Source organism: Elephas maximus, chromosome 12, assembly GCF_024166365.1.
Source record: "Elephas maximus indicus isolate mEleMax1 chromosome 12, mEleMax1 primary haplotype, whole genome shotgun sequence".
Lineage (NCBI taxonomy): Eukaryota > Metazoa > Chordata > Mammalia > Proboscidea > Elephantidae > Elephas > Elephas maximus.
In genome coordinates, this window is record NC_064830.1 from 15,509,670 (window position 1) to 15,581,758 (window position 72,089).

General features: G+C 38.6%; 1 pseudogene; it reads right to left on the reverse strand.

Moving 5' to 3' along the window:
* Window positions 1-15,660: 15,660 nt before the first annotated feature.
* LOC126086983 (40S ribosomal protein S3a-like) lies at window positions 15,661-37,141 on the reverse strand (annotated as a pseudogene).
* Window positions 37,142-72,089: the final 34,948 nt, after the last annotated feature.

Here is a 72,089-nt window from a genome sequence, read left to right on the forward strand (position 1 = left end):
TAATCGAATCAAGAGTAAAATATAATAACTAGTACTTAGTCACAGATCCTCATTCTTCTCAGTGTTTCTTACTGATTTCTGCTTTACCTCTCAGCTTACCTCCAGATGTGGTAAAGAGTAGTACCTAATCCACCACTAGTAGCATCCCAGCTGTCCATGCTTCAAAGTCCAGATGGAACTGATTCCCTGTCTCCAGAAATGGGAGGAACAAGAATGTCCTCCCACCAACCGCTCACTACTAATCACACACCTTGTAGAAGGCCTCCTTCCTCAAGCTTTATTTCCTGTTCTAGTTTTTTTTTTTTTTTTTTACTTTCAGTATAAATGACACTGGGAACATCTATTCCTTCTGGAAGTTAATTATTTTTGTCCATAGGGGTACATATTGAACTTACAGGACCAATATGATCATTGTGCCAATGTGAGTCCCCCAATAAACACTAATAAAGATGGCACTACAGAAACAAGAGACTTATTGAAGGAAATTCCTGTGAAGGACGAAGGTAGGGAGTGAGCATGGAGAGCATTCAGACATTGTTGCAGGTCTGACACTTGTGAAAGAAGACAGAGAAGGAAGGATGAGTAGGAAGAGCCTCAGAACACAGTGGAGTTCTAAGAAAATCTCAGCCAAGCTAATATAGGGTCGCTGAACATTATTTCCCCATTAAAGAAATCATGCTTCGGTTAGGAATCCACCAGAATTAGTACCCCCGCCACCCTTAGTCAGTGGCCAGGAGCAGCCTAGAAGAAGCATACTGTCTGCTTATATGTTGTCTTGGATTGAATTGTCCCCCCAGAAATGTGTGTATTAATTTCACTGGGCCATGATTTACAGCACTGTGTGGTTGTCCTCCATTTTGTGATTATAATTTTAAGTTAAGGTGGATTAGGGTGGGATTGTAACACCCTTACTAAGGTCAAATCCCTGATCCAATGTAAAAGGAAATAAAAGGAAAGGGAAGCAAGCAGAGAGTTGGGGACCTCATATCACCAAGAAAGCAGTGCTGGGAGCAGAGCATGTCCTTTGGACCTGGGGTCCTTGTATGGAGAAGCTCCTAGTTTGAGGGAAGATTGATGAGAAGGCCAACAGAGAGGGAAAGCCTTTGCCTGGAGCTCAAACCCTAAATTTGGGCTTTTATCCTGCTTTACTATGAGGAAATAAATTTTTCTTTGTTAAAGCCATCCACTTGTGGTATTTCTGTTAGAACAGCACTAAATAACCAAGATATATATCTATCTGCATTGCGCATGCAGACAGACTGTGCCTCAAACTTCCAGGCAGCCATAAGACTGATAGGAATGAGACACATATACCCAGTGGCATCAACCACTCCATGGGTGCTACATTCATCTGCAATTGATTTGAACACACGAGACACACAGTGTTGGCAAAATGAAAGCCATTATTATTATTTATGGAATGCAAACAGTAAACAATAAGAGATTCTCAAAGGGGAACTGCTTATCCTTTCCCCAATTACCCATGCCCATTCTTATGTCACAGGACTGGCACGACCAGTGGTTTAGGTCAGATATTGTTTTCATGTCTCCACTGCCTCTGGCTATCGTTGCACTGCCCAAAGGGTCTGCACAAGTCCTGAGGCTTCTATTGGGCCCAGCTGGACCTTGCCTTACCAGCGGGAAGACTCCTACACAGTATCTTCTGTTGAGCCCTTCTAGGACTGATTCCAGCTCCTTCCACTCTACCCAAACCCCCATTGCTCTCTCTCTTGCCGCCGCACTACCTGGGCCTGAGCTGCCTGAGGGCCCATATGGTTTCTACCATGCTGCCAGGGAGGGAGCAGTTGTGTTGCATGGGGCACATTCAGTCCTCTGGCCTGCCTGGGCAAATATTACTACTCTTTAGTAGCTTTTTAGTAGCAGGCAAACCTCCTGCATGGAGGCACACAGCTCTCACTCTGTAGGCAGGCAAGTCCAATGCTGCCATATCTTTCTGTGAGTCGACCAGCCCACTGTCTCTCCATCTTCAGTATTACAACTCTTTCTTCTGGGTCTAGAATTTTCTCAGGTCAGGGATCTCAAATGCAAAGGATGGGCTAGTCTTCAGATTCTTCTTTATGATAATGAGGTCCCCCTGAACCTCTATGGGATTGGTCCTTATATAAACATAGCAGGATGGCAAAACTGACCAATCCCTTAGCTGGACTGCAAGAGGCTCATTCGTATTTGCTGGAATTTTCAGCCACTATTTGAATAGTCATTCAACCAATCCCTTTCAAGATAGTGGCCCAGTCAATCATTTTGTGGGATTTACAAGACCATACATAGCTAGATAGGCCATATAAAAGTGATTCATTGCACTGCACATGGGAACAGCAGTTTATCAACACTGTTCCCTGCAGCAGCTTTTTTCTTAAACAGATATGAGTGATGCATCATCTTGGCTACCACATTGTCCATGTTAGTTTACAGTTAGTGCATTTTCCAAAGTCTGGAATATTCAGCCTTAAATGGTATCACGTAAAAAACTAATCCAAACCCACTGCCGTCAAGTTGATTGCGACTCATAGCAACCCTATAGGACAAAGTAGAACTACCCCATAGGATTTCAAGGAGCAGGGGGTGGATTCCAACTGCCAACCTTTGCTCTTAACCGCTGTACCACCAGGGCTCCATATGGGTGCTTAATAATCCAGCCTAAATTTACTGTGCCAAATTGAGTCCATATATTTTTCAGTTTCTCTTCATTGAAAGTTCGTACTAGTCAAGTTGTATGCATTAACAAACAAGCTCAGCAATTAGTTTTATTTCTAGTTTATGAAAAATTAACTTTGGTCCAGGCAGCTCTACAGGGAAGTGATTGTTCTCTAGGTGGCTGTTCAGCAACCCAGGCTGTTTGTGCTTGTGTCATTCCATTCTCAATCCATGGTCCAGTGGTTACTATGAAAGGGGAGGTCTGCACTGGATGCCTTCAGCCCAGAAGTGCCATTTTAACTCATGATCTATTCACCAGAGCTAGTCAAATAGCTAGTTTGGAAATAGAGGCATAAAATCCTCCTCTGTGATCTGAAGGAGAAGCAAACTGGTCATAGAGGAGCCTTAGGTCTTTACCTTCGGACTCAAAAAATTGCAAAATCCAGCTGACCCCAATGGCTATCTTATTAGACCTGAAATATGAGTCATTACAAAATCAGGCCATACGTACTATGATGGAGCTAGCTTTTCTAGAAACTATCTGCCCCCTATTTCAAAGGATGCTGGTGCTACAAAGGTTATTTGAAGTCTCTTCAGGGCAAATGACATGTAGTTATAACGAGCCATGAAGAGTAATGTAAAAAAAATATTATTAGAGCATTAAGAGGAACAAAATTTCTATCCTAAATGCTTATACGTACAAAATAGTTTCATAAAGTTGTCCTGCCTTGAGGTGGCACAGTGGTTAAGGCGATCTACTGCTAACCAAAAGATTGGCGGTTCGAAACCACCAGCGGCTCCACGGGAGAAAGCTGTGGCAGTTTGCTTTCATAGAGATTTACAGCCTTGGAAACCCTATGGGGTGGCTACGAGTTGGAATCAACTTGACAGCAGTGGGTTTGGGTTTTGGTCTTGCTTTAATTTTGAGAGAGCCAATTGGTATTTATACAGAGATTCAACACACTTTTCAGAAGAGCCCTACTAACAATGGTGACGCAAAATGGAGAAAACTGTTCTATGTTATGAAACCAACCATATGTTTCATAGTAAAAAGAAAAAGAATCCTAAATATACCTCTTTCCATTCCCTGAACCCCTGTACCTAAAGAAAGAAGGTGGGAAAATGAGTAGCTTATGTAGTTAACAGCCTATTAAGCTATCTGTTCTCTGAGGATCCTTATGACTGGCTTATACTTTTCCTCACTTGTACTCTCTCCACTGAGCTGGAAAACTCACACGTGTTATTTTTTGGTGCTCTCTTATTTCAGCCCACCATGGCCCCTCCACGTCAGCACCTCCTTCCACCCACCTCAAACCTTCATCAGCACCCCACAGCACCTATTTTCTGACTGCTTTACAAGCTGCTGTCAGGAATTTAGTACCTTTAGGCTGGCTTCAACACCTTTTTTCATGTTTTATGTTTTTTCCAGTTTTATAGTCATTACACAGCTGCAGAAAATTGCTACAAATCAGGAGAATGACTTAAAAGCTCTGCAGGGAGGGGAGAAAAAGAGAGAAAAAAAATCAACAACTCGCCTATCCATGTTGCTCTCTCAAAAATAGTTAAACGTTTATTAAAGCAATAAGTAACATTTTGGCCTGCAGTCTGATGCATATTCTCTTTTCTCCACTGCCTGTTTATTGTAAATAAAACAAATGGCTCTTCCCTCAGTTTGGCTGGAGGGGACGTGGTGATGCATGCGTGGCCCTCCACTTGGGCCTGACTTGCTCCAGGTGCAGTTCTGATGCAGGGCGGCCAGCCATGCACAGCAATCCGTTTAGTCCCTGGCACATTCTATGGCTTAGGGAGGACTGGCCCTCTCTGAGGACAGTTGATTCTCTTTAACAAAAATAAAAATACTATTCACTAATCAGCAAGCTCAGTTGTTCAACGTTTCCATGCAACTGTTGGTAGAAACCTTGCCCTTTCAAAATTTACATTTTCTTATCTCCATGTCTTACATACTGTGTGTCTGAAATTATTATTATTTTTTTAATGAAGTAGGATTCAGATGTACAACTGGGCATGATCAGGGAACTGGTAGGGCAGACTCAGGTAAAGCTTATTTGCCTGAAGATTTAAGAACTCCTGGGGGAGAAATCCTGAAGGGAGAAGGAGTCAGGCATAAAATATTCCGAAGAAGGCAGTTTCAGAGTTCAGTGTGGCATCTACCACTTGAATTTATAACTCTGCCCAAGCCCTGTCTTAAGTTGCAGGCTATATGAAGAAAAGAAAGAGCTGCTTACAGTAACACCTGCATATAACATTGCATTGGATGCCAGTAATTGGAAAGGGAAATTGGAGTCCCAAGCAGCACTTTGGGTATCACTAAGCAAGCGTAAGGCTAAGAGTGGAGAGGTGTTTCCTCCCTCACCTTTGTTACCATGAGGGCTTTATTCCTGGGGGACAAGCAAAGACACCTGGAGGGGTCCTCAGTATCTAGAAGTGCCCAGGTGAGGAAACAAGCATGAGAATACTTGTAATAGTCTCTTGGTGGCTTCAAGAAATACTAAGGAAGAGGTTTTATGGAATGTAGAAAATGCTGAATGTGCACACGAAGTAGATTCAGTAATACTCATTTATTCACTTTTTTAACCATGTTTTCATTCAGCAAATATGAATTGAATGCCTACTATATGCAAGAAATTGAATATATTGCAATGAGGCCAATACACATGATGTCTACATTCATGGAGGTATGGCCTAGATGTAGAAGCATAATAAATAAACACAGATTATGTAAGTGCTCTAGAAGAGAAGAGAATAGGATGTCAGAAAAAGATATAACAGTGCTGGTGTTCAGAGGGTTGGAGGGTCTCCTTAAGATCAGAGAGTCGGGAAACGCTTCTGAAGATGTAACATCTGTGCCAAGACCTGATAGACGGTTAGTAGTTTTCAAGAGTTAAGAGAACTGTTTTCAGGCAGAGGAGATAGAATCCTCAAAATTCCGGGGTTAGGAAAGGGCCTTCTGTGTTGTCAGGCTAAAGGTTTTCTCCGCCTCTTTCTCCTCTATGTCTCGCCTTCCTTCTCTTTTTCCCCCATAAGAATCTATTGAATGATTTTAAGTAAGAGAATGACATGAGTGAAATGACAACTGTTGCTATTTTCTCAAATGAGCATGCGTGGAGTGGAGCTTGACAAAACTCAGGCTGTACCTGTGTATCTGTTGCCTACTGCTGCTGTAACAAAGTGCCACAAACTTTGTGGCTCAAAGCAACACAAGATCTCTTACAGTTCTGGAGGTCAGAAATGTGAAATGAAGACATTAATTATACACTTTAATCATACAAAGTGTATAGATAACATACTTAAAGTCAAAATAATAATAAGAAAAATTAGTACTCATGAACCCATCAGTAACCTTAAGAGACAGAAAATTGCCAGTGCCTTAGAAATCCCTCACATGTCCTTCCCATAAGTTGCCCCTCTCTCTCATACCCTGTAATAATTCCTGCACCCTATATTTTGTATTTGTTGTTCCATTATTTTCCTTATAGATTTGTTATATGCATATAAATAATAAAACAATATACTGTTAATTCTCCATGTTTTTGCCTTTTATATAAATTGAATCATATACTACATGCATTATTCTTTTCTTGTTTATTTTTCCCAGCCTTACATTTTCTAGATTCAACTATATTGATAAACATAGGCCTAGTTGATTCTCCTTCACTCCTGTATAATATTCCTTTATATAAAGAGTCTACAGTTTGCTTACCTAGCCTATATACGGGATCCTGGTGGCACAGTGGTTAAGAGCTACAGCTGCTAACCGAAAGATCAGCAGCTCATATCCATTATCTGCTCCTTGGACACTCTGTGGGGCAGTTCTACTCTGTCCTGTAGGGTCACTATGAGTTGGAATCAACTTGACAGCAACTGGTAACGAGATATCCTATATTTGGTAGACACTTGTTTGTTTTCAATTTTTGATTATTAATACAATACTTCTTCAAATATTCTTTTACATGTCTTCTGTATTTGCGTGAGCTCAAGTTTCTCTGGGATATACACTAGAGGTGAAGTTACTGGACCTTAGGTATACACACATCTTTAACTTTGCTATTTACCTGGTGAATGAGCTAATTTATATTTCCATCGGAAGAGTGCCAGAGTAGCTATTGCTCCCTATCTTGTCAACACTTAATATTGTCACACTGTGATGTTTTCTCAATCTCTTGGGTTTTAAATGATAACACATTTCTGATTTTAATCAGCATTTCAATGATTAGTAATGAGATTGAGCACCTTTTCACACAATTATTCATAATTTTTGTTTACTCTTACATGAAATGACTGTACTTTTGCCTATTTTTCTTATGATTCATAGAAATTTGAAATATACATTTTGATAATAATGCTTTATTGGTTATATGCATCACAAAAACTTTCTTCCAAGTTATACTTTATTTTTTCATTCTCTTTATTGTATGTTTTGATTAACAAAAGTTCTTAATTTTAAGTTAGTTAAATACATTTTTATTCCTTTTGTGGCTCAATATTATAAAGATATACTTCTACAAATATTAGCATTTTTCCTTTTCACATTGACAATTCTCATCCACCTGGAATTGACTTGAATGCTTACTGTGAGAAATACATTTTTTTTAATATAAATAATCAATTATCCCAGCAGTATTCTTTAAATACTTCATACTTTTTTCACTCATCAACAATGCTAATTCTGTGAGTATCATTCTCTATATAAAAGAATTTTGTTTTGTTTGTGGGGTGTGGGAGTGGCCACTCTAATTTGTTTATTAATCTATTTGTTGGTATTAATATTAGTTAATAAAGCAATTAGTATTGCTTTATAACATCCCAATAGTGAGAGGTTAAAGCAAAGCCCTCTCTTTTCCTCCAACTGTTTATATTTCAAGAGGACCCAGAATAGTATGCTGTCTCATAGAGAATCCTGTAGGTGTAGGGATATAATGGAAAGAATTATGGAGACAGAAAGGCACTGGTGTGAATCCTAGTTTTTCTACTTAGTAGACCAGTAAGACTACCACTTGTCACTTTGTCATACTGTGGTGTCTTGTGTGTTGCTGAAGAAGAAATTGGTATAAGGATTGGAGGAAGACAAATTAACAACCTGTGATATGTTTTTTTTTTTTTTTAGATATGCAGATGACACAACCTTGCTTGCCAAAAATGAAGAGGACTTGAAGCACTTACTGATGAAGATCAAAGACTACAGCTTTCAGGGTGGATGACACCTCAACATAAAGAAAGGAAAAAAAAAAATCCTCACAACTGGACCAATAAGCATCATCATGATAAATGGAGAAAAGTTTGAAGTTGTCAAGGATTTAGTTTTACTTGGACCCACGATAAACACCCATGGAAGCAGCAGTCAGGAAATCAAGTGATGTATTGCACTGGGCAAATCGGCTGCAACAGACCTCTTTAAAATCTTTAAAACCAAAGATGTCATTTTGATGACTAAAGCGTGCCTGACCCAAGATGTGGTATTTTCAGTCACCTGATATGCATGCAAAAGCTGGACAACGAAAAGGAAAACTGAAGAAAAGTTGATTCATTTGAAATACGGTGTTGATGAAGAATATTGAAAATGGCATGGACTGCCAGAAGAATAAACAAATCTGTCTTGGAGGAAGTACAGCCAGAATATTCCTTAGAAACAGTGATGGTGAGACTTTGTCTTGCTTACTTTGGATATGTTCTCAAGAGAGACCAGTCCTTGGAGAAGGAGACCATGCTTGGAAAAGTAGAAGGTCAGCGAAAAAGAGGAGGAACCTCAACAAGATGGGCTGACACAGTGACTGCATCAATGGGCTCCAATGTACCTCCTATTCTGAGGGTGGCCCAGGACTGAGCAACGTTTCTTTCTGTATCAGATGCAATCTCTGTGTCAGAACCGACTCGATGACACCTAACAACACAAGGTGAGTAACATTGGGAAGATGAATTTGATTCTTGGTTTCTAGTGTTTCCTCCATTATCAAACAAATTATACTCATCTATTCAGGCCTTTGAGAAGATTAAAAATGCAGACTCCATCTCAAGCAGTGTGAGTCATAGAGAGGTGCTCATGATATAACAATTCTCTTTACGTTTCCTATATTAGATGTAGTACTTTTCTATGCACAGAGACACATAGTATTATAATGTCACTATGTGAAACACAGAGATAAAAAAAACAAACAACAGCAGAAAAGAACTGAAGGGATCTATTGAGCCATCTCCATGAAATAAGTCAAACTATTCCTAGAATTATTCCTAAGTAAATGTTTTCTACCTTTTTCTGTGGTCCTTGTCTACACACCCGCAATAATACTATTTCTTAAATTTTTCTGAAATACATATAAGCTTGACTTAATAAGAAGAGTTGAGTTAATAAAATATATGTAAATGCCATGTTTTCAAAAGACGCAGTCTCTTTGAATTTTTCAGAAACTCAAAATCATTGCACTTCTAAATAATGATTTAAAAAAAAAAGAAAAAAGCTTATTCTTATCATGAATGTTTCAGTTACAAAGCACTTCTGAGAAATACATAACACATGCAAATTTGAGAATGGAGAGAATATTTACTACCAAGTATTTGTTTATAAAAATAGAGGCAGTTGTAGTTATTCCTATTATCTTCACAGATGGTGAATGGACTGTTGTAAACCCATGAAGGAACCTCCACCTACACATGGGAATATAGTCACTCTCTCTGGTCCCACAGTCTGAATGCTGCAAAGAGAGAGCTAACATTCATTGAGTCAGTCAGTTTCTATGTGTTAGGAATAGTGCGAGATGCTTTGCATATATTATTTTATTTAATCTTTATAACTGCCGTGTATATTTATTCCCATTTCAGAGACGATCTGAAGTAGGTTTCAAGAAGTTAACTTGTCGAGGTCCCATAGTTAATAAGCGGCAAATTATTTCTATTTTACTATCTCTTCCTTTTTGTCTGGCTCTCTCTGGTTCCCTGAATAACTCTGGAACTGTGTGTTTGTGTGTGTGTGTGTGTGCGTGTGCACGCGCAAGTGCATGCACATGGCACAGAGTGAGAGAGCATGGTGGTTTGGGCCTGCCTTTGAAATGATTTGAAAATAAATATTGCTTTCTGGGAGCACGTGGTAGTCAATTTTCTGTTGCTCCTCTTTCTGAAAAATGACACCATGCTGTCACTTGACCACACTTAATTGATCTTGAAGTCTTGTGCTTTTTTGTGGCCAAAGCTAACTCACCAGTGCCATTTGACTGGCCACCTCCTTCAGGTTATCATTTTGAACTGTGGTCTGGGTAGTCTTTCCCCTTCCACTAACAAATTTGGAAAAAAAAAAATAAGTTAAGTGATGGCTGAGTAATGGGTTTTATGACCCCTTTTCCTCTTTCCACAAAGTTATTTTTTATGTTGAACATTTAACTCAAAATCAAGATAAACAAATGTTGTTGATTGGAGAGAGCCTGCCATTCCTGAATCTTTGCAGAAAATGATTCATTTTTATTGGGAAAAATTTTAAAAGCAAAATCAAGAGTCAGGAAGGGAAGGGGGGAGAGAGAGGAAAAACTGAACCATAGCTGAATATATAGCAATGTTACATGTGACTAGACAAATGAACGGGAGTTAATACTTTGCTTGTATATGAGGGAACTCTTCTCAGAGTCCACATTTAATTTTCCTCTCCGTGCTGGAAGACTAGTTATTACATTAATTTGTCCATAATTGGTTTTTTGACTTACAAATAGAGCATAATGTCAAACACTGATGACATATGAAATAGTTAGCCCAAAGAGTTTGTCATGGCATTGCTGAAATACTCAGCAATGAGAATCACTTTGGTTGTACTACATTCAGGAAAGAAAAAGTTGACACCTAAAGCCAAGGAAGATCTAGTCATAAACATAGCCCCATCCTTCATTCAATTCTCTAGAGGCAGACACAAGACAGTAGTAGACTCACAGTCCCATTTGAGAGGAAACATCTGTTGCTATTCTATACAATCAGGCTTTATTCTGCTTAAATATTTTGTGTAAAGAGTTTCAGAGTGTTATCTTCCAGTAAAAAAAGAAGCAGAATAATAGAACAGGCAGCTAAATGTGGCAACTAATGAAATTACATGTTCCTACTGCCCATTTAAATAGTCATTCTTGAGAAATTTATCTTCAAAGCCACTAAAAGTGGAGTTAAAACTGTTTTAAACTCAGGTCCACTATGAGATCAAAAAGTGGTAGTTGCCATTTGTGTTACTATTTACACCCCTGACAAATACCCTCAAAACTTAGTAATTAAAGACACCATTTGATTTTACCGACCATTTTGACCAGGACTTGGCTGGGCATTTCTTGTATATAACGTCTTAGGTAGTTGTATTCTGATATTGGCTAAGGGTTCACTCATCTGAAGACTCATCTGGGCTGGATGTTCAAAATGGCTCACTTGCCTGGTTGACAGTTGATGCTGAATGTCGACCAGAAACTCAAATGCTGTCAACTGGTCCTCTATGTGGCCTGGACATGTGGTTACTCCATAAAGACCTTGCAAGAAATAGGCTTTACATCTTTGCCCTTGTTTGACTATGTTTTTTCTTACATTATTTGGTCCCAATAAGGATGCCCAACTGTATTTATGGAGACACTATCCATGCCAGACACTGTGATAGCACTCTAAGGTAGAGATAGGTGACTGACCCCTGGTTTTCAAGAATGGATTGAAGAGAGGAGAGGTATAATTAAATACAATGTGAAAACTTCTGTGAGAGAGGCATGTGTTATAACACGGAACACCCATAACCACGTTTGAGGGTTATCAGAGGTGCTTCCACAACATAGATCTCAAGCAGAGTCTTGACAAGTAATCAGGAGTTAACAGGTTGAAGAAGGTACCTCGTACGATGTGATATAGATGTATAGTGTGGTATGTGGTATGTTGTGGCATGGTGTGCTATGTGGTATGTTGCAGTAAATTGTGGCATGATTTGGTGTGGTGTGGTGTGGTGTGGTGTGGTGTGGTGTGGTGTGGTGTGGTGTGGTGTGGTGTGGTGTGGTGTGGTGTGGTGTGGTGTGGTGTGGTGTGGTGTGGTGTGGTGTGGTGTGGTGTGGTGTGGTGTGGTGTGGTGTGGTGTGGTGTGGTGTGGTCTGGTAGATCAGCAGATCTGAGAAGGGAGAGGACAGATCCAGTAAAATAGCATCCTTCAAAATGTTTCCATGTATATTACTAAAAGCACTGTAAAATCTACATACTGTGATATGTATTTTGTTATATTTAAAAGCTTTTGTTTGAATTATATAATCACAAAAGATTCAGTTTCTAACCTATGGAAAATATTGATTTTTAAAATAAAATGGTTACCTCACTTTAAAAGTATCCAGTGGACTCTAAACTCCATAACAATTTGATACTCAACATGGTCTTCCTTATCAGTCAAATAATCAGTCCCCTTTACCCTTAAGCTTATATTTTCTCTCCATTTTTTCTACAAAATATCATCATAATGTGATATACTTTAATTCTTGAAAGACTTATTGTCACTCCATCTTATTTCGCTTCAATAAAAATACGATATGAGAATTTAAATTAATATTTGCACATACCTGGGACAATAAGGCCAGGCATGTTTAAAAATGTATTCTGGGTTGAATTATAATTAAAAGATATGAGAAAGGGAGGTTCAAAAGGAAAGTCACCTCCTCAGAGGCATTGTTGGGCAGACCAGTTTTAGGGAAGAGTAATACGGAAGTTCAAGATCTGGAAATCAGTTCCCTTAAACCACCCATGCTGCATATCCCTTGAAATATGCCTCAGTTTGCAGAAAACTGAAATGAAAACACTGACCTGATCTGTCCTAACTGCCCTGGGAGACATGGGGCCGAGGTGGGAATTCTGAAGCCTGTGTCGACAGGACTATAGAGTCTGCAGAGGGTCAACCAAAAGATCACTCAGGTCAGGATTCCTGCAACAAAGGTGGGGCTGAGAAAGAGCTAATGTGAAGGTAGTGTCACACACACACAAGAAGAGGTAGTGTGAAAGGCAAAAATAGAAGCCAAGGAAACAGAGTATAACGGGGAAAAAAAAGATGGAAAGCATTCATGAGGAAGAACAGGGTGGGAGGCTAAGTGAGCAAGTTGTTTCTAAAGGGAGTCAGTCCTTTCATTCAGAACTGATAGGCGAGTTGCACACCCTTTGTGCAAGCATCTGAAATCATCTTACTAGTCCAGTATCAGTCTGAGCAATTTTAAATCAGCATCTTAGGAGGTAAAATTCAGTAATTTAAATGACAATTTCTGAGTTGGAACACCTGGACTCAAACCCTCTGCCGCATGGTAATGGTATGACCTGAGGCAAGTCTCTGTATTCTATAATCTCACTTTAATCATCTCCAAATAGGGAGAGTGTTGACATTTGCTTCCTATTTTTTTTTTTTTTTTTTTATTGTTGTAAAGGATAATCACGGTCCTACAAATATAATCCTAGCTTGTAGGAAGTGGTTGGGAAATGTTAGAATATTTTATCCTGTCTCTTCCGTGTTTAAAACATTTACATGGCTCCCTATTTTCATTCATAGGATTTCTCAGGTTGCCCCTTGCTGCATTTTGTGGAGTACCATAACTTCCATATGTTTCCTTCTATCATCTCAACTAGGGGAGGTGTTAGTATATATGCATACAAAAACAAAACAAAAAAACAACAATAAAAAACAAACACATGGGCCTACAAAACAAAACAATGATGGCAAAAAAAAACTAGCTAAATAAGTATAATGCATTATTTACAGTTTTTCATTAATATTCATTTGCAACTTGTTCATTCATTTGTCATCTGGTAGCACAAAGAAGTAGTAGCAGGTGCCATGATTAAAAATATATTATGGAAGGAAAAACTAGAAGAGAGGCAGTTTTATCCATTCATTAAATTTATTACTGCCAGTTGGGAAAAAAGAATCAAAGCTACTCCATTTTAGTAAAAGAACATTTCTGTGTAGCTCACACCAGGAAATAGTTTAAGAATCATTGCCTTACTCTGTAAAATATTACTTCACTTAAGAAACCTTAGCCAACACCTCAGACAAAGTTGTTCTTCTTAGTAGATGCAGCTCTATCTTCACAGTACTTGTCTTAGTCATCTAGTGCTGCTATAACAGAAATACCTCAAGTGGATGGCTTTAACAAAGAGAAATTTATTTCTTCACAGTAAAGTAAGTTAAAAGTCCAAATTCAGGGCATCAGCTCCAGGGGAACGATTTCTCTGTTGGCCTTCTCATCAATCTTCCCCTAGACTAGGAGCTTCTCTGCACAGGAGCCCCAGGTCCTAAGGATGTGCTCTGCTCCCAGCTGCTTTCTTGGTGGTATGAGGTACCCCCTCTCGCTTGCTTCCCTTTTCTTTTCAACTCTCGAGAGATAAAAGGTGGTGCAGGGCACACCTCAGGGAAACTCCCTCTACGTTGGATCAAGGATGTGACCTGGGTAACGGTGTTACAATCCCACCCTAATCCTCTTTAACATAAAATTACAATCACAAAATGGAGCATGACCTAACCATGTTGGCACATATTTTGGGGCGACACAGTTCAATCCATGACAGTACTTATCACACCTGTAACAAAATAATTATTTTTTTGATGGCTATCTTATTGACTAGAATATTAACTCCACATCTTTGTTCATCCTTGTATTTAGAGAATTTCACAGGGTGCTTGAGAATTCAATAAATATTTTACAGATAAATGAATTAACTGCAGACTTCTTTACTTAGCATCTAGATTATCATGAATTTCATCTAATCAAACAAAATCTCTCCTGGTTCGCTGTACTTGTCGAACTCATTCCATTTCCATGAAGCTCTTCTTTTTTTTTCTTCAGAAATTACCTCTGTATTCTTGTTTCCCTGTGAAAGATCCTATTGTCTGTCCATGCCTACTTGATAGACCTTTTGATGAGTCATCGTTCTTTTCATGAGTTGCTGTTATTGCTGTTGTTAGGTGCCATCCAATCGATTTCTACTCATAGTAACCCTATGTACAACAGAATAAAACTCTGCTATCCTGCTGCCACCATCACAATCATTGTTATGCTTGAGCCCATTCTTACAGCCACTATGTTAAATCATCTCCTTGAAGGTCTTCCTATTTTTGCTGACACTCTACTTTACCAAGCATGATGCCCTTCTCCAGGGACTGGTCCTTCCTGATGTCATGTCCAAAGTATGTGAGATGAAGCCTTGCCATCCTTTCTTCCAAGGAGCATTTTGGCTGTGCTTCCTCCAAGACAGATTTTCTGGCACTATATTGGACATTGTTCCGTTGCTATTCATAAAGTTTTCACTGGTTAATTCTTTTCAGAAGTAGACCACATGTTCCTTCTTCCTAGTCTGTCTTAGTCTGGAAGCTCAGCTGAAACCTAAATACCATGGTTGACCCTGTTGGCATTTGAAATACCTGCAGCATAGCTTCCAGCATCACAGCAACATGCAAGCCACCACAATAAGATAGATGCTCATTTTGACACTAGTTCATTTGACTGAGTCCCTGCTGCCTGTGGCCAAATCTCCTTGATGTCAACAGCCAGTCTGCTTGAATCTTTCCCTACAAATTATTGCCAAGCTGATCTGGAAACCCAACTTCAACACAAAGAAAAGTTAGCTTGGATTCCTAATTTGAATTATTTCCATGTTGTTACTCTGAAAAAGACATGTCACCTCTCTGTTTCCTTAGAAGAAAATCAGGGGAGAACTTATGAAGCAATTGTGAGTACTAAATTATGTCAGCAAAGAAAAAACACATCACATATGAGATAATTAATGCATAATATATCCTTCATTCCTTTTCCCATGCTAACAAGATCTTAAGATGTAAGGGCTCCTGTCTAGGTCACTGACTGTGTCACCATTGATAGACTCTGGACGAGATCCTTTTTCCAGGGAGATGAAGTTTAAACAGAAAGAAGTTTAAACAAAATTGGAAAACTTTTGCCTCATCTATTTTCTTTTTTCACAAAGAAGACTTTTTATTTGTCACCACTAAAATTCTGAATTTTTAACAGACTCTCAAACTGGTAGTTCATATCTATCAGTTTGTTCAGCTTGTAGCACCTGTCTCATTCCCACTAGCTATTCTAGAATTACTACCTGCACCATGAAGGTCCATGAGCTTTCTCAGTTCAAACTTGGGCTTCTTCAGCATTTTTACTTTCCTAACTAACACATCATGGAGAGGGTAAATAGATTGGGAAAACTTTTCTATGTTTTTCTCGTTGCTGTCTGGAGTCAACTTATTGACCACTTCTTTCAAGTCATTTGTCTACCCTTTCTGGGCCATAATTCCATTATCTTCTTGGAAGAGGGCTTCCAAATCTGATTGTTGCATTTTTTAATAAAACCAACACAAAATAGACGAAGTAAATAACCATTGGTTGCCTTAATATCAACATGAGCTTCAGTCACGGTCTGCCATTTTTTTTTTTTAATTAATTTTTATTAAGCTTCCAGTGAACATTTACAAATCCAATCAGTCTGTCACACGTAAGTTTACATACATCTTACTCCCTTCTCCCACTTGCTCTCCCCCTATTGAGTCAGCCCTTTCAGTCTCTCGTTTAGTGACAATTTTGCCAGCTTCCCTCTCTCTCTATCTTCCCATCCCCCCTCCAGACGAGAGTTGCCAACACACTCTCAAGTGTCCACCTAATGTAATTAGCTCACTCTTCATCAGCATCTCTCTCCCCCCTGCTGACCAGTCCCTTTCATGTCTGATGAGTTGTCTTCGGGCATGGTTCCTGTCCTGGGCCAATAGAAGGTCTGGGGAGCATTGCGGCCGGGATTCCTCCAGTCTCAGTCAGACCCTTAAGTATGGTCTTTTTATGAGAATTTGGGGTCTGCATCCCACTGATCTCCTGCTCCCTCAGGAGTTCTCTGTTGTGCTCCCTGACAGGGCAGTCATCGATTGTGGCCGGGCACCAACTAGTTCTTCTGGTCTCAGGATGATGTAGGTCTCTGGTTCATGTGGCCCTTTCTGTCTCTTGGGCTCTTAGTTGTCGTGTGACCTTGGTGTTCTTCATTTTCCTTTGCTCCAGGTGGGTTGAGACCAATTGATGCATCTTAGATGGCCGCTTGTTAACATTTAAGACCCCAGACGCCACATTTCAAAGTGGGATGCAGAATGTTTTCATAATAGAATTATTTTGCCAATTGACTTAGAAGTCCCCTCAAACCATGTTCCCCAGACCCCCGCCCCTGCTCCGCTGACCTTTGAAGTATTTATTTTATCCCGGAAACTTCTTTGCTTTTAGTCCAGTCCAATTGAGCTGACCTTCCATGTATTGAGTGTTGTCTTTCCCTTCACCCAAAGCAGTTCTTATCTACTGATTAATCAATAAAAAAACCTCTCCCTCCCTCCCTCCCTCCCCCCTTCGTAACCACAAAAGTATGTGTTCTTCTCAGTTTTTACTATTTCTCAAGATCTTATAATAGTGGTCTTATACAATATTTGTCCTTTTGCCTCTAACTCATTTCGCTCAGCATAATGCCTTCCAGGTTCCTCCATGTTATGAAATGTTTCACAGATTCGTCACTTTTCTTTATCGATGCGTAGTATTCCATTGTGTGAATATACCACAATTTATTTACCCATTCATCCGTTGACGGACACCTTGGTTGCTTCCAGCTTTTTGCTATTCTAAACAGAGCTGCAATAAACATGGGTGTGCATATATCTGTTTGTGTGAAGGCTCTTGTATCTCTAGGGTATGTTCCGAGGAGTGAGATTTCTGGGTTGTATGGTAGTTCTATTTCTAACTGTTTAAGATAACACCAGATACATTTCCAAAGTGGTTGTACCATTTTACATTCCCACCAGCAGTGTATGAGAGTTCCAATCTCTCCGCAGCCTCTCCAACATTTATTCTTTTGTGTTTTTTGGATTAATGCCAGCCTTGTTGGTGTGAGATGGAATCTCATAGTAGTTTTAATTTGCATTTCTCTAATGGCTAATGATAGTGAGCATTTTCTCATGTGTCTGTTGGCCGCCTAAATATCTTCTTTAGTGAAATGTGTGTTCATATCCTTTGCCCACTTCTTGATTGGGTTGTTTGTCTTTTTGTGGTTGAGTTTTGACAGAATCATGTAGATTTTAGAGATCAGGCGCTGGTCTGAGATGTCGTAGCTGAAAATTCTTTCCCAGTCTGTAGGTGGTCTTTTTACTCTTTTGGTGAAGTCTTTAGATGAGCATAGGTGTTTGATTTTTAGGAGTTCACAGTTATCTGGTTTCTCTTCATCATTTTTGGTAATGTTTTGTATTCTGTTTATGCCTTGTATTAGGGCTCCTAGGGTTCTCCCAGTTTTTTCTTCCATGATCTTTATCGTTTTAGCCTTTATGTTTAGGTCTTTGATCCACTTGGAGTTAGTTTTTGTGCATGGTGTGAGGTATGGGTCCTGTTTCATTCTTTTGCAAATGGATATCCAGTTATGCCAGCACCATTTGTTAAAAAGACTATCTTTTCCCCAATTAACTGACACTGGTCCTTTGTCAAATATCAGCTGCTCATACGTGGATGGATTTATATCTGGGTTCTCAATTCTGTTCCATTGGTCTATGTGCCTGTTATTGTACCAGTACCAGGCTGTTTTGACTACTGTGGCTGTATAGTAGGTTCTGAAATCAGGTAGAGTGAGGCCTCCCACTTTCTTCTTCTTTTTCAGTAATGCTTTGCTTATCCGGGGCTTCTTTCCCTTCCGTATGAAATTGGTGATTTGTTTCTCTATCCCCTTAAAATACGACATTGGAATTTGGATCGGAAGTGCGTTATATGTGTAGATGGCTTTTGGTAGAATAGACATTTTTACTATGTTAAGTCTTCCTATCCATGAGCAAGGTATGTTTTTCCACTTAAGTATGTCCTTTTGAATTTCTTGTAGTAGAGCTTTGTAGTTTTCTTTGTGTAGGTTTTTTACATCCTTGGTAAGATTTATTCCTAAGTATCTTATCTTCTTGGGGGCTACTGTGAATGGTATTGATTTGGTTATTTCCTCTTCGGTGTTCTTTTTGTTGATGTAGAGGAATCCAAGTGATTTTTGTATGTTTATTTTATAACCTGAGACTCTGCCAAACGCTTCTATTAGTTTCAGTAGTTTTCTGGAGGATTCCTTAGGGTTTTCTGTGTATAAGATCATGTCATCTGCAAATAGTGATAACTTTACTTCCTCCTTGCCAATCCGGATACCCTTTATTTCTTTGTCTAGCCTAATTGCCCTGGCTAGGACTTCCAGCATGATGTTGAATAAGAGCGGTGATAAAGGGCATCCTTGTCTGGTACCCATTCTCAAGGGAAATGCTTTCAGGTTCTTTCCATTTAGAGTGATATTGGCTGTTGGCTTTGCATAGATGCCCTTTATTATGTTGAGGAATTTTCCTTCAATTCCTATTTTGGTAAGAGTTTTTATCATAAATGGGTGTTGAACTTTGTCAAATGCCTTTTCTACATCAGTTGATAAGATCATGTGGTTTTTATCTTTTGTTTTATTTATGTGATGGATTATATTAATGGTTTTTCTGATATTAAACCAGCCTTGCATACCTGGTATAAATCCCACTTGATCAGGGTGAATTATTTTTTTGATGTGTTGTTGGATTCTATTGGCTAGAATTTTGTTGAGGATTTTTGCATCTATGTTCATGAGGGATATAGGTCTATAATTTTCTTTTTTTGTAATGTCTTTACCTAGTTTTGGTATCAGGGAGATGGTAGCTTCACAGAATGAGTTGGGTAGTATTCCGTCATTTTCTATGCTTTGAAATACCTTCAGTAGTAGTGGTGTTAACTCTTCTCTGAAAGTTTGGTAGAACTCTGCAGTGAAGCCATCCGGGTCAGGGCTTTTTTTTGTTGGAAGTTTTTTGATTACCGTTTCAATCTCTTTTTTTGTTATGGGTCTATTTAGTTGTTCTACTTCTGAATGTGTTAGTTTAGGTAGGTAGTGTTTTTCCAAGAATTCATCCATTTCTTCTAGGTTTTCAAATTTGTTAGAGTACAATTTTTCATAATAATCTGAAATGATTCTTTTAATTTCATTTGGTTCTGTTGTGATGTGGTCCTTCTCGTTTCTTATTCGGGTTATTTGTTTCCTTTCCTGTATTTCTTTAGTCAGTCTAGCCAAGGGTTTATCAATTTTGTTAATTTTTTCAAAGAACCAGCTTTTGGCTTTGTTAATTCTTTCAATTGTTTTTCTGTTCTCTGATTCATTTAGTTCAGCTCTAATTTTTATTATTTGTTTTCTTTTGGTGCCTGATGGGTTCTTTTGTTGCTCACTTTCTATTTGTTCAAGTTGTAGGGACAGTTCTCTGCTTTTGGCTCTTCTTTTTGTATGTGTGCATTTATTGATATAAATTGGCCTCTGAGCACTGCTTTTGCTCTGTCCCAGAGGTTTTGATAGGAAGTATTTTCATTCTCGTTGCATTCTATGAATTTCCTTATTCCCTCCTTGATGTCTTCTATAACCCAGTCTTTTTTCAGGAGGGTATTGTTCATTTTCCAAGTATTTGATTTCTTTTCCCTAGTTTTTCTGTTATTGATTTCTAGCTTCATTGCCTTGTGGTCTGAGAAGATGCTTTGTAATATTTCGATGTTTTGGACTCTGCAAAGGTTTGTTTTATGGCCTAATATATGGTCTATTCTAGAGAATGTTCCATGTGCACTAGAAAAAAAAGTATACTTTGCAGCAGTTGGGTGGAGAGTTCTGTATAAGTCAATGAGGTCAAGTTGCTTGATTGTTGTAATTAGGTCTTCCGTGTCTCTGTTGAGCTTCTTACTGGATGTCCTGTCCTTCTCCGAAAGTGGTATGTTGAAGTCTCCTATTATAATTGTGGAGGTGTCTATCTCACTTTTCAATTCTGTTAAAATTTGATTTATGTATCTTGCAACCCTGTCATTGGGTGCATAAATATTTAATATTATGGTTATGTCTTCCTGATCAATTGTCCCTTTTATCATTGTATAGTGTCCTGCTTTATCCTTTGTGGTGGATTTAAGTCTAAAGTCTATTTTGTCAGAAATTAATATTGCTACTCCTTCTTTTTTGCTTGTTGTTTGCTTGATATATTTTTTTCCATCCTTTGAGTTTTAGTTTGTTTGTGTCTCTAAGTCTAAGGTGTGTCTCTTGTAGGCAGCATATAGATGGATCGTGTTTCTTTATCCAGTCCGTGACTCTCTGTCTCTTTATTGGTGCATTTAGTCCATTTACATTCAGCGTAATTATAGATAAATGTTTTTAGTGCTGTCATTTTGATGCCTTTTCATGTGTGTTGTTGGCCATTTCGTTTTTCCACATACTTTTTTGTGCTGAGACGTTTTTCTTATTAAATTGTGAGATCCTCATTTTCATAGTGTTTGACTTTATGTTAGTTGAGTCTTTACGTTTTTCTTGGCTTTTATCCTGAGTTATGGAGTTGATATTCCTTTTTGTGGTTACCTTATTATTTACCCCTATTTTTCTAAGAAAAAACCTAACTTGTATCGTTCTATATCGCCTTGTATCACTCTCCATATGGCAGTTCAATGCCTCCTGTATTTAGTCCCTCTTTTTGATTATTGTGATCTTTTACCTATTGACTTCCATGATTCCCTGTTATGTGTATTATTTATTTATTTATTTATTTTTAAATTAATCTTAATTTGTTTGTTTTTGTGATTTCCCTATTTGAGTTGATATCAGGACGTTCTGTTTTGTGACCTTGTATTGTGCTGGTACCTGATATTATTGGTTTTCTGACCAAACAATCTCCTTTAGCATTTCTTGTAGCTTTGGTTTGGTTTTTGCAAATTCTCTAAACTTGTGTTTGTCTGTAAATATCTTAATTTCGCCTTCATATTTCAGAGAGAGTTTTGCTGGATATATGATCCTTGGTTGGCAGTTTTTCTCCTTCAGTGCTCTGTGTATGTCGTCCCATTCCCTTCTTGCCTGCATGGTTTCTGCTGAGTCGTCTGAACTTATTCTTATTGATTCTCCCTTGAAGGAATCCTTTCTTTTCTCCCTGGCTGCTTTTAAAATTTTCTGTTTATCTTTGTTTTTGGCAGGTTTGATGATAATATGTCTTGGTGTTTTTCTTTTTGGATCAATCTTAAATGGGGTTCGATGAGCATCTTGGATAGATATCCTTTCGTCTTTCATGATGTCAGGGAAGTTTTCTGTCAGGAGTTCTTCAACTATTTTCTCTGTGTTTTCTGTCCCCCCCCCCCCCATTCTGGGACTCCAATCACTCGCAAGTTATCCTTCTTGATAGAGTCCCACATGATTCTTAGGGTTTCTTCATTTTTTTTAATTCTTTTACCTGATTTTTTTTCAGCTGTGTTGATGTTGATTCCCTGGTCCTCCAGATGTCCCAGTCTGCATTCTAATTGCTCGAGTCTGCTCCTCTGACTTCCTATTGCATTGTCTAATTCTGTACTTTTATTGTTAATCTTTTGGATTTCTACATGCTGTCTCTCTATGGATTCTTGCAACTTATTAATTTTTCCACTATGTTCTTAAAAAATCTTTTTGAGTTCTTCAACAGTTTTATCAGTGTGTTCCTTGGCTTTTTCTGCAGTCTGCCTTATTTCATTTGTGATATCTTTAAGCATTCTGTAAATTAGTTTTTTATATTCTGTATCTGATAATTCCAGGATTGTACCTTCGTTTGGGAAAGATTTTGATTCTTTTGTTTGGGGTGTTGTAGAAGCTGTCATGGTCTACTTCTTTATGTGGTTTGATATGGACTGCTGTCTCTGAGCCATCACTGGGAAACTAGTTTTTCCAGAAAATCCACTAAAAAAAAAATGCAGTCAGATCCCTATCAGAGTTCTCCCTCTGGCTCAGGCTATTCGGATGTTAATGGAGCCGCCTGGGGAGGGTAGGGGAGGGATCAGAGAGATAGGAGAGTAGCACCTCAGAATATAGCCAGAGTTGCTTGTCTTTCTTGGAATGACTATTATATCTGAGATTTCCGCGGGGTGCGTCGCCCATGTGTACTGGCTGTGTGGAGATTGCCCCTGGGGGGTCTGGCATGCTTGAGTCACGGTCAGATCCTCCACTGTCAGCCCCACCCCCTAGGTTAAGGCTCCCCTACTGGGTCGGTGCACTCCTGACTCCAAAATCAGTCGCTGCCTCCCGGGGACTCCCCGTCCTGCCAGCCGCGTCACGCGCCACCTCCGCGAACCAGCTGGGACCCTCCCGGGGTCAATTCAGGGGGATGTAGCTGCTCCCCGCGCTCACGCCATGCCCGCGCCCACCAAAATCCCGGCGGGACGGCTTCCCGGCTGGGACGCTGGTCTCCCCGCTCCAAGACCAGTCACTGCGTGGCTGCCTCCCGGGGACTTCTCCCACCAGCTACGCCGCCACGCAGCCCACGCGAACCGGCTGGGCTCCCTCCCGGAATGAGTTCGGAGGCTAGGGCTGGGCCCCTTGTCTGTGCCATCTGCCCCCATGGGCTCTGCCCCGAATCGGGCTCCGAAGGTCACCTGACTGGTACACTGGCTCCAGGCTCTGAAAACAATCACCGCCTCCCCGTATTTGTTCGTTCTCCGTCTCTAAATCTGTGTTTGTTGTTCAGAGTTCGTAGATTGTTATGTATGTGATCGATTCACTTGTTTTTCCAAGTCTTTGTAGCAAGAGAGATCCGCGGTAGTGTCCATCTAGTCTGCCATCTTGGCCCCGCCCATTTTTTTGACTATCGATCACATTTTGTCATGGGTAAGATCCAGGCCATGGAAGTTGGTCAGGCAGTTTTTTTCCCTGAACATCCTCAGTAACTAGCTTGAATTTTGTAAATGCAACTTCATCATTCTGCAGACCACGTCTCACTTCAAAAATATGATCCTTAAAAATGCCTTCAGATGCAAACTTTTGTTTCTTGAGCCCTTGTGACTAGCTTTTTCCCAATATTTCTTATATTGAACATAGCTGGTACTTTCACATCATACCAATCTTTCTTAAAAAAATGGATCAATCTCTTTCCTCTTGGCTCTTTTTTTCCCACCTTTTGTAAGGCACTTGTTCTTGCCAACTGCTGTGGTGATTCTCAGAGAGACAAAAGATTACCTGTTCTATTATTACCGAACAAACCTAAACTTCCTATCTTCTCTGAACTTATTTCTATAGAAAAGTGCTCTTATGAAATCTTGAAATGACTCATAAATATCTTTAGTTTTGCAATGTTTTTCCATACTCATATCTTGCATACTGTAAATATGGTGTGCATGTAACCACATGGTATTCTAGAGCCACAGCACAATTTAAAGAATGTTATTTGAAAAGGGTGTATTGTAAGGTGCCTTTTGAGAGTTTACAAGATGCTTTCTCATCTCTCTTCATTAATGGGAGTACTGATGAGATCTTCAAAAATATCCAAGACACATGTCCACTGCTATCCTTTTTTTCCCATGCCAGGTAAAGTCAATATATCTAGCAACTCCCTCATACTTTACTCCAAAATTACCATAAGCATGTAAGTATCTTGAGTCAGAATTAAAAACACAAATGTCCCATTTTTTTTCCCCACACACAGAACAACAGCTAATTTCAATTAAAGAAAATAGCCCTAATATAAATTTTTCTGGAGTTACAAATTAGTGGAAGCTCAAACCTAGCAACAACGTAGGAAAACGGACTTTTATTTTATCAAGAATTATTTGGCTGTTATTAACCATGCTTATGCTCTGCCGTGTGTAAGTTCCAGTATTATAGTAGGTTTCTATGAAAGAGCAAAAGTGTTAGTGATACGAGCTCTCAATGGCATACTTAGCTATTCAACTTTTTTGGAGAGGTTGGCTATTTGGCTCTTGGAAGAATTATGGGATTTTCATGTCAACAAAAAGCAATTTCTTGAGCTTCCACTCTAAAATGTAGAATTATATACAATGCAGTTTATTTATGTACTCGAGGAGTCCTAGGGTGGTGCAAATGGCTAAGTGTTTGACTACTAGTGGGAAGGGTGGCAGTTCAAATCCACCCAGAGGTGCCTCAGAAGACAAGAACGGTGGTCTGCTTCCAAAAGGTCACAGCCTTGACAACCCTATCGAGAAATTCTACTCTAAACACATGGGTTTGCTATGAGTCAGAATTGACTTGATGGAAACCAACGGTGACATTTATGTACAAATCACTAATACACTCAGCTTATAAACAAATGGTTGGAAGTTTTGAGTCCACCCAGAAGTACCTTAGAAGAAAAGTCTGGTGGTCTATTTCCTAAAGATTACAGCCACTGACAAAAAACATATGCCTGTTTATGCATTCTATTATTGTGTCTTCAATTACAAGAAAACCCTATGGTGCACAATTCTACTCTGACATACATGGGGTCTCCATGAGTCAAAACTGACTTGATAGAAACTGGTTTGGTTTTTGGATTCACATGCTCAGAACCATTATCAGCCATAGAAAATTCAACTGGTGCAGAAATCCCTTTAAAAACAAAACAAAACAAAACATTGCTTTCGAGTCAATTCAGGCTCATAGCGACCCTGTAGGGCAGGGTAGAACTGCCCCATAGGGTTTCAAAGGAGCAGCTGGTGGATTCGAACTGCCAACCTTTTGGTTGGTAGCCAAGATTTTAACCCACTATGTCACCAAGCCTCTAAAAAAAAAAAACTTTTTTTTCCAAGCCTCTAGGTGCTCTTAAAATCATCCTTGAATTATTATAGAAATGGGTGATCATCGTGATGGTTAATTTTATGTGTCAGCTTAGCTAGGCTATGGTTCTCAGAGGTTTGATGAAACACTAGTCTAGTTGCTGTTCCATAGTGTAATCTAATGCAATGCAATGTAATTACTTTCTATGATGTAATCTAATACAATGTAATCAATCAGCTGAAAAGGGAGTGTTCTTAGGGTGCCTTCTGCCTCTAGAGTGTAAATAGATATTTTGGCATAATTTGCTGTCTCTTTTCATTTTGCGTTCTTTCCTTCCCCTGACTTAAAAATCTTGGGACACAAGCTTGCAAAAGTCCCCACCCTACCACTTGACCTACAGACTTTGTAATTGCCAGTTCCCCACAATCCCATGAATCATCAGGAGTCTCTAGTCCATTGTCTGACCTAAAAATTTTGGACTTGCCAACCCCCTGAAGTAAATCTCCTTCTACGTATAGATATCTTATTAGTGGTTTCTCTAGAGAATCCTAAGAGTCATTAAAATATGGATATGGTTGAATAAGATAACAGGAAAATAATCTAGAGAAACCAGAAAAAGGCATGTTAAATCAACAACAAATGAAGTTAATGTTTACTGTTTAAGTTTTTTCCAATGTTTTACCATATTGATCTCTTGTTAACGGGACTCCTGAGTAACCCTATGCCCTCACTTAAAATTTTTACATTTAAATAATGCCCTTGAGCTAGTCTCAGACAGTGCTGATCAGAAAAGAAAACCAGTTTCAAGTAAAAAATGACATTTGATCAATTGAATCAAAAGGCACAAATTATTTGTTGATTTAAAAAATAGCACTAAAAATATAGGTATCTAAGTTTTTGTCCATGACTGGAAATATGTTTAATGAATTTTTTTGTCAGACTCTGTTTATGCATATAAAGAGAGTATCACTGGAAACAAAATTCTGCTAACACAAAGAATGGACTCCTTTATACATGATTAATTTTCCTCACTCTTGATGTCAAACCACCTTTAAGCACAGTAGTCCTGAAGCCTGAGTAAGTGAATACCTCATAAAACGTAGAGTGGTAGGTCTTCAAACACGCTCTTTCAAATGATGTGCTTTGTGCCTCTATTAAAAACATGTACAATGAGCCTGTTTCTGGTAGGAAACTTTTAAGAACTTCCTGTTTCATATTAGGAAAAAATATCATTAAAAAAAGGTATACTTTACTCTTTTCTAACTTAGTTTACTAAGAATTAAGGTGTTGTAGAGAAACGTCCTCTTAAAAGACAAGTCCCTAACCCCACATATTGAGATTACTATTGGTTGCCAACATTTACCAACTGCAAAAAAAAAAAAGGTAGATAAATCTTGAAGGTAAATGCTTAGTTTCCTGAACTGTTCAGGTGCTATTTCTGAATAATTCTTCTTAAAATGAGTAATTGTTTTGTTTGTTGTGAATCACTTCAGTAATAGCTAAGGTGGGAGATCTAAGGGAAGCATTAGCTGAGGAGCTTACACTCTTCTTGTGAACACAGCACTTGGTGTAAATCATATCGTAAGCTCTGGATTCAGAACCTAATGTTTGAAAATAGGCTCTATTACTTACTAAGGTGAGACTTTTGTGCAATGGCTTATATTCTCCAAGCCCAGATACCCTTTAAGTAAAACCATGCATAAATACCTCCTTGATAGAAATATTATCAAAATAAAATAAATTGCATAGGTAAAGATGCCTTAGATGGGAAATCCATTTGGCTAAATAGAGCATTGTAATTATTTTGATCATTGTTGTCTGTTATCTATTGTCACAACAGTCTAAGGTGAGACATATTCACAAAACCTAGTGCCTTAAGCCAATACGCATGTATTTAGCTTATAGGTCTGAGGTAGGTTAAGTTGTTCCTCTCTTCTCACTTGTGCTCATTCATGGATCTGCAGTCAACTTCATGTTACCTAAGCAGCTCCACTCACGTTGGCTGGGCTTTCTGGGCAGTGTTTTTAGGTCTTGGCTAGGGCAACTGGGCATTCTTCCACATTGACTCCCACCTGCTAGCACCCTAACCCAGGCTTGTTTTATACGCTGGCAGCAGGTTTCCAACAGAATGATCAGAAGCATGCAAAACCTTTTGAGGCCAGGCTCCAAACTGGCACAGTATCAGTTCTGCCACATTCTCTTGGTCAAAGTAAGTCACAAAGCCAGCTTAGATTGAAGTTATATAGAAATAGATGCCACCTCTTGATGACAGGGCCTGCAAAGTCACATTGGAAATGGCATGGGTAGAGTCATAACAAACCATAAAACCAAACCCATTGCAGTCGAGTTGATTCTGACTCATAGTGACCCTATAGGAAAGAGTAGAACTGCCCCATAGTTTCCAAGGAGTGTCTGGTGGATCTGAACTGCTGACCTTTTTAGTTAGCAGCCATAGCACTTAATTGCTATGCCACGAGAGTTTCCATGGGTAGAGGAATGGGTTTGAAGAACTGTAGCTATTTTTGCAATCAATCTACCACTCTTATTGAATTATGCCCCCACCCAACAAGTATGTGTTGGGGTACTGGCCCCTATACCTGTGGATATAATCATATTTGGAAATAAGTCTTTTTTTGTTGTTATATTAATGGGATTATATCAATTAAGGGTGTGTTCTAAACCTAATCGCTTCTACATTATAAAAAGAGCATATTAGGAGCCCCTGGTGGCACAAATATTTAAGCGTTCCACTACAAGCCACAAAGCTGGCAGTTCCAACCCACTCAGCAGTGCCGTGGGAGACAGGCCTGGCAATCTGCTTCCAAAAGGTCAGAGCCTTGAAAATCCTATAGAGTAGTTCTACCCTGCACACTTGGGGTCACCTGGATGTCAACCAACAAAAACATGACTGTAGGTGGAGTCTATGTTACAGGTTGCATCTCAACCTACATTTAAAAAGAGCAGATTAAACACAGAGAGAGGGGGAAGACAGATGCTCTCTGATGATGATGGGGGCTGATGGATCTACAAGCCCAGGAAGCCAAGGACTACCATTACTAGAAGCTGAAAAAGACAAAGAAGTACCTCACCCTAGAGCCACGCTCTGAGTTTGGCCTTCTAACCTCTTGAGCTTAAAGAAAATAAATTTCTGTTCTTTAAAGCCACCTACTTGTGGTATTTCTGTTACAGCAGCATTAAGTAAATAAGACACTTGTAAAGATAATAGGCTCATGAATTGATAACAGAATAATACACATTCAAATTGTGTGGTAGGTGTAGAGTTTTTTTTCTTGACCTAGATATGAGAAGTTGAAAGTAAACACTGTATCTGGAAAAAAGATAATACGTTGTAGGAGATAGATAATCTTGTATGTAACGTGCCCCATAAGAGAAAAAAAAAAAGAGAACTTGAGGAAATTAAAGGAATAAGCACAGAGGCGAATACTGAAGGGTAAAAATACCTCATGGCTACATTACTTTATCCCGCATTTGAAAGTCCTTTGATTTCCACACTGAGCATATGAATGTGCGGTGAATATTTAATGATCTATATTTCTAGGCTTAATAGTTTTGAATCCTTAGTAAATACTAATGTTTTTATTTGACAACTTTCATCCTCATAAAAAACTACAAATATGTTTTGTAGAACAGAAATGAATTCCTTGTTTATATTCCAATGTTTATAATATTGTATTAATCAGGTTTGCTTTGTCTATATTATGGTAACAAATAAACCCTGGATGTTAATGTTGTAATACAATTTAAGTTTACTTTTGCTTATATTAAATCCAGGGCAGGCTAGATAGCCCTCCTCTGTTTTGTACCTATGCCTTCTGCCTTCCAAGGTACTGAAGCAGGGGAAGAAACGAGTGGGAAATGCCATAAGATGCAGAGAAACAAAAAGAAAGGATGTGGCAACTTTCTTATATTTTTATCAAAAAAGAATTTTCTTATTTTTTCATGTCTATGTTAAGAGCTCAGGCTGCTAACCAAAAGGTCGGCAGTTCAAATCCACCAGCTGCTCCTTGGAAACCGTATGGGGCACTTCTACTCTGTCCTATAGCGTTGCTATGAGTTGAAATCGACTTGATGGCAATGGGTATGTTCTTTAAGGCAGAATATAGGGATAACCAAGTTAGGTTGCCTCTGCCATATTTTTTGTCCTCCTTACAGGAGAACCAGGTTTGATTCCTGGCTAACACACCTCAAGTGCAACCACCACCTGTCTGTCGGTGGAGGCTTGTGTCTTACCATGATGCTGGACAGGTTTCAGCAGTGTTCTCAGAGTTAAGACAGACTAGGAAGAAAGGGCTGGCAATCTACTTCCCAAAATTAGCCAGTGGAATTTCTATGGATCACAACAGTTCCACTGGTAAACAGTCATGGGGATGGCACAGGACTGGGCAACGTTTGGTTCCACTGTGCATGGCATTGCCATGATTCAAGTGCCCAACTCAACAGCAGCTAACAAAAACAACTGCCATACATAAAGCAGATACAGCAAAACCTGTGAAAGTAGGAATCTATGTAAGGTGGAAACCTGTCAAAGAAGGAAAATGAAAATATTTTCCACTGAAAGAAGCAATAGAAAAGTGGTAAGACTGAACACTGTCAAAGGTGGAAAGCTTGCAAGACTCAGAAAAACAAGACAGTCTATCAAGTTCCAGAGGTCATAGGTTTCACTGAATTAAAAAGAAAGAGTAGTACCCTTGGATGTAGCTTTACTGCCTATGGCAACACTTTTATTCAGTCATTAGAGCATGGTGCCTACATCTCTACTGCCCAGATTAGAAAATTATTTCTGTTTACACTGCCCTTCCCTCACTTCTCCACTCAGACCTCCAGTGAAGGGGCCTCACAATTACAGTTCCCATACAGCCTTTTGCTGTTTGAGACATTTCTGTTCATCATGGAACATATTTTGGCTCCGATGGTAGGCATTAGTTCAAGTTCAGCTGCATCCAATCTGTACTGTCATGTATTGCCCCATCTTTAGTAAATGTGAATGACCAAAGGGCTGGACAATACTACAGACGCATAGTATGTCCACTCATCTCATCTGATCCCTTCATCTTCCAACTTGCTGGGTGTCTTAGGCTGGGTTCTCTAGAGAAGCAAAACCAGTAATGCGTATAAATATATAGAGATTTATATTAAGGAAACATCTCACGTGATAGTAGTGGTTGGAACACTCCAAGTCCTTGGATCAGGAGAGAGTCCTTTCCCAATTCACAGAGCCACAAAAGCTGGTGAACCCAAGATGAGCAGGCTGGAGAACAGGGATCCCCGCTCACAGGTTGTGACTGCCAAGGAATCCCCAAGGTTTCTCCTGAGTCAGCTGCAGAGGCTGGTGAACCCAAGATAGGCAGGCTGGAGAGCAAGACTCTTGCTCACAGGCCATGACGATCGGCAAATCCCAAGATGGACAGGTAAGTCCCAAGAACCAGAGGTCAGAAAAGAGATAGCTGCTGGATCCAGAACAAGCCAACCTTTGCAAGGTGAGCTGGAAAAAGGAAGTAGACCGTGGAAGGTGGAGAGATGAAGGCTGAGGAGGCAGTGAGCCACCACAGGCCCCACCCCTGCTGGTATCGCTCAGCAGATTCCATCATGGGGGTGATCACGTACCAAATTTCAACAGGAAAGTCATCACAACATTATACAACTGCCAAAACACTGAGAATCATGCCCCAGCCAAGTTGACACACAATCTTAACCATCACACTGTGACTCTTTCAAATATTGAATAAAGATACAGAAGGTCATTTACCCATTCAACCAAAGAAACTACCCACGTTTCCAAATTTGATGTGGAAAACAAACATATTAAATCCTTCGACACTCTGGACCCTGGGTTCAAAGCTCCAAAGTATTAGCATATTGTAGTCCTTGAAATAACACTACAATGTAAGGTGTTTTATTTTTTTTTAATTGTGCTTTAGGTGAAAATGTACAGCTCAAGCTAGTTTCTCATAAAATTATGTTATGTGACCCTAGTTGCTATCCTCATAATGTGACAGCACACACCCCCTTTCCACCCCGGATTTCCCGTGTGCATTCAACTGGCTCCTGTCCCTTTCTGCCTTCTCATCTTGCCTTTGGACAGAAGCTGCCCATTTAGTCTCGTGTATTTACTTGAACTAAGAAGCACACTCTTCATGAGTATCATTTTATGTTTTATAGTCTAGTCTATTCTTTGTCTAAGAGTTGGCTTTGGACATGATTTTAGTTGTGGATTAATGGAGAATCTGGGGGCCATGTCTTCTGGGATTCCTCTAGTCTCTGTCAGGCCGTTAAATTAGGTTTTGTAAGAGCTAATTTGAGGATGCAATAGCTGAGCCTTTGGGAAGTGCCAGTGCTAGAATGCCAATGCAGATCTGCCTGACCCTGGTCCTTTCTACTGTACAGTTAACAAAATGACCACCTTATGGTCAAGATGAGAACTAATGATCAAGTCTTAAATGCTATTAAAAAAAAAAAAAAGTAGCCTTTGTAATCAATCCTTTCTTCATAGTATAACTTTTATGCCACATAAACAAATGGGTCCATCACTCCATGAGAGGGCCCTCCTGAGTTCATTCTCACTTCCCTGAATTGGGCCCAACTTGCCATTGAGTCCAGAAGACACTGATTGCTAGAACACAACCTCCACCAAGACAGCCTCCACACCTAATTAGGACTAGTCAGTGACTGGATCCAAAATAAGTGTGCAGGGCAAGTGGCTCCTGCCTGTGGTATTCATGACAATAAGAACTGATCTGTTTAAGGCAAGAGCAAGATTTATGGCTCTCTTTACTGATATGATTTACTGAAAGTCGGCTTTTATTACCTAAGAGTCAGCAGCAGACATGTGCTGGGTGCACTCTGGATAAATGCCTGGGGTGCAGCTCTGTGGGTGGCTGCTAGGAGCAAGGAAGAGGAAAGGAAGAAAAAAAATTGAGAAATGATTTTACAGATGAGACACTTGTCAAAAACACAGAGACTACAGTGCTCCAGGAACAGCTGGTGATGATGAGGTCTAAAAAAAGGCACTGTTTGCAGGACATGGACAGTTGGAAGCCCTGTCACGTTAACTTCGGAGTGGGCAAGGCTGATTTATGGGGGGAGGGCTGATAATGGCAAAGAAATAAAGATTGATTTGTTCTAGAGAATGTCCGGAGAGTTGTGGTGCTGATGATGGAAGAAAAGAGGGAGGGAGACTGTGGTATTGGAGAAAGTGTCATCTGAACGTATACACATACAGGTGGATGGATTTCAAAATAAATAAATTATGGGAAAAATGATTATTATGCAAATAACTATCACATGGGTGTGGCTATATTACCAGGAAAGCTCTGATGCACAACCGTGTACAGAGCTATATAAATCCTGTCCTGAAGACGGGTATTCTACACCAGTTTGTATTTGCTGATTTCCTTCTCCGCATCAGCATTGTGCTAGGTACCACAATGAAAGAGAGAAACCTTAAGATTCAGGCTTCTTTTCTAAAAAATGTGGCTGGACAAATAAGATGCAAAGCAGACAAGCAGTAAAACAAACCAAGTGTCTTAGTCATCTAGTGCTGCTATAACAGAAATACCAAAAATGGATGGTTTTAACAAAGAGAAATTTATTCTTTCACTGTCTAGTAGGCTACAAGTCCAAATTCAGGGCGTCAGCTCCAGGGGAAGGCTTTCTCTCTCTGTCAGCTCTGGAGAAATGTCCTTGTCATCAGTCTTCCCTTGGTCTGGGAGCATCTCTGTGTAGGAGCCTCAGGTCTAAAGGATGCGCTCTGCTCCTAGCACTGCTTTTTTGGTGATATGAGGTCCATACATCTCTCTGCTCACTTCTCTCTTTTATATCTGAAACAAGATTGGCTTAAGACATTACCTTATCTTGTAGACTTCATCAATATAATTGCCAATAATCCATTTTATTACATCATAGTGATAGGATTTACAACATATAGGAAAAAATCACAAAAAATGATGGACAATCACATAAAACAGTGGACAAACACACAATACTGAGAATCATGGTCCAGCTAAGTTGATAGATATTTTGGGTGGACACAATTAAATCCATGACCCCCTGGTATACCACTTTTACTTGGAAGGATCCTGGACACCTTCTCCCTCTTCAGTAGTTAATGCCTGGTTAAGCTTGTGCTCAAGTCAAGCTTCCCTGAGGAAACCACTGAGGACCCTAACCAGGTAACATCTCATCTAATTCACTTTCATAACAACTTGTACCTCTCATGACAGAGAATATTTTACCATGGCTGCTTTTGTTTATTTATTGCTACCCTGAGTCACACTATAATATATGCTCCTTTAGAGCAAGGACTTTAGATCAATAATGCCCTACACAGACCAAACCAAAGCCCCTTGCTGGCAAGTTGATTCAGACTCATAGTGACCCTAGAGTACGGAGTAGAACTGCCCCATAGGGTTTCCAAGGAGCAGCTGGTGGATTTGAACTGCAGACCTTTGGGTCAGCAGCCATAATTCTCTGTAGCTCTTAACCTCTGCACCCCCAGGGCTCCAGGGCATAGTAGGTGCTTAATAAATATTATTTGAATGAATTCTCTTCTTTATTCATTTATTAACAATATTCACTAAATACCTACCATGTGTTGGGCGCTACAACAAAAATTTGTTAGATGTTGACACATGCTTCGTAGAGAAGCTTTGTAAAGCAAGTGATGGGTGCGTATTTTAACTTGTGTGTTCCGGGAAAGACTGTGATATTTAAGGTGAGATTATACCAGCAGGGCTAAAGAGTCAAAAATCTGGAGAAGAAGCACTTCTGGAAGTGGGAAATAGCAACCAAAATGCCCCAAAATAGGGCAAACTTTACTTATTTGAGGAGCAGAAAAATCCGGCACAGCTAGAGTAGATTCATTAGCTTGTTCGTTTTTTTCATTTACTCACTCATTGTAAAAATGACGTGGTGGTGGCATCTGACCTCCTCTAACTTCCCGGGGCAGAAGAATCAGGGACAACAACCCAAGGCTAAATCCTATGAGGCAGAGATCAGACATGCCTCCTCTCTCCACCGTCTTTGCCAATTCTGACACCAACTGTCCCTTCTACGGCACTCTCTCCTTTTCTGCTGTGTTTGATAATTCATTGCAGTGGCCGCACAGAACTCACACACCATACTCAGTTATGGGGTTTATTAGGGAAGTAACAGTTTACAACTCTGGTTCAGGTATGCTCAAGATACAGTTCTCCCATCAGGACAGCCTCTTTTCTGCTGTGTTCATAGGCATGCCTCTCTTTGGCCCCATGGCCCCTGCCCTGCTCTGGGAAATGTTACAAAGCTGTTTTAGCTCTGGTGATAAGTGTCCAGAGACGCCCCACTCCGCCAGTAAGCCTTGCCCTGAAGACGCTCAGCTCTAGCTCCATGGGTTGGCAAACCTAGCTCTACCAAGTGCCTAGGGGCACCCTACCCCACCAGCAGGCTTCCTGCCTGAAGGCACTCAGCTTTCTCACTCCTTGGGTTAGGCCACCTCCTGCCAGTCTCCTGGTTCTGCTGCTGCTGATTCTCTGCCATTGTTTCTTGATGTCTTCAGTGTTACAGTTGTCTCTTTCTTTTGGTCTCCTGGTTCCAGGAACTCCTCAGCACAGGGATCCAGGGTCCAAAGGACGTGCTCCACTCCTGGCTCTTCTTCTTTGGTGGTAGTGAGATTCTCTCCTTCCACCTATGGGATGGCTCATTTTAAGCCTAGCAGGGAGGCAAAACTGACCAATTCCCTTGGTGGGTCACAATTGCCTTATTTGCATAGTCACACCCTATTACTTGGATGAGAGTTACAAGACTGTGGTGAGAAAGGCAACATACAGGTGATCCATCACACCACACTCATGTACTCTCTCTTTCTTTTAATGCCATTAGGCCCTATTCTAGGTATAGGGAACTAAGACCAATATAACATGAATCCAGCTTTCAAGGTGTTCACAGCTTAACAAAATACCTCACAGGGTCAGCAGAGAGCAGAGACACCATGGACGGGGAAGGTAAGAAGCCTTTGAAGGAGGATTGGGATGATGTGAGTAGACCACAGACAATGCCATTCTTTACAAAAAAATTCAATTCAATGCGTTTCATCACACATCATGACGTTGCTTGCCTTTTTCACAGTGTTGAGATTTCCGTGGATGGTGTCAAAGCAATAGTGGATAAAGCCGCTGACACTGTAGCATGATTCCAGCTACGAGCATCAAACTGAAGTTGTAGTCACTGAAAAACAGAAACAGCAAAACAAAAGCCGATTTCACTTAAGAAAGTCCTTGATGAATCAGTGAGAGTATAAATTTAATTAAATTTCAGCCTTGCTTTCATTTTTTTTTAATATTCTTTATGATGAAATGGCAGATACAAACTAATCACTTGTGTTCCATCTTAAAATATAATGGTTGTCTCAAGGAAATCATTTGTATGGTTTTTTGAATTGCAAGCTGAACTAGCCACTTCTTCCATGGAATATTGTTTTTATTTGAACGAAGATCTGACAGCAAACTTGAGCACTCAAGCTTCAGGATTTGGCAGACATATTCTTAAAAATGAACAGCATCAGCCTGTCACTTCAAGGAAAACAATATTTGCTGCCAATTAAAAATTTCAAGCCCTAGAGAGAAAATGAGAATTTTGGAAAACACAAATCTGCCACTGTGATCTTGACAGCTTATCAATAACTAAAGATTTTTCTGATTAGACTGACAGTGATATTAATAAATTGTGATTTTTTTTTTTGATAGTGTGTAATAAAATGTGTTAACATTGCAAGAGCTGGGTAATTCAAGTGAACTAATAATTTTTTCACGTGGCTGTGATAGTACAAAATCATGAATACTGAAAAGATACATTCAAAGTACAAGATAAAACAATGGATTTTTTTTTTAATTGTGGAGTGAAAGTTTACGGCTCGAGCTAATTTCTCATTCAAAAATTTATAAATATTGTTTTGTGACATTGGCTGCAATCCTCGCAATGTGATAGCATGTTCCCCCTTTCCACTGTGGGTTCCCTGTGTCCATTTGTCCAGTTGCTGTCCCTTCCCACCTTCTCACTCTGCTTTCGAACAGGAGTTGCCCGTTTGGTCAATCAAATATATGAAACCAATGGATTTTAACATACCAGAGTATGAACATTCATGTAAAACAAACTTTTCTACAATTACCTGAAAAGGCCTTTAAAATACTCTTCCTTTAGACAATTATTTATCTGCATGAGGCCACATTTTCTTCATACACATCAATGGAACAAGCATATTGCTACAGACTGAATGCAAAAGCAAATATGAGAATCTTCCCCTCTTCTACGTGGAGATATATTAAAGAGATTTGCAGTATATAAAACAATGTCGCTCTTGCTATTTCTTTGTTATTTTTCATAAAAGTGTCATTCATACTAGCGTGTAGCAGATGTGCTATTATTATTTTTGAATACATTAATAAACATGTTTATTTTTTAAACTCTAGAAAAATTCTGTTTTAATTTCTAATATGATAAATATTGGTATACACATAATCCACATAAACAAAATATAAAGGATTTGTGAGACCAAAATATTTGAGAACCACTGCTGTAGGGCATAATGAAAGTAACATCTGGCAATGTCTAATTGTCTTAGTCATCTAGTGCTGCTATAACAGAAATACTACAAGTGGATGACTTTAACAAACAGATGTCTATTCACTCTCTCACAGTCTAGTAGGCTAGAAGTCCAAATTCAGGGGAAGTCTTTCTCTTTCTGTGGACTCTGGAGAAAGGTCCTGTAATCAATCTTCCTGTGGTCTAGGAGCTTCTCTTCACAGGAACCTCACATCCAAAGGACATGCTCTGCTCTTGGCATTGTTTTCTTAGCAATAGGAGGTCCCCACATCTCTGCTCCTGGCATTGTTTTCTTAGCAATAGGAGGTCCCCACATCTCTCGATTGGCTTCCATCATACCTCAAAAGAGATTGGCTTAAAACACAGTCTAATCTTGTAGATAGAGCCCTGCTTCATTAACATAACTGCCACCAATCCTATCTCATCAACCTTATAGAGATAGGATTTATAATACATAGGAAAATCACATCAGATGACAAAATGGTAGACAATCACACAATACTGGGAATCATGGCCCAGCCAAGTCGACACATATTTTTAGGGGACAGAATTCAATCCAAGATACTAATATTAAAAGTACATGAAATTTCTGACTTTTTTTGGATTTGTAGATGAATCTTATAATACAGGTCATTTCTAGTGATAGCCATATGTTTAAAAATATTCTTTTTCTAAAATTCCTATGAATTGCACTTACATGAAAAATGTTTTACCCATATATAGAGCATTCATTATTTTACTGTAAAAAGATAATAGCTAGCATTTGTTGATGGCTCAGGGTATGCCAGGCTCTTTTCTATGTGAATGATATGTATTAACTTAATACTCAAGGCTATGAGGTGCAAACTATCATTATTCTAATAGTTTTATATGAGGAATTTAAAGTAAAAAGAGTTAAGGAATTTACAAGGTAAGTAATAGGGAAATTGAGGCAATGGATTCCAGAATTCATATCACAGAATTATATAGTTAACAAACTGCAAAATATAGTTAACCCAAGTATGGAACATTAATAAATGCATTTGCTTTAAGAAAAATGTAATTTTAGCAGGCAGGTTGAAATTTCAACATTAGAGGCAAAGCAATACTTTTGATGCTGAAAGGCTAAAATTCCTTTGATCACCGGAAACTTCTCATGTGATACAAGCTCACTGTTTATTTTTATCCACTCCATAGCTCACACACACATGTGCTAAAAAGGAGAGAAAGTTTGCTGTTTTTTAAAACATTAACTACATATATTTGTTGTGTGCCATATTAGATATTTCACAACACATGAGCATAATTCTCCTCAAAGTAACATCAGAATTTTCACTTTAATCTCATTAGCTTTGGTCTTCTGACTAATGAGCCACTAAAGTCTTTAGCGGTAAAAGAGGCGAGGCATCTGCAGTCAGGGAAAAGCTGGTCAGCTTCTTCAGATCTGCCTATCTCTGAGAATTACTCTAATGTTTGAACTGTTGGGCCAATTACTGGTGCTCCTTCTGCCCTTTCAGCGCAAGCACCTCCCATATGGCTTTGATTGGGAAGCACTCAATTTATCAGAAGAGTTTGTTATGTTACAAAACTATTTGATGTCAAAGAAGCCATATGACCCTTTTTTGAGTACTTTTCCTGGAATGAGAAATCAATTTGCTCATCTTAAACTAAGTTGCGGCCTGAGGAGTCTTGAGCCAATGCTACATTCATAAACCAATGAGAAAAACAAAATTTGCAGAACATATTCTCACATTCCTGGATGCACAGGGTGTTAGGAATGGAGGGGCCCATTTTCTAAGAGCTCTCCTCTCTGATGGATCTTAGTCCTTATGGAGCATCGGGTTCATTTATTTGGGGGCCTGGTTAAAAAGGTAGCTTTCTGGATCCTACCTCCAGAGGAGTTAATTCATCATAACCCAGGAATTTAAATTTTTGCAACTAGTGATTCTAATGCAGGTCTTTAAATCACATTTGAGAGACAATGCTTTTTACACTTGGCATTCTTTCCTGCCATTCCCTCTCCTCCCGCCCTGTTAATTTTGCCCAGGATTCTGTGCCCCACAGATGGATCAGCTTAATCTTACTGTGCACCAAACGGTTGCCAACCAAACCGAAACCAAACCATTAGCTGTCAAGTCAGTTCTGACTCACAGCGACCCTATAGGACAGAGTAGAACTGCTCCAGGGGGTTTCCAAGGAGCAGTGGTGGAATTGTACTGCTGACATTTTGGTTAGCAGCCAAAAGCTTAATCACGGAGCTATTAGGGCCCCAAATGGATGCTAAAAAAAAAAAAAAAAAAAAACTCCCAAATATAGATCTCCAATTTTGAGCTAGTAAAAATAAAATAAATATTTTTTTTTTTTTAACTAAGCTTCAGATTGGTTACCAGAGTGTCTGGTTCTCCCACAGGATGTTTGTGGTGAATTTTGTAGGTTTCTCCTCAGTATTGTTTCCCCTCCCTCAAGGTGCTGCAGCCATATGGTTTGAAGGATGACCCCAGGTCTAACAGAGCTAAATCCCAATAATCTCATTCCTCCTTGCCAGTAAGTGACTCAGGAATCAGGCCTAAACTGGTACATGCATGCCATACTGCTGTTCATCAGCATTGGGTCCTGTAAAGAGAACGTAAACCAATCATGGCAAATCCAATTTAAGAAGGAATGTGCCTCAGGAAGATGTCACTGACCAACTCTTCTTCAAAGGGAGTTGGGTGGATGGCATGATGCTCAGGGTTACTATGGCCACTTAGTGAGAGTGAAACCTCACCCACTGAAGGACAAGAAAACGGAATGGCAGAGGAATAGACCCAGAGCTCCTGCATTGCGCCAAACCCTGAATTTCACTCTACCTCTGAACTGCCAGCATTTGGAAAAATTCATTTGCTTACTGTTTTCACTGAACGCTGAATTTCCTGTTAAAGTTCAATTTTCTCTTAATGTTGCAAGCATCTAACTGAAACAGATATCACAATGTATTCAAACGAAATTTACCAGGTTGCTTTTTCTATTTTTACCCCATATTATTTGTCAGGTGTTATTTTACCTCACAACGAGGGCAATAGAAAACATTCATGAAGCACATACTATGCACTGAACTCTATGATTCCCACATTCTCTATGTAACAGAGTAATGTTTTTGAAGTGTGTGTTTTAATCGTCTTTTTACATCCCCCTCCCCATACCTTAGATTTCTACGTGATGCAAACAATTTGCACTCAACCGTTAAATGAAAGCTTAGCAATTCAAACCCACCCAGTGGCATCACACAAGGAAGGCCTGATGGTCTGTTTCTGTAAAGATTACAGCCATAAAATTCCTATGGAGCTCAGTTCTACTCTATGACATGTAAGGTCGCCATGAGTTGTAGTCAAATCCACAGCAGCTTCTTTTTTCCCCCACGCTTTAACACTTCAAGTACACACTTGAAGTATCCTAAACCTCAGTTCCTAGAATACTATCACAAGCCTTATAATAGTCTGTTTTCTTCATTTTTTTTCTTTTATTATTATTTTTAACTTCATCATCTATTGCCCATTCTACCCCACTCACACCCACGACAATCTTTGAGTCTTGTGTACAGTGTTTCAGAGACATTCTTAAGGTGTGATGAAAAGGTCTTGTGATGTGTATATGGCACCGTCCTCTTCAGACCATTTTCAGGGGCTTGTTGCTTGAGAAGGGAATTTTAGTGGATGGTTGGATCTTTCTTCATTTAATTTATTTTTATTTTGTTGTTGTTGAGAATATACACAGCAGACATACCAATTCAATAATCTCTACATGTACAATTCAGTGACATTGATTAAATTCTTCAGGTTGTGCAACCATTCTCGCCCTCCTTTTCCAAGTTATTCCTGCTGTGTTAACATAAACTCACTGCCCCATAAGTTTCCTATCTAACCTTTTGAGTTATGTGGTCAATTTCATCACACATGGATAGTTCCAAAAATAGCAGAATGCTCAAGGCAGAAATCCTTTTCTAGTTAAGCTAAACTGTCATTTAGTTTAAAGAAGATTTCAAGGGGTATTTTTGGTTTCAGGGTTAAAGGTTATCTCAGGGCAATGATTTGGGGGGTTCCTCCAGCCTCAACAGCTTTGGAAAATCTGGATTTCATGAGAATTTGAAACTCTTTTTCATGTCCCTCCTTTTGATCAGGATTCTTCTACAGAATTTTTGATCAAAATATTCAGTAATGGTAGCCAGGAATTGTCCAGTTCTTCTGGTCTCATGACAAAGGAGGCAGTTGTTTATGGAGACAATTAGCCACACATTCCATTTTCTCCTCCTGTTCCTGACTCTCCTTCTTCTGTTGTGCCAGGTGAACAGAGATCAATCTTTTAAAAGGTGATTTTTTTTTAACTATAAAACAAAGAGAATTTCATATGTAGATGCTTCATAAAAACAGTTTCAATTTTAAATGAATGTTTTAACTATGAAAGGATTGTTCAGGTATCTATTTTGGGATCTGAAGTAATGTGCTTTTCAGATTCAAATAAAGACAAAAAAAAAAAAAAATCCTCCTAAACTAATATGTTAAGAACCATAGAGCAAATGGAATACAGGAAGTAATATTTCAGCTTATGTTTTTGGTCTAGAAAATCCCCACGATTTATTTTCTTCAATAGTCACTGGAATAAAACAAAGTACATTAATACACTAATGATTTGACAACGAATTATACTGTGTAAAACAACATAGATCTACAATGATCATCTGTTAGAAGTGCTGATAGCCTCCAATGCAGCTACATTTTTAAAACAGCCTTTTAAAAGTTCAAATGCAAATCTGTATTGTATAATGGATTTAAAATCTTCTCCTTTTCTCAGAAGGAGGATGAGAATAAAAAGAAACCCCAAGGGTGATATTGGAAAATATATTGATATATTATAAGTTTTATGATTTAAAAACATAAACAAATAGCAAATCTATTGAAGCTTCCTTCCTGGGGATTCTGAGATAGACAGATGATAGATAGATAATTGATAGGTAGTCAAATTGTAATTCAAACTTAGAGAATTGGTCAATAGAGCAGATATAATTTAAATTCTCCTTGTCTTTTTTTTTAAATTGGTAAATAATATGGCCTATTTTATGATACTTGTAAGATTTGACCAAGAGCATGACAAGCAAAATGAAAACATTTTACACCTGAAATTCAGATATTTTCTAACCTGTTGCCTTCCAGCTGATTCCCTCCTTTGGACTGGCAGGTGGGTTGGGACCACTGACATTCCTGTTAGTAGCTGAGTGCTTAACCACTGTGCCACCAGGGATCCTAAGGGAGTTAAACAAAAAAAAAAAAATTTTTTTTTTTTTTTCCTGGTATACACATTCCAGGATTGCCCTAATGAGCAGGAAAGAGGCTTCATCCATTGGAATATGGTCTGAAGGGACGACCTACCAGCTTCTTCACCGTTTTAACTCTAATCAAAGGTGGGAACACTCCTCTAGATTTGGGTAAAATATGCAAAACCCAAAATATGCAAGGACTTTATAAAATTACAACCTCCAGCCCCAGGAAATGCTGCTATAACTACACTCTCTTTGAAAAATACAGCTTATAATGAAAGAGATGGCTGATACCACACATGTGAACGGTGGATAAATACAATGCGGGGCGGGGGGGGGGGGAGAAAGCTACTGTTTTTAACAGTCCTTCAATGCAATTCAATTTATCTCTTTTTTAGTTTTCATGTACCACCCCCCCCTTCTTTTTTCCCAACTTCCTGTGTCTTATTAACAAATATATACTAACTCCAGGTATCTTCTTAGGAGCCCTGGTGGCACAACGGTTAAGTGCTAGGCCGCTAACCAAAATGTCGTCACTTCAGACCCACCAGGCGCTCCTTGGAAACCCTATGGGGCAGTTCTACTCTGTCCTATAGGGTCGTTATGAGTCAGAATTGACTTGACAGCAGTGGGTTTGGTTTTTATATCTTCTTAACCCTAGCTGTGTAACGAAACCATCTAGGAAGTTTAAAAATATATATATATATACATATGTATGAATGAGGGACCCCACTCCAGAACAAATACAAGCATTTTCATCTCTGATGTGGAGGCTGGACATTATTTTTTAAAGGCCACTTAAGGGATCCTAATGTGCTAAGGAGGAGAACTGCTGAAATTGTTCAACCTTAATTATTTGGCTTTTAGAAGGACTAGCTAGATCAGAGATGATTAGGCACACATTTTCATGCAAAAAAGCACGTAGATGAGGAAAAGAAAATGGATTTAGAAGAAAGTAATCACTTATTCACATTTATTTGCTGTTGCCTCAACCTGTTAAGGAAAGTGAAAACCATCAAATCTACAGTCCACAGTCCACAAATACACACCATACTTAACAGAATTAAGTTATTTTCATATTATCTTTCACCTCCTTTTGATAACTTTATGTTATAACAATTAGGGACACTTAAAAAAATGATGACTTTTAGAATAATTGATTGCTAATGTTAAAAAAATCACATTTTTTTCTAAAATAAACACTTTTGAGTGGTCCAAAGTAATATATGTTTTTTCCATAGCTTGAAACATGGGGGAGCTTAAATATAAGTAGTTTTGTTTTTGAGTGGAAAATATATTATTTGCCAATAGTTATCATTTATTGAAATTACTGAGCTGTGATAAATGAGGTATTTTTTCTCTTGTTTGTTTTAATGATTTTTTAATTTTACAATAATTCATAATGCAACCAGGCTTGTATCCTGGGTGATAATGTGTCTAGACAGAAAAAGTAAACACTGAAATATTGTTAACTGTATTAATTTCTGATTCCATTATACACTTATAAGGTTAATGTACCTATTATTATTTATGGGTATGTCATTTTGTGAAAGATTCCAATATGGATTTGGAATAGATTTGCTCTGTGTGACCCCAGAAGGGTCACTAGAGAGAAGTCAAATAAACGTTTATCAAAGATCTAATATGCACTAGACATTTTAAATAAAATATCTCATTTAATATTCACTATAGCCCTATAACATTAGCATTATTACCAACATTCTCAGATGAAGACACTGAATTTCAGAAAAAAATAGGAGACCTGCCCAAATCCATTAGTCCAATAAGTGGTTAAGATAAGACCAGAACCAAACTGGAGCATGTTATGGGACGGTGGATTTCAGATCAAGCTGAGAAAGGACTTGCTTATGATTAGAACTCTATGTCATTGAAATGGCAGCAGATAGTGAGGTCTGATCACATGGGAGATATTCCAGCTGAGGTTTAGCATGTGGGTTTCTTCTTGAAAAGCATTTTCTTTTATTCCCTGCTTGATAAACACCCTTTCATTCTTCAAAACATGGTGCAAATTCACCTCCTCTGAGAAAGCTCTCTTGACTCCCCTGGCCCCATCTGTCTTGTTTTAAACAGTATCTTGCCCTCACTTTCTTTATGGCTTCATCATATTACATTGCATGTGTTGGCACTGTCTACTCTCCTACTAGACTGCACATCGTGTTTTCTTTTCCAGTTGTCTTAGTGTAGTGTTTTGCACATAAGTACTTAACTAATGTTAGTTAAAAGAATCACTCGTCAAAAATTAATAAAGGATGTTAATCCAGATTGGTAATATCCATGAAGGCACCAAAAATTAAAACCAAACCAGTTGCCCCTGAGTGCATTCTGACTCATAGCACCCCTATAGGACAGTGTAGAACCGCTCTATAAGGTTTCCAAGGAGCAGCTGGTGGATTCAAACTGCTGACCTTTTGGTTAGCAGCCTGAGTTCTTCTTAACCACTGTGCTACCACAGCTCCCTTGAAGGCACAGACCAGTAAAATTTTAAAATTAAACCAAATATAGAGTTTCAGCCATTTTTTTTGACAAATTAGGACATTAAACATAAAAACATCTATCATTCAACTAAAATATGTATTTTCATATCAAACAAATTGAAGGAACATAATATTCAAAGCACGTAAATTTTAAAAACATTTCACTGCTTATTTGGAGCCAGCAACAGTTTACAGAACACGTTTTAATACCTTTCATCCTGAGATTCTGTGGTTTTAAGTGATGCTTTGCACGATTACTTTGCACAGTAGGCAAAATGCATATCCCTCTTCCAGGGGTGAACTAGCCAGCAAGCAAGGTACGCACAGGCTTACTTGTGTTTAATTACTAATCTGTAGTGAACAATTTCACAGGGGTTTCACCACATCAGGAAATAGTTCTTTTTCCAATGCCATATGAGTTGAAACACATGATAAATCAAAGTGGCTTAGATTATATTATCGTTGTGTCCCGAGTCGATTCTGACTCATAGGGACCCCATAGGACAGTAAAACTGCTCCCATGGAGTTTCCAAGGCTGTAATCTTTGCAGAAGTACATTGTCACAATTCTCTCGCAGGGCAGCTGGTGGATTTGAACACCAGTCCTTCTGTTAACAGCTGAGTGCTTAGCCACTGCACCATCAGGGCCCCTTGCTTTAGACTATAAGCAACTGTATAATATGAAATCAAGAGGTAAGCTAAACCAAGTTTCAGGCTTAATACGATCCAGTAACCAGTGACTCTGACTCTGTTCGTTTGTGATTTCTTTGGCTTCCCCTCCTCCCCCATATGCCAGCTTTGTTCTTAGGTTGGTAGCAAGGTGACCGAAGTAGTTCATAGTCATGTATTCACATATTCCAACACCATGAAGAAGATGCGGTTACTTCCAGTAGATCTTACTAAGGTAAGGAAAACATCTCCATGAAGCATCCAGGAAAATTTCTAGTGGTCATCATTGGCTCACATTGGGTCACATGCCTAGTCCTCTTATTTTGGGAGTAGAATTATCCTTAAGCCGATCAGGCTTACTCTTGGACCTGGAAATGATTCGACTCCCTGTGTTGCATTTGATTCAAAGTTATGACATGCAATTCTACGTACTCTTAATGAAAGTAGAAACCCTGGTGACATAGTGGTTAAGAGCTACTGCTGCTAACCAAAAGTTCGGTGGTACTAATCTACCAGGCCATCCTCGGAAACAGTATGGGGCATAGTGTCCTATAGGGTCACTATGAGTCAGAATGGACTTGACGGCAGTGGGTTTGGTGTTTTTTTTTTTTGTTTTTTTTTTTTTAATGAAGGCAGCTACACTCTCCTGCCATTTATGAATATAAAGTTTGTTTTCATAATGATTAAAGTGTGTAAGTGGTTTAAATAGGGAAAATAGTTATTTCCTATTTCAGATTTCTAAATTTAGCAAGTACAGAGATTCAAAAATAAGAATGTTTAAATACTGGAAGCTGGTAGATTTTGTTATATTAAATCTCTCTCCATTTTTCAACATAAATCTTTTTTTTTTTTTTTACTTTCAGGGGTTAGAATCTTAATTTATGTGTTTTTTCTAAGATAACCAACCTTATGACATATCTTCTATTCAGATTGTTTTAAAGAGATTATAGTACCTAATTCATGGATTGACTTGAAAATCCTACATGTATAAGTCCCTTTCTATGATGATTTAGTGACTACTTAAACACTTTCATTAAAAACTCAGATGCATTACATTTAAAATACGCTATGAATAGCTCTTTCTTATCATCCCTCATCACTTTTTATAGATCCTCAGTAAAGCACACATTTGATGCTCCTAGATTATTTAAAAGCCCTAAATATCCCCTAAGATATAGGAATTTTGAGATATCTTTCTTGGTAGGACTCATGGATTTCTCCTGGAAATTTATCTCATAGATGCAAGTTTGAGACATTTTATTCCTTTGGTTTGACTTTTCTTTGAGTTCTACCATGAGCTCTGAGTGAATATATTTATCTTAGTTTGCCTGAAAAGGCACTCTGGGATAGGCAGTTTGAACTTGATGATGGATTGATAATTGAAACTGGCTTTTAAGAGTGACATTTTGGTTAAAAGTCATTTCAGCAAAGAAAAACAACCTTTCGAGAGTGTATATTCTATAAAATCCTGGAAGTAGCCCCCGGATGGCTATCACTGAATCTTGCACAGCAGTGCGTTTGAAACTGTCCAGCCTGGCTGACAGTTGAGTCTCCTCTTTAGAAAAACAGAAGCTAGCCTTTCCTTAGAAATCCCTTTCTCTAGGATGAGAGTAAAACAATTCACATGACCAAATAAAATGTTTCAGTTTTGAACAAGACTATCCCTGTGAAGATTTTCTCTTTCAGCCCTTCATATGGAGGACGTGAAAACACGCTCCAAACAGTGCTACGGGATAAACACACCAATGATGGATCACCGGCTGATTAATTTCAATAAACTCAAGTCTGAAAGAAAGTGTACTACAGAAGAAGGCCATTTTTCACTTTATGTATGCAGAGGAAATACCCTTAAGAACATGGCCTTAGCTCTGTAGAATAAATGTAGGTAATTGGAAGGTACCCAAAAATTGCCCTCAAAAATATATCTTTAGTTTTAATAATTTGGGGAATTAATTGTAGTTAACAGATGTCTATTCAATTAGAATGAACAAAGGGTTTTATAAAATACTTCCTTGTTATAAACGTCTGCTAAAACCTAGATATGACATGGGCAAACCATGCCCAGACATATGTTAAAATCCCAAGACATATGTCTAAACCATTAGGCACATATGGGGAAAAAGACCTATGCTTAGAGGGAAGAAAGAAGAAAGGTGAAATAGACTTAATGGAGAGGGAAGTATAAAAAGAGAAGAAGAAAGGATAAAAGAAGGAGGAAAGGGAAAGGACTCACAAGAGAAGGTAATAGGAAGAGTATAATAAGTTCAAATTATACTGCAAGCTTTCAAATAGCATTTTTGCTCTTTGTTTCTAGTGCTTTTTTGAGAAGTTGATTATCTGACTAAACAACTTTCACAGCTCTTGAATAGCTCCCTATGCCTCTAACCTTCAGAGACTTTCATGAATAGAATAACCAGAGAAGTCCACAGGAAGAAAATTGTTTTCTGTGCTGTATAGCATGAGTGACCAGAAATATGACCACCTGGAGACCAAGTAGAAGGGCAAACCTAGTTCACAGGTCAGAAGTTCAACCCTCCCATCCTAGCATCAACCTTGGAAGAGATTCCCATGGTAGATGCAAGGGCACGCTCTGTATCGTACAACCTCGAAGACCATCAATTTACCACATGTATTGAAAAGAGTCCTAAAAATGATTTCCTATCTTAGAAGAAAAAAAAAAAAAGAAGAGGTATGGCTTTTCTCTAGTGCATTTGTTTTTAATGTTTAACAATCTGACATGAGCGATTACTCCAAGACTAACAGCCAACTTACTGGATACTCCAACACAAACAAATTGTCATCAGACTGTCAGGACCTTGACAATGTCCATTCTGCTACAGATGCTTAATGCATTTCACACATCTGCAGTGATACATGCAAATTGAATTACCCTTTGAAATCCCTCATCCCTCCAGAAATAGAGAATAATTACTGGCTCTATTTTTATTAACAGGTAGGAGGAAATATTTTCCCCCAAGGTGGGGTGTGGGAAGCAAACGAACAACAACAACAACAAAAGAAAAAAATCAGGGTGACTTCAGTGTGCCTCATAAATAGGTCACCGTCTGCTTTCATTCCTTAATCAGATAATCGATCTCCCCTGAACAATTTACGCTGCTAGCTAAACTGTCTACAAAGATGCCCGTGCCCTCAAGGTTTAGGCATTTTGAAAAAATAAATTTAATTCCAGTCTATCTTAGGAAACATTCTGGAACACATCACTGGATCAAACTGTAGTCTCTCTTGGAAGGAACACATTTTTTAAGTGTTGGCTGACATATAAGGGTCATTCAAGTTTTCAGTTCTTTAACATAGCTGTTCCTTTAAAATCTGGGTGGGTCTTCTTAGCAGGATTTGACACCGAGAGAGAAAATTGGGCTGTTCTGGCTCTTCTATTCATGAAAGTCTCTAAAGGGAAATGACTACCTTGCTGTTTCTAACCTGAGTGTGAGAGCTTGCCTGTGTCTGCTCTCTCAGGCTCCTGCTTTCCTGTGTCCCAGGGCCCCTCAGCGACAAACGGAGTCACCAAGCCCCTCCGAGTGGGATGCAGCGTTCTGACTTCACAGCTGTCACCGTATGCTCAGATTGTCACAACAGTTTAGGAGAGAATAGGAAAAGTAGCTTTTGACGGGCCTATTAGGAGAATCAGTGGTCATTAGCATACTAAACTGGGAAGGCCTAAACCTGCTCCGTCCCCAGTGAGCCTCCAAGCCTAGTTTCCCATCCTTTGATGAACGATTGGTATTAGCAATTAAGGGACCCTCACATGATGAAACTGCTGTACCTTTCCAAGGCAATTTTGTCTTTTGCACAAAGGTAATGAGGAGTAAACATGAAGTTAAGGTAAACTCAGCCAGATAAGAATCAAATGCTCTCCATATCCCCACGATTTTTCATTTCTGAAATTTCAAGAATTCAGCCCACCATGAGGGCCAAATAGCATGTTTGTTTGCAAGGGTTGATTAATACTGCTGCACTTTCGACTCAGTTGAATGTTTTCTTTGCATTTGCCCAGGTATTTGGAGAAGATAAGAATTAAAGGATAGCTTCAAAGGTATTAAATAGGCATATACACAAACACACCCTGTCCTGCCTACCTCGGATATTCTTCAGATTAGCAAACATCACACTATTCAATATAATAGATGACATGATTTACCTTTCAAAAGATGGCCTGCAATCATTTTGATCTGCTAAATTAGTTCATTAAATTCGTGTCTGTGACTCCAGTGAGGGAGAGAAAAATTTTTTAAATGTTAACCAAAGCTTTTTTTTATCAGCCAGGTGGGCGTGCTTTGTCTTCAATTTGTCTTTCAATTAAGGGTCAGGAGATTCAATTTCGTCTCTCACAGTTAAGGTCAGACACTTCCCCCTTGTGGTTCAATGTAACTGCTTCAATCTGTTTTCAACCTGTGTTCAGGTGTCCTCCTGCTTTCCTATGCAGGCCATTTGACAAGCAGAGAGTTTAATGACATTTGTGTCGTGATCACCACTCACCTGGTCCTCAATGGGAACAATCTGCAGCAAACATAGGACCTTGATATGAGTAAAAATTAATGAGTAACAGAGAATTGCACTTGTAGGTAGTTAATTTCCTCTGGAAAGGTAAAGTTCTTGCATGGATTATATTGCTATATAATATTATTTGAATTATTAGAAAAAGTGAGTGAAACACATTTAAGAGAAGAAAAGATAAAATGATTTATATCAAGAATATGTAAAGAGTGCCCACAAATCAATAAGGAAAATATTCACAACAGAGAAGTGAACGAAACAAATGAATAGGCAATACACAGAAGTAACTCTATGGCCAACTAACATATAAAAATGTTTCACATCATTAGCAGTCAAGGAAATACAAAGCAAGAATTATTATTTTCCACCCAGCAGATTGCAAAAGTGCCTAAAGTATTGCAAGCATGTGGGAAAGAAGCACTACTCTATCAGTTTAGTGGGCATGGAAGCCAGTAAAATCTTTACCGAGTGCAAACTGTCAGTATGGATCCCTAGTGGTGCAGTGGTGAAGAGCTTGGCTGCTAACCAAAGGGTCAGCAGTTGGAATCCACCAGGTGCCCTTTGGAAGCCCTATGAGGCAGTTCTACTCTGTCCTATAGGGTTGCTATGGGTCGGAATCGACTCGACAGCAATGGGTTGCAATTGTCAGTATCCATCAAAAATTTAAATTACCTTTAATCTAGTAATTTAATATCTAGAAAACTCTTCTTAAGGGTATTCCTAAAGAGTTAAAGTTTTAAATATGAAGATACTTATTGTCACATTTGATATAATAATAAATAATCAGAAACAATATAAATGTTCATCAAGAAGCATTGTTATTAGGTGCCATGAAGTGGGTTCCGACTCTTAGCAACCCTTTGCACAACAGAACGATACACTTCCTCGTCCTGTGCCATCCTCACAATCTTTGCTATGTTTGAGTCCATTGTTGCAGCCACTGTGTCAATTCATCTCCTTGAGGGTCTTTCTCTTTTTCACAGACCCTCTATTTTACCAAGCAAGATGTCCTTCTCCAGGAACTGGTCCCTCGTTATAACATGTCCAAAGTATGTGAGACAAAGTCTCACTCTTCTCACTTCCAAGGACCACCCTTGGCTGTATTTCTTCCACGACAGACTTGTTCTTTCTTCTGGCAGTCCATGGTATATTCAATATTCTTCACCAACACCGTAATCCAAAAGCATTAATTCTTTGGTCTTCCTTATTCATTGCCCAGCTTTCTCATGCATATGAGGCGATTGAAAATATCATGGGTTGGGGTCAGGCACACCTTAGCCCTCAAAGGGACATCTTTGCTTTTTGACCTTTTAAAAAGGTCTTTTGCAGCAGATTTACCGAGTGCAATATGTTGTTTGTTTTCCTGACTGCTGCTTCTGTGGGCATTGACTGTGGATCCAAGTGAAATGAAACCCTTGACAATGTCAATCTTTTCTCCATTTACCATGATGTTGCTTATTGGTCCAGTTGTGAGGATTTTTGTTTTCTTTATGTTTGAGGGGAAACCCTGGTGGCGTAGTTGTTAAGTGCTACGGCTGCTAATCAAAAAGGTCAGCAGTTCAAATCCACCAGGCGTTCCTTGGAAACTCTATGGGGCAGTTCTACTCTGTCCCATATAGCGACTATGAGTCGGAATCGACTCGACGGCAACAGGTTTAGTGTTTTGGTTTTATGTTTGAGGTATAATCTATACTGAAGGCTGTAGTCTTTGATCTTCATCACTTAAGTGTTCCAGTCCTCTTCACTTTCAGCAAGCAAGGTTGTGTCATCTGCATATTACAGGTTGTTAATGAGTCCTCCACCAATCCGGATGCCCCATTCTTCTTCATATAGTCCAGCTTCTTGGAAGACAGGGTTGAAATAAATTATAGGATACCTCCACCATGGAACAAATACAGTCACGCAGTCATTTAAAAATGATGAGTTAATGCTGTGTGTGGTCACCTGGGTTTTCTGGTGGTGGTTGCTCACCTGAAAATACACTTTCACGTTATTAGGTAAAAAATCAAATTTAGGAAAAACAGTGTGTTTAATATGATTCTGTTTAGGTTGTAAAATATGCATGCATATATGTTTTATATATAAATGCATAAAATAGGATAAAAATAACACATGAAATGGGAATGGCGATCGGTAGGTAATGGTGTCTTTCATGGTTTGAACAAAATACATGTGCATTGCTTGAACTGTTTATGTTAGAATATGTTATATATTACTTTTGTAATAAAAGCAGAAACAAGGAGAAAAAAAACAAAAACTTTGTCAATGTGTTTGATAGCCTTAGCAATTAAAGTTAAAAACAAGATAAAATTAAAAAAAAAAAAAAAAGCAGTTGCTGTCTAGTCGATTCTAATGAAGATTCCATGTGTGTCGGAGTAGGGCTGTGCTCCATAGGGTTTTCAATGGGTGATTTTGCAGATGTAGGTCACCAGGCCTTTTTCCTAAGGCATCTCTAATCAAAAAAACCAAACCTGCTGCTGTTGAATCAATTCCAACTCATAAGGGACCTCTAGGTGGACTCAGCACTTCAATCTTTTGGTTAGCAGCCAACAAGGGTTGATGGTTTGTACCACAGAGTAACTTTACCAATTAAGATTAAATATATGTTGTTGTTTGGTGTCATTGAGTCGATTAGACTCTTAGCAGCCCCATGTGACAGAGTAGAACTTCCCCATAGAATTTTCTAGGCTGTAATCTTTACAGAAGCAGATTATCAGGTCTTTCTGCCTCAGAGTCACTAGGTGGGTTTGAACCGCCAACCTTTTGGTTAGCAGTCGAGCACTTAACCAGGGCTCCTTTAGACATGTGATAGTCTCTATAACATCTCATCATATGGAAGTCCCAAGAAGAGTCTTAATCAGAAGAAAAGAATGTGCTGAAGAGCAGAGCCAGTTTGTATGTTTTATTTCCTTTCTGCTTCTTTTTTTTCCCTCTCTTTCCACAAGTACTAAGTGCAATTGTGGAAGCAAATACTAAGCATATATTAAAGATCAAACAGGATACCTGTTCTTATGGCGCTTATAAAAATAACTTTGAGAAATAATTTTTCTAAGACATTAAAATTAGAAAATATCACACATGCTATTAAAAAAAATTTTTTTTTTTTTATAATAGAATCAAAAAATGTTTCAGTAATAGAAACTATTGGGGAGGAATCCACTTGGACGAAGTGATCAGTGAATGCACCTCTGAGAAGATGGCATGAAGATGCACAGGTAAGAGAAGCAGAGATTTTGTGGGAGACAGAGTGAAGTGAGTCAAAAGTTCCCTTTGGGGCTAAAAATATGAAAGCTAGCTTTTAGCTAAAAAAAAAAAACCATCAAATTAGGGGGAAAAAACAACAAATTGGGGGGGAAATTTAATTGCAACAAAAATGAGAGATAAAGAGAGTCAAAATACTTAAACCCATGAACCCATTGCCACAGAGTGGATTCCGACTCACAGCGACCCTATAGGACAGAGTAGAACTGCACCATAGAGTTTCCAAGGAGCACCTAGTGGATTTGAACTGCTGACCTTTTGGCTAGCAGCAGTAGCACTTAACCACTACGCCACCAGGGCTTCCCAAAACACTTAAAGATGTGTTAAAATAAAAAAACCTCAAAAGGTTAATGAGCAAAATACATTAACAATTATGAAAGCTAAATGTAAAGAACTGATAAATATTTGGAAGCATAATGAATATCACTCAAAGTAAAAGAAATATGAATTCAAATACAAATTTTTTTATATAGCCTCCAAGCCAAAATAATTATCTTATTACATTAACCAAGATATTTAAAACAATACATAAAGGTATTGGGGTATAATGAAACAAATAAGTGACTTCATGCACTGTACTAGCAGTGGACTTTGGCCCAAACTCTCTGGAGGCAATTCGAACCAAAGAAACTTTTAAAAATCAAACTTCAATAAAATATTTTTAAAAATAGTCTAAAATATACCTCAATGTTATGAAGAATCAGAAAGACTTTAATACCAATCTCAGAGATGTTGGTAAATAAATTATGAAGTGGCATACGTTGGAAAAGTGTGCAGCACTAAATACTTTTTGTTGTTGTTGTTGTATCTATTTACCACAATAAAAACGTTGTTTTTTGGTTTTTGCTTTTTTGTTTTTTAATAATTTTTATTGAGCTTTAAGTGAATGTTTACAAATCAAGTCACTCTGTCACATATAAGCTTACATACACCTTACTCAATACTCCCACTTACTCTCCCCCTAATGAGTCAGCCCGCTCCCTCCTTCCAGTTTGTCCTTTCCTGACAATTTTGCCAGTTTCTAACCCTCTCTACCCTCCTATCTCCCCTCCAGGCGGGAGATGCCAACACAGTCTCAAGTGTCCACCTGATACAAGTAGCTCACTCTTTGTCAGCATCTCTCTCCAACCCATTGTCCAGTCCCTTCCATGTCTGATGAGTTGTTCCATGTCTGATGACAGGGAATGGTTCCTGTCCTGGGCCAACAGAAGGTTTGGGGACCATGACCACTGGGATTCCTCTAGTCTCAGTCAGACCATTAAGTCTGGTCTTTTTATGAGAATTTGGGGTCTGCATCCCACTGATCTCCTGCTCCCTCAGGGGTTCTCTGTTGTGCTCCCTGTCAGGGCAGTCATCGGTTGTGGCCGGGCACCATCTAGTTCTTCTGGTCTCAGGATGATGTAAGTCTCTGGTTCATATGGCCCTTTCTGTCTCTTGGGCTCATAGTTATCTTGTCACCTTGGTGTTCTTCATTCTCCTTTGATCCAGGTGGGTTGAGACCAATTAAATATGTTTTAAAAAGAATTTTAAATGAATCAGAATTTTTTTTTTATGTTTTAGCAAAACAATGTAGGACTTAAAATTTTACACATTTAAAAAAAAAAAAAAAGCCTACTATTTAAAGAGTGGAGCCCTGATGGCGTAGTGGTTAAGAGCTCAGCTGCTAACCAAAAGGCTGGCAGTTCAAATCTACCAGCTGCTCCTTGGAGACCCGGTGGAGCAGTTCTACTCTGTCCCATCGGGTCGCTATGAATCAGAATCGACTCGATGGCAGCCGGTAAAATTTAAGAAACATGTCAACAAAAGCTAGGAAGAAAACATGCCAGTAGGATAAAGATGACCACTTCTTCGTATTTTACTAATTTTCCTCATTGAGCATGCAGTCTTTATGAAGTCATAAAAAAACAGCAAAACAAATTCATTGCTTCTGATCAAGATGTGGCAAATAAAAGTGGAGGAAGGAGAGGTCACTTTCTTAGAAACAAGCCTGCATTTAATGATCTGTTGTAGGTGTTTGTTTGTTTGTTTAATATTGCTTTTTCTGGTTATGTGTTACAGTTAAAATAATACAGTGCTATCACCAAGATGAGCTAATTGTCATCGTGTAGTGGGTACAATTTTAACAAATGCTGAAAAATGTCTGCAGGTGAGCTCGTCTCCAAATGATTCCTTTGGTTTTTTAGTCAGATTTCTTTGACGTTAAAATACTTCATAGGACCAGGCCCAAGTCAACTCCAGCTTTCCTGCACCATCTCTGCCCTTGTAGCCTTCTGTACAAACACCCATCCTCTTCAAAACTCTAAATAAAAAACAATATAATAATTTAATTCATATTTGAGTAAAACAACAAACTCTGAACACTAAAGAACTATTCCAAGTTTAGAAATGAGCTTGTTCTCACAATGTTTTCTACAACTCCTTAACCAGATTCTAGAATAGCCTCTATCATAGAAAACACTAAGGTCACTCTTCCTGTAGTCAAAACTGAGAGGAGGTCATGACAACTATTTGGTTGGGAAGGGTTCGTCAAGGAAAATAAAATATATGCACCCTCCCAATATTGTTCCTTCATAATTTTGGATAGACCAATATTTTGTGACTACATTATTACACACGTATCAACGTTAGCTGAACCATGTAGTCTACAGTATTCGCAGTTCCTTCTTTCTAGAGTTTTGTTTTCCATGAAGTTCAATTTCTCATTTTTTCCATTGACTTGGTTTCTATGTATTTCTCACTAACTCAACTCCAAATCTCTATGTGAAATATAAATCTCCTCTCAATAAAGTCAAACAGACTTTTAATTTTCCCTCTTTTTGTAATCAGTGGTCCTCCTACTCTAACGTGTACTTCCTAGGTCTACTGCACAGGTGTGGTCTGGGATCTTCTTTCACCATCATTGTAGAGATTCCCTTTATTTCTGTTGTGTGAACTATCTAGTTCTTAGAATTCATATATATATATTTTTTTCTTTAGTCCACATGCTTATCTTGTACAGCATACCTAATAATAATAAAAAAAAATTACGGTCTAGTCGATTCTGACTCATAACAACCCTACAGGACAGAGTAGAAATGTCCCATTGGGTTTCCAAGGAGTGACTGGTGAATTTGAACTGCTGACTTTCACCACTGCGCCACCAGGTTCCACAGCATTGCTATAGTAGTAAATTTCTGACTACTCGCATATCCTAAAATGCCTTTAATCCATTCTCAAACATGGATAGTTTCTCTGAGCCTTTTTTCTTTTTTTTTCTTGGAATTGTGCAGGCATTATTTCATTTTCTTCTAGCTTCTAGTGTTGCTGCTGAAAAGTCTGATAAATACTCTGAGACTAACTGTTTTGTGAGTGACCTTTTCCTCCCATCTCCCAGGGAGCTTTCGGGATCTTTGTCTCTAGAGTCTGAAATTATATGATAATATGACTCAATACAAGTTTTTTCTCTTCCAATATACTGGACACTGGATGAGTCCTTTCAATTTTGAAACACTTGTCGTTGGTTTTTGAGAAATACTCTTTTAAGTTTTCCACTGAAAAATTTCTTTTTTCCTTTTTCTTTGTTTCTCCGTATGAAACCCCTATTATTTGAATATTGTATCTTCTAGACTGAACCTCTAACTTAATTAACTTTTCTGTGTTCCATTCCTTGGTCTTTTTGTTCAACTTTTAGCAAATTCCCTGAAATTTGTCTTCTGTTCTTTCCACTGAATTACTAGATTTTTATTCTAAGCATGCTCTCAATTTTTTTCCCTTAACATCTCTGGCTTATGGGAATGTAAAGTTAGCAGGTAATACCAGTTTTGTTTTTCCAAAAAGTCCTTTTCATTTTTGATCCAGAAGTACCTCACCTCTTGACTAATGTTCCAGGAGTTATGTTTTGCCACTCAAACAAGACAGAAAGTTTGAGGACGGGCATATTACATAAACCTCCTCCTTAGGTGTCCCCTTATTGATATTATAAGGGGACACCTATACATTCAGCTAAATCCTTCCCCAAAAACCCAGATGACTCCCTGAGAGAACTGTGCTCATCTCACGTGGCTGAATTCACACTGAGATTGGAGGAGTTACTCATCATATGTTGATCTAATTTCTACAGTGAGGTTCATGCCAAATGTCTTGTCTAAACGAATCTTATTTAAACCGTTTAGGCAGAAGGAAAGACTGAGTATAGGGCTATGTGGGATTAGGAATGACTTACAGAACTAGAAAACTTGGCCACTCACTACTGCCTTATATTAACAAAAATTGGAATGAAAGAACATTTAACAATAAAAAGAAAAAAAAAATCTTCCAGAAAAAGATAAGACCACTTAGCCACAAGGGGCAGCCAGTACTTTCATGGTTAGGACAGGAAATGGGGACTAAATATGTGCCCTGTCTCCTCTGAGTTCCATATAATTGTTTCTCAGACATTGTGGTCCTCTCAAGATAAACTGACCTGACTGAATACAGAAAACAAATTAAACCTTACTCCTCAACCCATTTAGTTTTATTCTCCAGACTATTTGGACTTTTTCTTTTCTAACTTCTTCTTGGCTTGGATCATTGTCAATGTTCCTTAACCCCTAATAGTGTAGATGATGTTGTTGTCAGTGGCCACTGAGTTGAATGAAGAGAGTTACAGTTGCCCAGAATTGTTCCATAGGGTTTTCAAAGCCATGACATTTCAGAACAGATTGCCAGGTCTGTCTTCCAAGGCATCTCTGGGTAGGTTCAAAATGCCAGACTTTTGGCAATTAGTCAAGCACTTAACTGCATGTACCACTCAGGGACTCTAATGGTGTAGATAATGGTAATAATCATAAAATATATCAGTTTGAGCATTTCCAGTGTACTAGTCAATGTGTACTTATAGAATTTTAGTTAATCCTGAAAATAATCTATGTAAGACAGATGTTGTTATACCCATTTTACAGATTATAACTGGCAGTGCAGAGAAGTTAAATGACTTCCCCACTGTCATACACTCCCTTACATTTTCCCTATCTGCGATCTTCTCTTTTCTTCCACTTCCAAATCCTCAATTCTCTGTCTGAATTTACAAGATAACAAATTAGAAGATGATTGATGGGGAATAACTCACCCAGTCTGGCTAAGAAATTCAAAGTAAACAGGAAGAATTTTTGTAAAGATCATAATTTATGCATTTCAGTTCTTCAGACTCTATTTCAGTGGGACTGAACCTCATTTTATGCAATTTTGCTGGAGTAAGAGCAGAGAATTGGCGTTGCAGATTAGTCAAGATGATGGCTCCCTGTATGCATGTGAGGCTCCTTTATTGGAAGAAATAAAAGGAAAATGATCCAAAATCACAACCCTAGAATTATAACCTTGTTCAAAAACTATAAAGCAGTACTAGTTGTCTGTTAAATTCGTGTGTACTTAAAAATTCAATAATGACCGTGCTGTGAATATTAACTTCAAAAAATGATGAGATATGTTTATAATGACTACTTTTTCATATTAAAGAGGAAAATAAATGGCACTTCTCTATGATAGATTAGAGATTTTACTCCTATCAGGATTTTCCAGAATATTCTAGATTTAAAACAGTTCATCCCACTGTCAGATTATATTCCAATTTTTAGATGAAAAACTTATGGTTACCATAGATTTAAAAATTGAAGATCTTTTTATCTGTGATCACAGAGTAGAAAAAGAGACCAGTATTGTCACCCTCATTTTGATATAAAAGAGACAGACAGATGGAAGAGAAATTGCTTGTTTAGGTTACTTGCCAGGAGCAATAGAAGGACTGTACCCAGACTTTCTACTGGCTCCGAGTGTTTTTTTTTTCTCACTAGAGTACTCTATGTATACAAAATGTAATGTTGCAATAATGAAAGAAATTATTGATTTGGGATTGCAGAATTGATATTATTGCCATAAACTCACCTTTAGCATAAAAATGATCAAAAACATACTTGGGGAGCCTCCGTTTAGTTATTCCTTCCTTTTTACTTCTTAGTCTCAAGGGTAACATGATCAGACGCCAGAGTCAAAAGAGAGGCTGAAGAGCCCATGAAGGGAGGTCATAATTGAATAAATTTATTTTAAAATATTTAAACTCCATTTTTCATGCAATAACATAATTTTATTATGAAAGTGCACATCATAGCACTGAAATAATTTAATATGAAATGTTATGGTTTTTGCTCCTATGTTAAAACACGATAGGAGAAGGAATAACGCACAGAAAGCTAGAGCACAAAAAGGCCAGACAACCCTGGAATTTGTGCAGAAGGAAATAGGGAGCTGTAAACGGGTTTCCTGGAAGCCCTAATGGTGCAGTGGTTAAGTGCCTCGGCTGCTAACCAAAGGATGGGCAGCTGGACTCTGGCAGGCGCTCCTTGGAAACTATGGGGGGCAGTTCTACTCTGTCTTATAAGGTCGCTATGAGTCGGAATTGACTCGACGGCACTGGGTTTGTTTTTGTTTTGTTTTTAAAGGGGTTTCCGGAGCCCTGGAGGGGCAATGGTTATAGAGCTTGTTTGCTAACCAAAAGGTCGGCAGTTAGAACCCACCAGCCGCTTCTTGGGAACCTTATGGTGCCGTGCTACTCTGTCCTCTAGGGTTGCTAGTCAGAATCGACTCCATGGCAACAGTTTTTTTTTTTTTTTTTTTCTTTAAGTGGTTTTCAAGGAGCCCTGGTGGTACAGTGGTTAAATACTTGGCTGCTAACCAAAAGGTCGATGGTTTGAACCCACTAGCCACTCTGCAGGCAAAAGACATGGCAGTTTGCTTCCGTAAAGATTTACAGCCTTGGAAACCCTATGGGGCAATTCTCTTCTGTCCTACAGTTTTATTATGAGTCAGAACTGACTCAGCGGCAAGAGGTTTAAAAGGGTTTGTAAAGCCATAGGCCACCCAGTACCACAGGACTTGGATTAGAAGGGGAAGGGACAAAAAAGACAAAGGAAAGCCTGTTTTCTTTTTATTTTTGTTACCTACTAATCCAAAACCAATCTGAAGAATGGTTTTGGATTACTAAATGCAGATAAGAGTCTATAAGTTAGAAATGAAAGAATTCATTTGAACATTGTAATAGTTAATGATGTAGACATCTTACCTGTCGCATTTGGGAAAAATGAGAAGCAGTGGCAAATACTTTACCCTGCTTATTTAAATATCTTAGATTTATTTTTCCTTCTTATTATGTGATTAAATATTTAAAGAATGTAAGTTTTTGTTTTGTTTTGAAATTATATTTAGAAATTTACCTTTGACAAAGGACTGAAAAGGCTATTAAGTTGGAGATCAGTTTAGCTAAAATCATACTATTCAAACAAAAATAAGAGCATGAAAGTGGTTCCATGGACAAAATATTTGAAATCAGGACTGAACAAGGAAAATTGAGACTTACCAAATTCATTGCTGTTGAGTCGATTTCAACTCCTAGTGACCCCATAGAACAGGGTAGAATTGCCCCATAGGGTTGTCCATAGGGCACAATAAATTCTAAGTTTCTTCAACGTTTCCATTACACTTCCCTGCCTGTGTTGAAATTCAAAACAGAGGCTGTTCTTAACACCTTTTTTTTGTGTGTGTGTGCTAAGTAAGACACGTCAGCATTACTGACGGTGGGAACTACAGGCTTTCTGTGCACAAGGTGGAAGGATACAGACACGTGCAAATGTCTTAACTCTTCAGTTGCGATCTCATCCCTGCCGGGGAAAATATATGGTTGCAGCAGGACTGTTTTTCCTAGAGAGTGTATTTTTAAATATCCACTTGGTATTTGCCCAAGCCTGCTGGTGTCTTCTGCCATTGGTTTTTTTTTTTTTTCCTAGTCATTTTATTTCTTTCTCTTTCTCTCCTTTTCCTTCTTAAACGGATGATGCTTTATATTCAAGCAAGTGTGTGTAGTTTATGGCACTCAGAACCAGGATACATATGCCTTCCCATTTCTTTCCTAAAGTGCTCTTGGTCTGTATGACAAAATGCTAAGTCAGGGCAAGACCAGAAGGTCTCCGATGCAAAACCATGAGCAATTTTGCATAACCTCTGTCCGTGAGAGAGAGAGCCAATAAAGATTTCAGAGGACCCAGAAACATATCATCTTACATGGTACTTGCTCGTGTCAGCTCTGATGGTTGTTTGTAAAGTACAACACGCTTAGCAAACTCAGACTGCTCCAGGGCAAATTCAGGTAAATGTCCAAGCCTCTGCCCCTCACTGCTCCTCAGGCAGCTGCTGAAACAGACAGTTCTGCCTCTTAGGGCTCCCTGAATGGGAGCTTGTATTTCAGTCCATTGTTTTGTGTGAACACTTATTAACCCAGGTGAATTGAGAGCAGGCGATTGCACTCGATATCTATTGATTAGCAGTCAGTAGTGCAGTAATCCTTGAGCTCTGATCAATGCAGGCTGCAGGCCAGGCCTCGCCGCACAGCAGTGCCCTTTTCTCTGGTTGTTAATATGCATGTCAGGACGTGAAAGCGGCTGAAGGGAAGGTAAGCTGTTCAGTCAAGTGTTTACAGTTACCGGAAATTCCTGGTGAGGGGATTGCAGCTTTCATGAAAACCCCAGCCAGTTTTGAGCAATGTCAAACAACTTCTAACAAATAAGTACACTGTATCACACAAATGTAGAATAATCTGGCCACCATCCCTGGCCTGTAAATCGCAGTAACCCTCTAAACTGTTAGAAATTGGCTCAGCCACATCTGAGATTCCAAATGATTCTAATATCTGTTTGTAATAAACCTGTATGTAAATTTGGTTGCATTGTTGAGCTGGATTTTATACATTGCAGTTCATAATATTAAAATGGTTACTTTTTGTTTCCTTGTATTGTGTATGCATTTTTTTAACAAAATCATAAAAGGGAGAAACACCCACTTCTTATGGTACTTTATTTACGCGCATCTTTTTTTTTTCTCTTTCATTGTCCCTGAAACAATTTAATTTGTTGATGTTTTGAAAGAACCTCTGGGAATTCATGATTTTAAAAGGAATTTTAAACAAGAGTCTTCCAAATAAAGTACATTTTTGTCTTAAAAATCAAAATGAGGATAAGAGAAGTAGAACATCTCGATGGACTCTTTGAAGATCTGTTACTGATGCAGTTTAATTTCTTGGAGGCAAAGATTGGCATTTCTGCTCATTGGCATAGTCCACTAATCATGTTCCTATAAGGAAGCGTCCATTTCCCCTTCCACTCATGCACACACACACACACACACACACACACACACCCCTAGAAGAGAAGCTTTAAAAGGAGAATATGGAGTGATCCTGTCTGACTCCCACATTGAGGATTTTGTGGTGCTTTCTTCAGATGGTCCCCCTGCAGCGACAGCTGCTGAGAAAGAAGGTTCTGGCTCCTTCTCCTCCCCCAGGGCACTTGGAGCCCACGCCCCTCCTCCACTCTACTGCCACCACCGTGCATACACTTGCTTTTATGACCTGTGTGTGCTTCTGAAATAATGCCTTCCATGCATGGCTTTCAAAATCTTGGCTCCATAAAATGGATTAATCTGAGTGCTGAGCAAAGAGTAGTGCATAGGAAATGATGGTAAAATTTTACATAGCAATTTGTCCATCTAAAAGCTATATTACCTGACCATTAAACACACCATACACACACACATACACACACACACACACAGAGACAGTATTGCTCACTAAAATTATTAAAATAATTTTATAATATAAAAGGAAATTCCTAAAACACATTAAAAGAATGTAAGCATTGTTCCCAAATACCGTTCCACATAGATATTAAATCTTAACACTTGTGTGTCTGTGCGTTCTTTTAATGGTATAATCATATAATCAAATATATTTATAGTTAAAAGGAAAGCTCAGCTCACAGAGGTTCTGTGTGGATTTTCTACAGGGGGTCTAGGAATCTCAGATCTGTCTAGCAAATTAGAAGTTTATATGCACTCCAAAATTAAATGGACTCTAAATCAGGAAATTTTTTTTTTTTTAAAATCAGGAAATTAGTTTAGTTCTATTCAAAAGGAAATATTTTTATTTAAAAGAAGTAAAACATATGTTCTACGTTTACGTATATCACACTGCAAAGATAAACTAATTTGCATAAGAGCAGATTTTGTTAAGAAAATTCTTGAATTATTTACACATTAAATTGTTAGCTTTTTAAGGACAGGGAAAAATAAAAGGAGAATTTGGCACAAACTTCCAGTATTTCTGAGGTTCAGTTCTACATAGGCTTTGTCAATTCTATGTTGGTTCTCATGAAAGTAATCAGAGTCTTCAACTTTCTGAACTACCCTGGTTTTCCCAGGATCTAAATAACAAATAACAATATAGTAATACTATAGCTGCAAATGGAAGTAGCTTACAGCTGCTGGAATAAAAACCATTACCTAACTGGGTCTCTTCCTTTCTTCCCTCTTTCCCTTTTTCCTTCCTTCTTCCGTTCCTTCCTTCCTCTCTATCTCCCTCTCTCCCTGCCTGTCTGCTTGAAAGCCTTTCTTCCTTTTACAGCATCTACAGACCTAAGAATTTAAAAAAAAAAAAAAAAAAATCAAAACACAACAACAAAAAACTGTTGCCTTGAATTGGTTCCAACTCACAGAGACCCCAAGTGTTTCAGAGCAGAACTGTGCTCAATAGGATTTTCAGTGGCTATAATCGTTTGGAAGTAGATTGCCAGGCCTTTCCTCTGAGGCACCGCTGGGTGGATCCGAACCCCCAACTTTTGATTAGTGGTTACTGATAAATAGAACAAACTCAACATGTTAGCTGAATGAATAAATGATATCACTCACTTATTCATTTCATAAATATATAAATTAGGACTTAACTTTCAGCTGAAAACTCAGACATGATCCCTGTTTTCAAGAAATATGCAACCTAGGTATCGACAAGCCACAGCTTATTTACTCTGTTTTACACCTGAAGTGCCTTGTGTCTTAGCATCATTTTCCTCTCTTCAATAAAGTTGTTTTTCAGTAATAATCATGCAATAATGAGTAATAATTATGATTTTCTTGATTTGCCCATTAGTTTTAAAACAATTCACAATTAAGAAAGAAAAATAAAATCAATTTCAATTGTAAACGTGTCACTCAAATTTGATATTTCTTTTACCATCTAAAATGTTCACGTACCAAGTAAAAATTGCAGTTTTTCACTGATTTGTTTTAAATGTAAATTAAAAACTCCCCATACAACAACAGAATTGAAGTAACTCAAATTCTTTTTTTTTTCCCTCATCTTTTTAATCACCGAGCTATCAATGTCTATTTCGAATAAATTATTTAAATATAGGGGTTGGTGATTAGAATTGTGCCTAGAGCAAGCGTCAAGAATTCCAAATTATTAAGAATTTTCTCTCCAAACAAGCCCATGTATCTGAGTCTGTATCTGACAGGGATCCAACTATATAACAGGGAGTTCTGTAAATTAACTTCCACGTTAAACACAATGTTTATTCAAGGATAAATAATAAACGTGTAAATTTGAAGTTTGCGTACATATTATTAAAACTCAGCAGGAACCAGAGCAATTGTTTAGAACATAGGCCAACAAAATATTATTTTTGAGAGGGCCATATTTTACCACAGATATGGCTTAGAGTTACCAGCATATGTTGATAATGAAAAGAACCAACTGTTGGTTTTATTAGTATTTTAAATATTCTACAGACAATGCCTGTAATGTTTTATTGCCTGCTCTCCTTGGGACAACCTTGGTATGCAACTAGAATAAGACAGCATAGAATCACAAAACAATATTATTTCATGATAGGCAGGGCTAGCTTTCTCCTTAAAGGTACTGTCATCTTAAAAATTCTGTACCTGGGAACCAGGGCGAAAGATGAACTTTCCTTCACGTGTCCTATGGGAGATAAGAGCCTGACCTGGTACCATCTTTTTCTTCTCAATCGTGTATTGCCATATTCTGTACTGCTGGTCTATCGGAGATGAGAGCTCACATGGGGTAACAATGACAGTGTCACATGCATATCCACCTTTGTGGGTAGGCCAGATAGAAGTGGTTTCCCAGACTTCCCCAGAAAGCCAGTGGGAAACCATCCCCACTCAATTGTCAAAGACCAAATCAAGTTATGGAATAGACCACCTTGATGCCATTGTTAGGAGCTTTATGGAAATTCTTTCAGGGGCTTCATTTCATTCCCTGTATCTAGGGATTCACCAAAAATATTCAGTGACAATGATAATATCCCACGGCTGCTGGACTTCACAATTTGAACTAGCTGCATGGTGGACTAATCATATAATGATGACATTGTTGTTAGGCCACATTTGCTTTATATAATTTGACATTTCATACCTCTAATAATTCTTTGTGGTAGGGACTATTCACACCTCCATTCACAGGTAAGAAAACTGGAGCACAGAGAAGCCAAATAACTTGTGCAAGCTCACACAGCAGGGAAAACCTGAGCTAGTATTTAAACCAAGAAGCCTGGCTCCATAATCTGTGCTCTTAACCAGCATGTTCTACAAAATCTCATAAGTAATCCTCACAAAATAAAAGTTGTATTTGTAGTTAAACTATTTAAGTTTATTATTTATTTATAAGTAGTATCTGGTATGAAGTCTCTTTCAGCTGTATCAATGAGCTCTCTAAACAAGGTGTCGTCCATAGAAAGGAATTGGTGTTTTTGATTATCTACTGTATGGCCCGTAGTAGACATAGCGGCACAGTGGTTAAGAGCTTGGATGCTAACCAAGAGGTCGGCAGTTGGAATTCCCCAACAGCTCCTTGGAAACCCTATGGGACAGTTCTTCTCCGTCCTACAGGGTTGCTGTGGGTCAGAATCCACTTGACAACAACAGGTTTCCTTTGTTTGGTACTATGGGTCAGGTACTGGACCAAGAAATTTACATATGTCATTGCTTTTAATTCTCACAACCAGCTTGCAAGGCAAGGATTTCGAATCTGTTTTTTTTTTTTTTTTTTCCATTAGGAGACAAAAGTGTAAGAAAGGTAAGAGATTTGCACAAGGTTACATAGCTAGTGCAATGTAGAAATAGAAATTAAACTCAGATCAGTCTGAGCAAAGAATCTAAGTTGTTCTCATATCATCACCTGGTTTGGAGTCAGTATATATATATTGAAATCTACAAAGTTCATTGTTAACTCCAAAACCTCACAGTAGAATCTGCTCCACCCACATCCCCCTCTTGAAGGACACAGCATTAGGCTATTATCTATAAAGACAACCAACACTACCGATCGGACCATGGTTGAAAGGTCCTACCCTTGGCAGATCCAGCCATAAGCTGACAGGTGACCCATGAGGTTTCCCGTCATGAAGGGCTTTGCCACCTAGGTACTATAAACCAAAAAAAACCCAAACCTGTTGCCATCAAGTTGATTCTGACTCATAGCAACCTATAGTGGTTGGTGGATTTGAACTGCCGACCTTTTGGTCAGCATCCGAATGCTTAACCATTGGCACCACCGGGGCTTCTAAAGGTAAAGCAAAAAAAGGTGCTGTAGTATAATTAATTAATCCAATCAAATAGGACATCTCTGGAATTTGGACTGAAGAATAAGAAAACAAAACCACAACATTTCCATTTAGTCAATTTTAACTCGTAGTGATCCTACAGCACAGAGTAGAAGTGCACCTTAGGGTTTCCACGGCTGTAAACCTTTATGGAAGCAAACTGCCACATCTTTCTCCCACAGAGTGGTTGGTGTGTTCGAACCACCAACCTTTTGGTTAGCAGCTATTGCTTTAACCACTGTGCCACCAGTGCTCCTGGACTGGAGAAGACAGAGGGTGTTTGCCAAGCCATAGTAAGTGGTACATGATGCAGCCAGGAAGGTAAGGACAGATGCCATAGAAGTGAACACCACTTGGGTCATGAGAGAAAATCCAAAGAGGGAGCAGTCAGTTCCCAGTCTGCTTAGAACTTGAAAGGTTTTCCAGTCCCCATATCATCCACAGGTATCCTTATAATTCTAATTCTTGTTCTATGCTTTTATGATAATTCTAAATACTAAGAAAATAACAAGTTTATGGGAACTTGTTTAACACTGTTATGTAGCTTGCAGGACATGTTTACTTAATAATATTTGCTGATTAGTTTTTAATCATAATACATTTCTAAAACAATTTTCATTCTTGTAACAGAAGTCAGAGAATGATATCTCAGTGTTACCACAGTCTTGAGGCTGTGTGTTTAATGTGCAAAGCGCTAGCATTTGAAATCTGAGGACCTTGAATTCAGGTATCATTGATCTCACTTCCATCTGTGCAGGTTACTTAAGAAACTAACCATATAATTTCTCAACTTTCGGTTTCTTATCTAGAAAAAGAAGATAATATAAATATTCTACCTTACATAAAAACCCAAACCCACTGCCATCAAGTCAATTCTAACCCATAGCAGCCTTTTAGGACAGAGTAGAACTTCCCCGTAGGGTTTCCAAATTGCAGCTGGTAGATATGAACTGCCAACCTTTTGGTTAGCAGCTGACCTCTTAACCACTGCGCCACCAGGGCTGAAAAACAAATGTGAAGCTATATTTAAAAGTTCTTTATAGATGTTAATGAGGATCATAGGAGCCCTGGTGGTGCAGTGGTTAAGTTCTGAGCTGCTAACCGAAAGGCAGCGGTTTGAACCCACCAGCTGCTCCAAAGGAGAAAGATGTGGCAGCCTACTTCCATAAAATTTATAGCCTTTTAAACCCTATGGGGCAGTTCTAGTTTGTCCTATAGGGTCACTATGACTCGGAATTGACTGGACAGCAACGGGTCTGGTTTTTTTTTTTTTTTTTGGTTTAATGAGTATCAAAATACAAATTGTTTACTCATGTGCAAACATACAAGTATAACCATGCAAAACAAGCTGGGGAAAATATAGTTTAGGGAATACAGGCTGTGGAACCAGAGAAAGCTTCCCTGATCAAAGAAGCCTTAAGGTGAAATATAAAGAACATCTAAGCAAAAAGTCGTGAGAAAAGAATTCCAGACATATGAAAAAGCGTATGCAAAAGCCCTATGTGGACACAATGGTGTGCTGAAGTCAGCTGCAAAAGACAAGTAATGACACTGGTAAATTTTCAGGAATTTTGCAAGCCAGTTATTAAACAGAGCCATTATTAAAAATTAAATTATGTAAACTTAAAATTAAATAATGTTAAAAAAGAAAGAAAAAAAATACTCAAAATGCATCGCTCCCTAATTATTTTCCTCTATTTTACTACTTTCTGTGTTCCAGCAGTTATTTAGGTCCACTATATTTGTATGAAGGAAATACTACAAATGTTGTGTATCCCTTCCCCACTTTCCGATTTAGCATTCATTGTGGTGTCACGCTGGCAGCCTGGGATCAGCCAGGGTGGGAGTATTGACACCATGTTGTTGGTAGTTGCCTTGCAGTCCATTCTGACTCATGGCAACCCCATCTGTGCAGAGCACAACCGCTCCATAGCATTTCCAATTCCTTTCAGAATTGGGTCACCAGGCCTGTCTTCAAGACGCCTCCGGGTGGGCTTGAACTGCCAACCTTTCAGCTAGTAGTTGAGCACTCAATCATTTGTGCCACCCAGGGACTCCATTTGCATCGTGAAAACAGGTAAACTCCACAAAGCAAGGCTTGATTTATAGTTTTGTTGATCGCCTAGATTTAAAAAAGTTATGTTGAAAATCTCAATAACGGTGATGAAACTTAGAGCTGTGCCATATCTATAGATCTGTCCCACTGTGAATAATGGCAAAGTAAAAAAAGAAGAAGAAGCAATATTCTTCGGGACTTGAAAACTCTTATCCAATTTAGAAAGGAGCCCTGGTGGCACAACGTTTAAGCTCTCGGCTGCTAACTGAAAAGCTGGCGGTTGAAACCCACCAAGTCGCTCTGCGGGAGGAATACCTGGCTACCTGTCCCCATAAAGATTACAGCCTAGAAAACCCTATGGGCAGTTCTACCCTGCCACATGAGGTCCTTATGAGTTTAAGTTGATTCAACAGCACCTAACAACAACAACATCCAATTCAGCAGGGAAGTATCCTTGATGAATGAACAGATTTCATATACACGACTTTATTATTTCACTTTCATTTTACCTGTTAAGTGAAAATATTAGGCAAAATTCTTGGTGGCACCGCACTATTTTTTCAATGGTATGAACAAATCCTTTGCTGACTTCATTTTTCTCTTTGACTTTATTTATGGCCTGATTCTAACAAATCATGGTTTGATTGCAACATAGGTTGGTAGCAGACACAAGAGTTCTGTAAAACTCAATGAAAGTATTATGGGAGAATGAATTGGCAACATGCAATTTACAACAAAGAACATTGCATATTTTATTATTATTTTTAATGATTTGATTTATAACATACACGTGTATACTTTTTGGTTCAGAAAACTAGTCTTTAAATATTTACCAGAAAATCATTGGGTAAGAGAAATCATGACGTGATAGAAGAGCCCAAACACAGATATTGTGACAGAAATTCAGAAAGAGAAAGGGAGAAAATAAGAGGAGACGAAGCTTGTGGGGACTAGATCCTATAGGAGAGACTTTATCCTTAGAACTTTAGGAAGATATTAAAAAAATTTAAGCAATGAGATTGTATTAGTGTCCTAAGGACGATATAACAAACTATCATAGCCTACGTGGCTTGAAACAACAGAAATTTATTCGCTCACATTTCTGGACACTAAAATCCCAGGGTTAGGGTTCTGGCAGGGCCATATTCTCTCAGAATGTTCTAAGGGAAGACGCTTTCTTGTTTCTCCAAGCATCTGGTGGCCCCAGGCATTAGTTGGCTTCTGACAACATAAACTCCAATCTCTTCCTCTGTCCTCAAATGGCCATCTTCACTCTGTCTGTCCTTCTGTGTTTGTTTTTATAAGGATATCGTTCTTATTGGATTATGACCTACCCTATTCCAGTATGACCTCATGTTAACTAGCTGCATCTACAAAAACTCTCTTTCCAAGTATATTCACTTCCACCTGTACTGTTGCTGTTGTTAGGTGCCGCCGAGTCAGTTCCTACTCATAGCAACACTATGTACAACAGAACAAAGCACTGCCTGGTCCTGCGACATTCTCACAATCGTTGTTATGCTTGAGCCTGTTGTTGCAGCCACTGTGTCACTCCATCTCATTGAGGGACTTCTTTTTTTTTGCTGACCCACTACTTTACCAAGTATAATGTCCTTCTGCAGGGACAGGTCTCTCCTGATAACATGTCCAAAGCGTGTGAGACGAAGCTTTGCCATCCTTACTTTAAGGAGAATTCTGGCTGTATTTCTTCCAAGAAAGATTTGTTGGATCTTTTGGCACACACACCACTTGGGAGTCCATCATATATTCATTATTCTTTGCCAAAACCATAATTCAAAGGCATCAATTCTTCTTCAGTCTTCCTTATTCATTGCTCAGCTTTCACATGCATATGAGATTGAAAACACAATGCCTTGGATCAGTACCTTAATCTTCAAGGTGGCATCTTTGTTTTTCAACATTTTAAAGAGGTCTTTTGCAGCAGATTTGTCCAATATGATGCATAATTTGATTTCTTGACTGCTGCTTCCATGGGCATTGATTGTGGATCCAAACAAAATGAAATCGTTGACAACTTCCATCTTTTCTCCTTTTATCATGATGTTGCTTATTGATCCAGTTGTGAAGATTTTTGTTTTCTTAATGTTGAGGATAGTCTTTGATCTTTATCAGTATGAGTTTCACGTCCTCTTCATTTTCAGCAAACAAGGTTGTGTCATCTGCATAACACAGGTTGTTACTGAGTCTTCAATTCTGATGCCACGTTCTTCTTCATATAGTCCAGCTTCTTGGATTATTTGCTCAGCATATAAACTGAATAAGTATGGTGAAAGGATGCAATCCTGACGCACACCTTTCCTGGCTTTAAGTCACACAGCATCACCCGTACTAGGGGAAAGAAATTGAATATATGTTTCAAGGAACACAAATCAACCCACCTATAACAGGTTTGTAGTTAACAAATGTTTGCTTTAAAAATATTTCTGGATGGAATTGGAAAATAGATTGGAGGAGAGCAAGAGAGTATGAGGAAAGATCAGGTTATAGGGTGTTCCAATATACCAAGCGAGGATTATAATAGAAAGGAGTAAGTGGTGGCAGAAAAAATATTATCTGTTTTAGTAAGAGTATGTAACATTCAGATGCTATAATAAATAATTCCAAAATATTCTGTGGATTATTACAACAAAAGCTTATTGCTCGCTTTTAACAGTACAATTAAATGTTTGTCAGGCAATTTTCATATGATGAATCAGGGATGAGACTCCATCCATCTAGTGGATCAAGTGGGTCTCCTCATTCTCTCCATCATATGGACTGAAGACAACGAAGGAGAGAGAGCAGAGGATAAGACAAAGTGACTGCAAGTGGCTAACATTCTGTTGCCCAAAACATTAAAAAAAGAAAAAAAAATACAAGAACCCAAATACAAGAGGACTGGGAAAAGTAGCCTTCCTCACTTCCCAGAAGGAAAACAAAGCGGTTTGCCTCTGCTCGACTTTGTTTTATAAATGTCTCATTTCCTGACACTTAAGAGACACTCAAACATTTGTTGATTGATTGCATAAACTTTTCTCAATAATCTTTAAAATTCCTCATTCCTAGCATACAGTAGAGAAATTGGAAGACAGATACCAGAAAAGCTTATAGAGGGAAGTAGGAAACATAGGTTTGGGTTTGATTTGATTTGGGTTCTGTTCTTTAACCTCCTTGTGACCTTGGGCAAATGTTTTTTTGTTTGTTGTTTTTCTTTTGTTGGTCTCATTTTTAAAGATGGAAAATAATAACTTCAATGTATTAGGAAGATCTAATGAACCAAAATATGTGCAAATTTGATAAAGGTACATGTCATAAGGTTTTAGCACTCGTATAGGAGCCTGAAATTTCAAAAGAAAATCAAAAAAATCAAACCCGTTGCCATCAAGTGGACTTCAACTCATAGCACCCTTATAGGACAGAGTGGAACTGCCCCATAGGGTTTCCAAGGAGGGGCTGGTGGATTCAAACAGCTGACCTTTTGGTTAACAGCTGAGCACTTAACCACTGCACCACCAGGGCTCCAAAATTTCAAAAGAAAGCATGGTAGATATAAATATCTTA